This window comes from Homalodisca vitripennis, chromosome 2 (assembly GCF_021130785.1).
Source record: "Homalodisca vitripennis isolate AUS2020 chromosome 2, UT_GWSS_2.1, whole genome shotgun sequence".
Taxonomy (NCBI): Eukaryota; Metazoa; Arthropoda; class Insecta; order Hemiptera; family Cicadellidae; genus Homalodisca; species Homalodisca vitripennis.
In genome coordinates this window covers 84,979,091-85,039,184 of record NC_060208.1, presented here as the reverse complement: position 1 = coordinate 85,039,184, position 60,094 = coordinate 84,979,091, and the positions used below count along the sequence as shown (strand labels likewise).

At 30.7% G+C, this 60,094-nt stretch overlaps 1 protein-coding gene across 1 annotated transcript; it reads left to right on the top strand.

Annotated features, from left to right (window-relative positions):
- The first annotated feature begins 12,900 nt into the window (after positions 1 to 12,900).
- Positions 12,901 to 53,465, top strand: LOC124354292 (neprilysin-2-like). The gene is made up of 14 exons (XM_046804631.1): positions 12,901 to 13,025; positions 15,826 to 15,873; positions 16,938 to 17,044; positions 18,083 to 18,221; positions 19,265 to 19,503; positions 20,502 to 20,678; positions 39,935 to 40,167; positions 41,251 to 41,394; positions 41,630 to 41,773; positions 42,272 to 42,368; positions 46,214 to 46,382; positions 49,972 to 50,090; positions 51,618 to 51,749; positions 52,922 to 53,465. Exons 1-14 carry the CDS (start codon positions 12,974 to 12,976, stop codon positions 53,264 to 53,266), a joined length of 2,145 nt encoding a protein of 714 aa, XP_046660587.1. The 5' UTR covers positions 12,901 to 12,973; the 3' UTR covers positions 53,267 to 53,465.
- The last annotated feature ends 6,629 nt before the right edge of the window (positions 53,466 to 60,094 follow it).

The window sequence follows — 60,094 nt, the reverse complement described above, 5'->3', positions numbered from 1 at the left end:
TAATGAAAACAAAATGTAAAATATTGTGAAGTATATAATAAAGTTTTGTTATTTAGAATATTTAGATGTAAGTTAAGTGTGGGTGATGGAATAAAAATATATAACTCATAAATAACCTACATTGGTCACGCTGTAAATTATTACAATTAATTAGACGAGGATGAATATTTTAAGTATAACATCTTTTCAGAGATAAATTGCAAAGAAAGGGTTACGACAATACTATTTTGTTTTATAACAGCCTCTAGTGTACAATATTCTACGTAAAAAACGGAGTAAAAATAAAAAGTACAAAGAATGGAAAGAAAACTAACATATGTATTCAAATAATAATTCAAATTGGTAAATGATGGCACCCTTCACGCCATTTCTAGATAAAGTAGTTCAGCAGGTAGGCCTACTGGTACAGTCTAGGAGAACCTTGAAACTCTTGACGCTGAGGGAGAGTCTCGATACAATCCACCACGCAAAGGATCAGAGCCTTTCTTACCACATTTGGCTGCTGTCTCCGGTGTTAGGTGCAAGTAACCTTTAAAATCAGCACCACTCTAACAGTTCATTCTATAAATTAACATAAAAACTCTACCTATAATTATTGTACTTTTTTGTTTGAAATACATGTTTTATGTTTCAATCTTTCAAAAAGAAGAAAATTCTCAGTAAATTTACTTAACAGGTGCAGCTAATGTGGTGTTGTGGAAAGGTTTCACAAAGGTGGAACTTAAAAAAAAGAAAGTTTTGGTGGTTAATAAATCGTAACGGGATGAGTTATACATACAAAAATCTCTTCATTAACTACACTAATTTTTCGAAAGCATGGAATTTTTGGAATGACACTTGCTAACAGAATGTTTTCTCAAAAATACTCCTTTTCCAAAGGAGTATCTGTATAGCAAGATAAAATTATTAGAATTAATTTAGTTCATTAACACTAGATCAAAACCAATAAATAACAATACTAGTAGTTTTTTTGCAAAACAAATTTTTCCATTCAAATCTATATCGTTTTATGGGATTTTATGTATCTCCGATTCACTTACCATTAAATGGGGGTACGTTTACATACCTCTCATTATTTTATTAGAGATAGATTTTAGTCTGAGTTTTGCAGAAGGTAATTAATATACACAAAGTACATTGGTTTGTTCTATGAAACTGTATATTACTTGTAGTTAGTAGTAGTAGGGAGTGCCGATGGCCGAGTGGTCTAAGACGTTGGACTTTGAGTCTGAGTTAGAGATAGCGCAGGTTCGAATCCTGTCTGTGACCGTTGCACTTTTTATCAGTACCATCGACCTTGTACTGTATCGACTCTCCCCCTTATTCTGTTTGATAAGATCCTCGCACAGGCCAGTGGCCCATGAGGACGGGCAGAATAAGGCATAAAAGGAGGATCGGCTTCTCCTTAAAAAAAAAAAAAAAAAAAAAAAAAAAAAAAAAAAAAAAAAAAAAAAAAAAAAAAGTTCTTGTTATTGAACTACTACTAACGTGGTATAAGAAACCTAATAAGAAATAACTTTATCATTTTCTCTTTAGGTTCAAATTAGTTTTTATTCTTTTTAATTTACGAGAAACTACTTCTGCCTTTCTCAAACGTTTATAATAAAGTTATAATTAAGTATAAAATTTGCAGACTTTTTGACCACGCCAACCATAAATGAAAGAATCATTACATTTAAGGTAGGCATAAATTATGTCCACATTAAAATGAGAAAAGTCACACTAAATCAATTGAACAGTTACAACATAATTTGTGTATTAAACTGAGCAAACCTCATATTAAAAATTCGATAAGTAATTTGATTGAATCTAATTATAGCTGTATAAAATATAATCGTTCAATATTTTCATAAAACTAAATGAGAGGTTTAAGCGTACTTAAGTAGAGTAGGCCTACAATTCACCTACAGTAACTGTTTTCAATTAGAGGAAATGACTAAAGTTTTGTGTAAATGAATCGTCTAAGATTTAATAACTTATCACCCACGAGTAGGAAGACATAAAACAGAACTAATGGAACTATCGACATTGTTGGAGATACAGTAGATGTCTGTACTGGACGAGGCAGAAGACATTTAATCAACGCAATTAACATTTTTAAGATATCATTGCCTTGTTCTACGTTGACAATTGACTCAGGTATGGTCTTTTTATGTGCATAGGTTTTTGAAGTATCCAAGATTATCTGCACAATACATTTAAACTTCCTTCACTAGGCTACTGTTCCAAGCCGGTATTATTTCTATTGTTCATTTAATTCAACTCTCATATTAAAAGCAAATCTAATTATGGCAACCATTTGGTTTCTCAGAATCAATAAATACAACTATCGTATTGTACAGAGTGTTTTGTTATTTTGGGATGTTTAACTCAGTTCAATTTTGTTCCATCAAAATCTTAAAAGGGGATTTTGTTCATTCCATTAAATTCTATAGCTGAATAAAGTTTATATCTATTATTTAAATATTAACTTCAATTTAAAAAAAATAAAGGTAAATACCTTTTTAGGGACTGTTTAGCATCAGTGAGGCTTGACCTCACTCCTATATTACGGTTCCGGCTCCCAGAATCAATGATGCAGAAACACGTCTCATATATAGACCGCATTCCTGACAGAACTCACAGCTGATCACGAAATCTCTACCGTACTAATCTAAAAAATATGAAATTGCAATAAATATATGCACACCAAAAGACGAGTTAGCACTCTTACGTAAACTATCAGAAAATAATTGAAAATTATATGACATTGCTAATAGAAACAACTTAACTGTCGTAAAATGTTAAATATATTTAATGGTATTGAGAATAACATTTATCAACATATATAACATTTATTTTTATTTATTTATTTCTCGATCAGATGCTCGCTGAAAGAAATTCTCCCTCTCCATCCCAATCTCTCTCACCCTCTCCCTCCGTCCCTCTTTCTCTCACTACAACGTGTCTTCTACTGTATGGTTTTTAAATGTGGATATACAGGTAATCTACTCAAATACCCTATTACCGAAAACTCCGACAAACACCGAGTGAAATCTACTACATCGCACAAGTTAGTAACTCATAATTCCTTATTTGTTCAAATATGGTCTATTGATGCCCTTCGCAGAGGCAGCTACTAGAACTTTGATAGTATAAGGAACGTCATTCCCCATCATCCGGACGGATCGAGTTGGGGATTATATAGTTTCATAATATGTATATATATATATATATGTGTATATATATATATATATATATATATATATATATGTATGTATTTGTATTTAACATTCTACACATACATATGATTGCACAAAACCGAAGGTTAAATTAATTGCATGGGTAGCAATTATACGTAGCAGTCTCCATCAATTTTTCAGGTTGACAGATAGTATGTAATTAATATCAGTATATCTTTTATAAACCTCGTATTATCACATTTGTAAATAGACCAGTAAAACATAATATTTGTATTAAATATACCTTAGTAGAGAAAACTTAGTCTTGGTATAGCTATTACAAAAATGTATTCATACATCTATAAAAAAATTATTTTATTGCAGTATTTGCTAAATAATAAATCCTGAAGTGAGTTAAAACGTATTTTAAATTAATAACTATGATGGAATCAATTTGAGTTATTGCTCTTTCTTTGGGAGCTCTAAGTTATGGTACGACATAACTGATAAGATTAGTGATAGTCCATATTCAAATTGATTCACCTTCTTAATTCAATATTAATATTTTAATAATTAATCGTATGAAAATGTTTTAAAAGTATTGGCATCTAAATTTAAATGCAAATTAATTTAAAAATAAATCATATTTAAAATTTGAATTTATATTAATTCAGTGAATAAAATACAAATACATACTAAAATATATGATGTAAACCGAACTTTTAGTAAAACTGCGATTCTGTATTTCTTTTTAGTCTCTTTTTTATCCTGAAAAAGACAAATTGAATTTAGAAAAAATGATAAAACAAGTGATTTGTACAAAACTAGTTTATTATGAACTTTGAGTTCTACAATAATCACATGATAAACTAACTGAAGGCACTTGGTACGCTAATGTCTAACTTACACTAATGGAAATTAAATATTATATTAGAGCCCAAACATATATTATTCGGACTGTTTACAAGAATACATCATAGTCTAGTCGATATACGTCAACATTTCTATACGTTTCCTTCATGCAACAGCTGGTTCATCATTGCACGAAAAGGCAGTGGTTTGACAAGTTATTTTCCAAATATAACGCAACGAATCTTGAAAAAAGAAGTTCTTTCCAATCTAATATTGCCAAAATCGAGTTGTATAACCAACTCAATAGTTTTACATAACTAAATAACCGTCACCATATTAATGGAGATACAACAGACATCATTTCAGTCACACAAAAATATAAGATAAGTGTTTTCTAAAATAAAAAATCGGCATACAAGCTGATAAAAACTTCACCAAATCTTAGAGACATCCAGATGATCTCTACGTAAATGAGACGTACTATTATTGATGCATTAAAAACGTTTTAGGAAATGTTCGCGGAGAAACGTTTACTAACAGCTATAAACCCCCTTTTGAGTAAGAATAAACATATTTTGTTATCTGTGTTGAAGTTAAACATTATAATAAGTATTTATCCTGTAATTTAATCTTAACAATTATTGGAATTTTGAGCATTTCAATTCATAGCTTACTTTATTCGAATGCTTAAGATGGGCTCTAAACACTGTCAATATTAAAATCTAAATTTTGATTTTAAATGCCTAGAAAAAAATCTCTGGTTTTGGTTTACTTTCTACTGAAGTATCACGTTGAAAGATTACCATTTGAAAATATTGACCTGTAGTGTCTCCCCTTGTAGGAACATATCACAATTTGAATTCTCTATAAATTATACGTCTCATCGATCCAAACATGACCTCACGTTTCATTTGTACATTCAAATATTAGTTGAGGATGAAATTAGTAATGATCTAAAATAACTATACAATGCTGGTTAATGTGATCATTACCATCAATGTGCTAACGAGATAATTTATTATTTGCCGAAGTTATTTTAGAAATGATCGAGTATTGTTTCTCCACTTTTTGTTATTGCCCTTTATCACTAGGCCTAGTGCTGCCACTAATTAACGCATAAATAAAGCATACACACATAAGCGTAAAACCGTGTATACAAACACTATACACTAATATTCTTAACATCAAGAACTTCAATACAATAAGTCACGTACAGAAGGCAGTAATTACGTATTAAAACATACTACAGTCTATTTATATCTAAGGTACAATTTTGCATTTGTAAAGTACTGTTAGATTCTACACAAGAGTCGTTCTAACTTTACCTCTGGAGATTTCTCTATTTGGCAACACTGTAAAGATAACAGACAAACACTTTTATTATTACCATCAAAATATAAGCGTTTCTATATACTTGACTATCAAGTATATCCTTGACTGGTCATATTTCCTCTTCATATTCCAATTCTAGGTACGCTCTTGAGGTTGCGACGTTGCAATTCGCCTGGTTAGCAACCAAGAGCCCAACGATAAACTTAGAGCGGCTCAGGTATAGTGTCTTATTTGAACGGAAGCGTACATATTCCATTTACGCATTGATATCTTACTCATTTTACTTAAATCTAACTATGAATATAATCCTAATAATTGTTTGGCACGATCGGACAAGGACAACAAAGTTCTTCATTCTGATATAAGTTGAAATAAGTAAGAAATTATGATAAATAAAGTATTTAATCAGGTTTAAAAACCAAAGTTTGCTATCTTAAACGGCAATGCATGCTCTAATGTGTTTTAATGGTACAAATAAATAATGGCTCTGAGTACAATAAATTATCTAAAATTTAAGTAAAAGTAAAAGAAATATACGCTTTATTTCTTTACTTTTAACTATAATATAGGAAAGCCCTGCCGCATATACTACTAAAAGATATAAGTATTTATTAAAAAAAAAATTTAAACCCATGATTGTTTATTTTATATCTGTGCATATCTACCGACGGTATTTAACTTGCGTGTATATACTGTTTATGTTTTTTTTAACAGCTCAATAAAACCGGTGTTGTAACCAAAACTGCATTTATGTACGAACAAGTCTTTTTTATGTTCTCTTCAATATCTAGTACTGAAATAAAAATCTACCTGAACTAAATATAACCTGCTTTAAAAGTATAGATTTTACTAATGGTCCTTTATATTAGTGCTATTTGGATGAATGTATACTATTTTTCTATACATGTGTTTACATGATAACCTAAAACTATTTATTTGATAACAACTTTAATGAGACACAATTTACAATGATTTTAACGTCTGTATGTAACACGTTTGCTATAACTGACTGCGAAAAGACTGGAATTATTCTATCTTTTAACTTTTAGTTTCCTAATTTTTCACACAGTAAAATGTATTCGCGCTTAATTTTTTAGATTTTGGAATCTCTTGGTTTTTCTTCCACGAGACCCAAACCTCATCATACAAAACTAACCTCACTTTTTAACCTAACCTAACTATCGGTGACCGAGCTCAGTCGTCCTCCAAGGGTGCGCTGGTCGGTCTCCAAAGTCGCTTCATGCCCCCTCGAGGGCAGACAGGGATCTTGGCAGACTTCTCACTCCTTCTGGAGACGTCCCAGAAAGAGTATCCGTGAGGGCACTGGTAGAGAGTGCCATGCATCCGTCCACTCCTCAGCTGACACTTGTAGAACCTCTGACAGTCTCCCTCGTACGGGAAGTGACCCTCGGCTGGACACAGGCTGCGGTGGGTAGACACCTCCATCTGGGCAGAAGAGGAAGTGGTGATATAAATATCATCGAAACTCTATAATACCTTCCCCCCTCTTCCTTTAACATGAGGCTAAAGAAGGAAAACAATAAGAAGGGGGAGATGCAGAAAAGTAAAGAAAAGTACTTCAGCACCGAGATAATATGAAATAAAGTTTTTACATAACCTCTAAACCCTACACTTGGATACACCTTTGACGCAGCGGCGCAATATGGTATGATTTTTGTATTATTTATGTCAGAGTAGTTGTATGATGCATAAATTCGATTGTTTGGCTTTAGCTTATATATTATATTATATGAAATACGTGTTAATTATTGCAAAAAACATTCATAAAAATAAAATTAATAATATTTTAAAATGTATCACCTGCTTTACTAGAAATTCTTAACTTAAATTTTGTTTAGCTTCAACATAAGTTTTCTTAGGTATTTTCAGAGTTTTTGAATTAGATATAATTACCACCAAAATCAAAGTTAACAGGTAAGCGTATGGAGAAAAGAAAGTGATATTGTATAGCACAGAGAGTTGCTTTATATAAAATAGAAACTTTTTATATACAAATTATATAGGACATTAAAAAAATAAAAGAAAATTTTGTTTAATACAATTATTCTAAACATTTCATGAAGTCCACATTTGGCAAAACTATGTTCACTAAATACATAATTAGTACTTAACAAGAAGAAAATAACATTGCAACCACAGTTCCTCACCTTCCAAAATAATATAGGAGATATTTCGGCCCCCAAAGTAACAGAGACCGGGTGGCCATAATGGGACCATTAGTTAAGAAGTGTAAAACAAAATGAGATGTGAGAAAATTGTGTAAAAGTAAGTAAATTGTAATAAAAGAAAATATACAATGGTAGAGATAAACAAAAGCAAAACAAGGAAATAGCAACGACCGAATAAAAAGATACTATATTATGTCAAATTTACCTAAGAAAAAATAACGAATTAAGAATGTGAAAAATTAAACAGAAAAATGAAGATAATATTGACTAAGAAAGAAAATATCTTACAGAGTAACGATCTACAATTGGCAATCGTCAAAAGAAAGACAACTGATGCTGCAAAAATTCATCAGAGTGAACAGTATATATATATATATATATATATATATATATATATATATATATATATATATATATATATATTAATATTAATTAGACTCTAGTATTTCCATTTGAACCGGAGAACGTAATATGTTGGCAATTTCACAATTCATTTAGGAATGTGTTTGAATAAACGACGCTCATTTGTCACCAGATGGTATAATACAATCAGAGTGAAATTTTGAAGTTGACATGCCTAATTTACACTCTAAAACTCAAATGTTTAGTTGACAGTTCCGACAGAACACATCGCCTAACTTGTGTGAATTTGATGAAATGAAATAATTTAATTTCTGAGTAATCTATGGCGAGAAATAAACACAAACTAACATAAATTGTATGACTTTCATGAAACAACTAAAGCAATTTCATATGCATACGTTACCTTTAATATCGTAAATTAAACCCTAAATTTGCTCCAATACAAGAATCGTTTTTGATCGATTTGCACACTTAAAATATTTTCCTATATTTTTTAATATGAAGGCTTGTGTACTATAACGCATTATTGTACTTCTTTTCCAATTCTTACAGGAGGTTTAGATCCATCTTCCAGCCGCCTCATGTTCCTGCTAGCCGCCATAGAGCCTTGGCAGGGCGCCGCCTCTTCTGTAAAAGAAATGGAAGCATATAAATATAACATTTAAATTTATATTTCAAGTACCAATTTATAAACATCACGCCTTCAGTAATATAATGCAGAACTTGCCGACTCAAACGTGTCAGAAAGCATTGACTTTTAGAAGGCGTCAATCTACAACCTCTACATTGTAAAAATATTATTAGTTGTTCAGACTGATTTTCAAATGGTTAAAACAATTAACTTAAGCAAGGTTTTAATAAACTAAACACAAAAATAAAAACATATAGAATTAAAAAATTATGTGAATTTTAATGTTATTTTAGTAGTTTTTTATCTTAACCGAGCCTTATTACCTAATTACAGAGTGTGCCTGTATCTTCTAAACAAATTAACTACGAGTGAAAGGTGTTCCATCACAGTATTTAAGTAAATAGTTATTATTCAAAAACCTGTAACTTATTTGAAACTATATCGTGTTTTTGATTTATATGATTAAAAACAAACTTATTGAAGAAAAAAATTACATATATTCCTTATATTTACTAAATTAAAATTATTTATATTTTCCTGAAAACTTATACCGTTACAGTTTATGCAAGAACTATAGAATCACAATATCATCGTATGCATGAAGTTTTATCAATATTTGAACTTAATTTATTAAAAAATCTTATGGACAAACACTCAAAACCGCACTTAGAACGCGTTTAGAAAATGTATTCCTCTCTAAAATGAATTTGATTAAAACATTTTTGATAAAACCTATAGTTTTATTGCTATTTTATGGTTTTATTCATCAAGATGTAGATGAAGGTCGTCTACAGAAGTTAGAAACTTAATCTTCCTGCGTTGACCCAACAATGGGCAAAATTTCAAAATTACCATAACATTTGCGAGTGTCCAAATGATTGGAACGTAATGAGTTAGGAAAAATAACGCATTTTTAAACAGATACATATACTTAATAGTGAAAAATTGCTGATACGGTCCAAAAAGTACCCGAGCGTCACTGTGGAAGTTTTCACATTAGAAATGTTGTAGAAAATAAGATCTAAACAGTACCGTATGGCTATAAAAATGAAACAAAATCTGATATATTAGATGAATTAAATAAACCTGAAAACTTTGACGTATAAATGGAAGATGATCATCACTTTCAAAATTTTTAGAAAAAAAAACTAAAAAATATCAATTCTAAAATTGTTCAAACTCATAGTGGATTCTATAGAATTGCTGCAAAATGTTCAAAATGTAAGAGAAATAAGAGCAAATTTATAAGGAATCCAAATCAAAAACCTGTTAAGAAATAATTGGAGAATAAAGAAGAGAATGAGATTGAAGCTAAAGAAATTCATGCGCTAGAAAGAAATTTAACAAAATGAAAATTATAATATTAGGAATTGATGATTTATAGGCAGCAGATTTAGTTATAATGTCCAATTATTTGTATCAAAATGATGGATTTAAATATATGTTAAATGTTATTGATACTTTCTCAAAATATGCTTGGTCAAGAGCGATTAAAAGAAAAAAACGGTAAGGATGTTTCAAAAGCTTTCGAAGATCACAAACCTCCAAATCTATTGCATAATATAATGCTATAATATTTTGTATGTTCTTTTCACTAAATCCTCTACTATAAGGAGAACTTTCACTAATATATATTACAAAATGATTAGAATATAAAACACTTAAACCAAGAAAATAATTTGATTCTTCATCTAAATGAATAGGGTTTTCTAAGTTTAAAACTAATTTAGAGCTTTCTGAAGTCAATTTTCGAAGTTTCATTTTCGATATTTTAATGGAGAAATTTTTAAAGCAAAAAGATCAGATAATACTACTAACGTTTGAATAAAATAAGAAAGATCAACCAATCAAATTATTAATTGTTGGTTCGAGTGGACGTGGAAAAACAACTTTATTATTGAATTTCATCTACAGTAGGTTTATTCCTTATTCAAATTTGTTAATTATGAAAATCCTTGTCCTTATTTTATTGAAAATCAAGACGTTATTAAAGAATATTTTGTAATGTCTCGATATAAAAATATCTCTTGTATTTATCTTTTTCAATGCTTTTCAAAGGTTGATAAACAAGTTATAAGAAATAATTTGAATATTTTGCGTGTTTTTAAACAAGATGATCACTATACTGGAAATAGTTACAATAATTATGTTGGGTCTGATATGCGTTTTGATCACTTTAACGAGTTATGTGATAAAATTTGGAAAGAAGACTATGGATTTTTATACAAAGGTTTCTCATGCGGATAATTACGATCTGTCCGACGTACTTTTAAGATTATTCAGGTACAGTTTTCTTAGGTGGATAATACTATACTAGTTAATTATTAAAGTATTAATTTGAAGGCAAACATTGGATCTCCTGTTCATTATATTTTCCGGTTCGTACAAGCTACTAAAAGTCCGGATTTCTTTAACTTTTAACTCAATGTTTGCAAATCGTTACTTATAAAGTGCTTTTTCTTAACTTTTGAGGTTAAACGGGCTAGACTAATTTAATTTTATCTCCTAATAGTCCTAATCAGATAGTGCCAATTCTTATTTATTTTAATTTAAATACATTTCTAATGATGAAATTCTGAAAAACAAGTTTGCAATACTTCGTAAATTTCTAAAATTTACTCCGAGAAAGAGTTTTTAAGAAACACTATAAATTAACCGAACATTTATGAATATTGGGAATAATTGTTTATCTTGGCTATTTACCCCGATTCACTATTAGCTGGGTATTGCACACCCCCGAGTGAGGTTGTGTGGTTACGTCTCGACCTGCATGTAGGTAGGTCCGTGACAAACTTTATTCGGCTTTTGCGCTAGAAGAGAAATAACCCGACCTGGGCAATCACTTTTTTCTCACGTCGGGCGGGTAGTGGGTGTTTTGGGTTTCCCCATCTCATGTGCACCTCGCTGATTACGCTTACCTAAAACACATTCTTGGTGTTACGCTCCGGCCAATTTATGAATAATATATTCGCTCCTCGAATATTATATTAATAACTGTTGTAAATATTTCGGTTACTGTCTGGATACGGATTTCGAGCTTAAAATATAATTGTATTAATTAAAATAAAGTAATGTATAATTATTCTATTAGAATTTATTAAAATTTTTAGAGAAGTAAACGGTATTTACTCGAGTATTGTAACCTTTAACGCCTGTATAATATCTCAACCTGATACGTTGTAATTATATATAAATAAAATATACTCCTTCGGACCTAATAAAGAAAAAAACGTTACCGGTGTCACCTTTCATATCACTGCCACAGGCTACCAGTTTGAAAGAGATTACATAAAGAAAGTAGAAGTATGGAAAAATATATTAAATTACACTGTACCTATACCATAAGACATAACTTTTAATTTAACTTTATTCGCCTCTGGTGAGCAATGAAAAGAGATGCTTCTAAGTTTAGGCTTAGTGTAGAAACCTAATATTACCCAATAGGATTTTTGCATTACTCAGCTAGTTCCTTTAATACTCGGTTTCGTAGTAAGTTAATCTAATATGTACTGTATAAAATCAACTCTTTTAGACTTGAAGATATTCTTTAAAAGTTCAGTTAGTGCTTTAATTTTAGAAATTTGAATGAAGTATTATTACAATATTTTTTAAATTGTGTTTAAAGTAATTAAATAACTTTGTAGAATTCCTTTGCTTGTCTTAACCTCATATATTTTTATGGGCAATGTTCACCGTGGACCAGTGTAAGTTTGGTGGTAATAAGCACAAAAATACTCTTATACTGAACTGATCCTGAGCTACTCCACTTTGGCTTTATTCAGATGTACACAAATATTGCTCCAAAAAATGATGTTATTGAGTTGAACATGTTTGCAATCCCATAATCTATACAACACCAATGATCTAAATTAGTACAATTACGTATTATGTTACAACATAAAATTTATGGAATTATTATAGTTCCAAGATAATTATTTATATTTTACTATTGCAAAATTACTCTTATCACAAACTTTGAAGCGAATTTCTTTTAAATATAAATTTTGGTTTTATTTTCAAGTTATTTTTAACTCATAATTTCCATAAAGAGTTTTCTAGCTCCCCATTGCTATGTAGTTATTTTTTCTCATTGAATACGAGTTAGTTCGTAGTTCGGAATATATGGAAAATCGCAGTTGTAACTAAAAGTCAAAGAAGTGCTAAAATAGTCTTTAATTTCAAGGAAAGAGTGGCTGTAAAATGTACTCAGTAAATTATGGCATTTATTGCAGAACGTTAAATAAATGTACAATAAATAAATCAAAATTTTACACAATCAACAGCTGATGTGCAATATCTATTTAATAGTCAAAGATTTTACTAGCAATTTCAACATTTGTTATAAATAACCAATGCCCATAACTTAATAGTCCTTCAGTGATGTGTCAGAGAGAATGGTAGCTGACTGATACATACAACAAAAGTTGCCTTTGTACACTGGCAACATGTCACACAATGGATGGACTTTCCTCGTAATATTATTTACCTTTGGTTCATGTAAGTAAATCATTACATATTCTTATTGTACGTTTTGTATTTTTAATGTATACACAAAACAATTTATTAATACACAGTAATATATTTATTAAAATACATAATTTTTTTATAATTTTGGAAAGTAAATTTTAAGTATGGTAAACAAAAGTGAATGAATGTTTTAGCAAGTGCGAGTAACAGTTGTCTATTCATTTGAGCACATTAGGTTATTATGTACTATATTTAATTGATAAAGATGCTAACCAATAAATCAAAGGGAGAGTACAGAACTAGCTACAGTAACCACCGTATGATTGTATTATTGTAGTTTAAAGGGTTATCCGTGGCATTGATTTATTGATAATGGTTTTTTATTTACTAATTATAAATGGGCAGTACTTCACACCCTTCCACTGATAAAAACTTCAGACTCTTTAAATTAAAAAGTTGGGTGGGCTTTGGGGCCAAATCAGCGAACATGTTTTAATTGTCATGTTTAAGATTTTTAAAGGAAATTTCAAGTGAACACGGAAAAATTTTGTAAAAGAGTAAATAACCGCAGGATTTTTTTCTCTAGTTAAGAAAATGTATGTAGTTACAGACTACAATCTGACAGAATGATAGAAATGCTTATTAAAAATATTTCTTGTAAGAATTTGTAGAAGAATCATGTTGAACATTTGAAAATCTTGATACAGTTTTTATGAGTTTAATATTAAAGAATATTGAAATAACAATGGTCATCACTAGGAGCAAAAGAGGTTGTTTTTGGTGCGCAATCGTATTTTACGTACGAAGAAAATGATATTACAAATTTAAAACAACACAAACCTTATAAGTTAACTTTAAGTCACACAGATACCTCAAAATAATCTTTAATTAAATTACACAGATAACTCAAAATAATGAAACTCGATATCCTATAACATAATACTGCTAGGCCTACAGCAATGCACTCTTAACGACCTATTATTTACATTTGAAAGGTAAGGTTTATCGTGGAGTTAGCATTGCCATTAATGTTGATGCCTTTGTTTAAATAAGGTTTTTTGAAGGACTGAAATGTGTTGGTTTATATTCGTATTATCTTCAAAATTTTCTAGTTCGCTGTAAAAAAATGCCATCAACTGTGAAATACCTTTCCAATTTGTCATTCTTTTCTCTTTCTATTTTTGTGCTATATTAGAATTTTAAACGTTCGAGATTGAGTTCCAAAGATCTTTAGCAACATTTACGTTTAGTTATAGTCTTTGATATGCCCTCCTGCAACACTCGAAGAGTGCCATCATCTTTGTCTCTTTTAAGTGAAAATATCACCACCTCCTTCAACCTGCATGGTTACTGGTTATCTTCTAACTGTATGACCTGTAACCGTCAGGGAGTTATAAACTGAAAATTAAGGAATTTAACAATATTTTTCGGAACAATGGCATCCAACTGATCGTGTGGAATCCAACATGCTGAGTTGAACATCCCGTTTCAGTAGCCTTCACATAATCTGTTACTTTTTATATGAGAAAGGCGCAATACTCTATACCTTTGGTACATATCATAGCTATACTTCGTTTATACTAGTAAAACTCCTTTATCGATAATTTTTTTCATACTTCACAAATATCTGGAGTATCCATCACCAACTAGTTTCAGTTGATATTTCAGATTGCTGTGAAAAGGTTAGCAAAACATTCACTTCAATATTATAAATTAGTAGTTTTCATTACTAGCAGCAAAAGCGGTTGTTTTTAATGCGCAACCGTGTATTACGAATGAGGGAAAGCCGATCGGAAATCCATCAAATGCCTAAAGATGTGTTTGCTCCGTGTGGTGAACAACAGTTTTTTACCATAAAGAAAACAAAAATATAACTTATACGTTATAGTAAATGCACATAGTTATACTGACTAGTTAAAATACCAAAAGCAGCTATATTTTGTGCATTTAATTCTCCTAAAATACAAGCAGCTACCCGCAACTTCTCACGCTTTTCGTATTATTTTTTTGAAGTCAATGTTTTCTTTAACTTTGATATATATATCGAAGTGAAATGTTTTCTTTGCGTTGAGTCAAATTAGAAGTTCATATGTAAGTGCATAATACAATTTTTTAAATAATGTTTATATAAACACAAGCATACATTAACTGCATAAGTCATCGTGTACGACATACAGTCATATTGTTTACCGTCAGAAAGTTATGACGTATTAAGGTAGATATTATTGTTTTTATTGCGTTATGAGTTATTTTAAATCAATAAATTCGACTCTCTTATGGAGATGTGAAACAACAGGTTCAGGGTGCTCAGTAAAATAATGTTCGATTAGTTTAATTTTGATGCTTTTAAAAAATGGTGTCATATTCGGGAAGGAAATTTAAAAAACACGTGTTAATATTAATATTCTGGTAATTGTAGTAATCATAAATTTTGGAAACAATGAAGGAGATTATCTTATGGACACAACAATATTTTATATATGTCCTATTTAATTATGTTTACAAAATGTTTTACAGTTTTCAAAAACATATTAAACGTACATTTTTTATTTGTAATCTGATGACACAAATCCACAAACTTATTATTATTATTATTTTTTCATTGTTATTTTTTAATTATGTTATTTTAATTTCGTACTTATTTTATTTTTGGAATTTATTATTTAACCTTTTGATCAACCTAAAAAAATTACAACCAGTAGTTGTCCAAATTTCACTGTTAAAAATTAATTTAAGGTGCACAATACTACAGTAAGTGAATAAACGACTGAGTATTACGGCAAGTCAGATAGTTCAGAATTATGTTACAGAGAGCTATTATAATTTTCAGGTGAATCAATCCGACCCATATGCAAAACAGATGACTGTAAGAAAACTGGTAAGTCATTCTTGATCTACTGTTTTAGAAGTTAAAATTGTACTATTGTCTAAGGAACCACTAATGACGAACTATCGAGCATATATTTAAGAAGCATATATTAGCAACCAATTGGTCGTAAATTTACCATTTCTTTATGTCAAACACAAACACACACACACATACACTTTTAAGTACAAATAAAATATATACAGGTAACCAATTTTATCGGTCCCATAAGCATGTAATATATATATATATATATATATATATATATATATATATATATATATATATATATATATATACATGCTTTTGAATATAAATAAAATGTATATGAATATTTAATCTTTATAAGTATAAATGTATTTTAAAAGAATATGTTAAGAATACAAATGGGTAAAATATTTATTCTGAAATATGTGTATGTATCGAAACAAGAAATACGTAACATATTGAGGAGTTAATTGCTATAAAATTAACTGTAAAAACACGAAAACCGGATTTCTTTGTCAGACTAAGAGGAACCTATATATGAAGTTTAATTCCATAGGACTTTTATATCAAGAGTTATCACAGGACACGACATGATTTTAAGAGGGACCTGTTGGGTATTCATTAAAGAGGGCGTTTTTTGTGTCCAGTTGGACATGAAAAGTAGACATAAAGCACAAAGGAACTTTAAATTACTGGTAAAGTGCAATAACATTAAATACTAACATTACTGACATCATGAGGGAATACGATTTTATTCTATCATCGCTCCCTCCATGCTCATGAACTTGGCTCGCAAAGAAAAGCTGCAAAAATAAATATTATGTAAAGATCAAATAGTTACACAATTCTACCTAGGACAGAAACCATATATGATAAAATAACATAAAATAAACAAAAACTTATCTTTTGTACAGCTTTTTAAGTAAAGTTTGCAAAAACAAATTTAGGTTAAAATAATGAGTCACAAACAGAGTTCGTTAAAGTGTATGTGTTTAATAAAAATTGAAACATTTATGTATATACTATATAAACTTTATAAATATATGCAACACAATTATTACAACAAGCGTTTCATTGCTTTTTGCCAGCCGATAGAATCCTGAACTACATGGATCCTTCTGTTAGGCCCTGTGATGACTTCTACAAATTTGCTTGCGGGAAATTCCTGGAATCTGCAGAACTCCGAGATGATATGGTACGTCCAGTTTGTAAGCTATCGTTAAATATATTTAAAACGCAGAAATATATGTATATTATTGAATTATCGTAAACTACGTTTTTATTATAAACTGTCAAACTAAAACCTACTATTATTTTTATTGAATTGAAATAGATTATATACGTTAATCATTTTAAATTTTAATATAAAAATATTAACTTATTCAACTCAGACTACGTTCGACCAGTTGAATTTCGTCATGGTCCACCGATAAGGTGACCATGGCCTGGTTAAGTTCGTACGGCGACTATCGCGTAGAATTAGATAACCGAGTCAACCAACGACGAGCGGGGCTGCTCCTTTGATGTGCGGCCGATGAGCGACCCCGTAAGTAGTCCTACTCAAATATCAGTAGTGGTTCGAGAAACACCCTCCGGAGAAATTTCACATATTAAATCATTGACTTTAATTTCAGTAATAAAACATATAGTATTTTGTTATAAAAATATTTGCAAATATTATGTCGGTTTTGGTTACTTTATGCTATACAACAGATTATATATTATCTCATTTGTCTAACTGAACAGTGATAAATTAATCAACCAAAAAAGGCCTAGCATTAGTTGGATTTAAATTACATATCATATTTAGTTTGAAGAAAAGCGCATGCGATTGTTAATTGCCTTGCCACGACTGTAAGCACGAGCCGAGGTTTCATATTTTATAATAAGGAAGGCTCTCGCAATTATCTTGGAAATGTCATAAAGTACGAGTAACAAAAGGTGTAAATGATTGTTTATGTCCTTTGAATGATAAGTTTCATCTACGAATTTAAAAAGACTTCCTTCATCACATTAGATTGTATCATTGTCATAGATCTATCTGTTGAATGTTATAATGACAATGCCTGAAAGTTATAATCAACGCCAGATTTTCACGTTTCCAGCATCTATAATATTTTAGTTGTTTTTTCAGATAATACACGTTGATAGTTCGGATATCAAAACCTATTCATTAGGCATTTGTTACCTATTACTTAATAGTTTTGTTATAATGATTAAACTATGATTTCAGACAGAAAACTCTTCGTTCAGCCAAGTTAATGATATACTGGAAGATCAGTTGAAGGCTATAGTTTTCGAAGAGTCAAGACCTGATGAACCTTACCCATACCAGACAATGAAACATTTGTTTTATCTTTGTTTAGATGAAGGTAAATGTATAATAAATTGAGACGAATTCATTGACAAGCGTGCATGACTGTTTGTTGATATTGTAAAATTATGGATAAAACATAGTAATCTACATTTGCAGCTATAAACAAAATATTTTTATGAAAAAGGACTGATATAAATATGATAATTGAAATATAATAATCTTGTACACCTAACAAGTAAGACTAATGGTCATAAAACTTCTACTACTTCTCTACATCTAAGGAAACTGAATATTATTTAAATGATAATTACTGAAGTAATAAGTATTACATTATTATCATACATAAATTAGGATTCATAACATCATGCATAAACTAGTAGTATAAACAGAATACTTTTCATTACTGTTTATTCTATTAACCGCAATGTTACTTCAATCGGAGAGACTTTCATTAAAATGTTTTATTTTTAATTGTTATTTTATAAAATCTTTATTGCTCCTCGCTTATTTTCTGAGTATAAATATTGATGACTATATGATATGATGACTATAAACACTATTCAACAAGAATTAAAATACACTACGTAAAATTCAACAATACTATGTGTAATTTCACTGCCTTTAAATTTGTATATTCAATTATAGATAGGTTTTATTATCTAAGATTCAAAATGTTGTGTGATTAAACAAAATAATTAAAACATATTTCTTACTATACTTTGAAAAAGTATTCAAAAGATCAAATTTAAATATATTATGTGTAAAATAAATAAAATGTTTAAACATTTAACACATGATACATTTTTATTTTGTTTCTAAACTACATTAACTAAGGTTAAATTTATCTTACAAAGTAATTAATTGCAATTACATTGGTTATGTTTTATCTAGCCTTTTGGGTACGTGTTTGTTGTAAACCGTGTACGTATCTGTGTTTCTGTTAATGGAAGTTTTACATGTATATTTTTGTAAAAGGGTGTTGTGTATTTATAATTAAATTAAATTACAGAAATTAATTAAAACATGAACTACTACATAATTTCAATTGATAATTTTCAATTCTAAAAATAAAGAAAAAAATTGTAAATACTCTTGCAGTTGATACATACTGGAATAACTCTCGGTCTATAGACAAGATAGATGCCAGAGGAGTAAATCCAGCGTTCTCCAGGCTGGCAGCTGCTGGAGGCTGGCCGGTGCTGGGAAACTGGAGCGAGTTTGGCTGGAGCTTCCTGGAGACTGAAATACGACTGAGAAACCTCTCTATCGGTGGCGGAAGTCTCTTCCAGATATCCGTATCCATTGATGCCATGAATACCAGCAAACGTGTCATCAAGGTGTGTTTTGTGTGTATTGCCATAGCTAAGGACGATATTAGATGAGAAGGAAAGACGAGCTTATCCTTCTTTTGTCATTAATTTTACATGAATTACAGTAAGGAATATAAAATCCTAGAGTTTCAAGAGTGAAGTATATATGGAAATGACTGTAGTATTTGTGAAGGTTTTGAAAATGTAGCATTACGTGTTGTGTTATTTTCCGTTTAAACCTTTAGCTTTGATAAGCTCGAGCTGTTAGACACAGATAAGTTGAAATTTGAAGTGATATTTTACAGTCGAAAGTTTCAAAGTGATAATAATTTTAGTATTTTCAATTGCTTTCCTATGATGTTTATAGAGTATACTCTTGAACATAACATTGAAGTCTGTTAAGCATGAAACTTGATGTTGTATGCTAACTAATAAAAATATGAAACATGAGTGGATGCCAAATATTCTTTAGTAAACAAATGACAGACAATTTTATTTGATATAAAATACAAATCGATTGCTAGACACACGGAAACACTGGTGTCTGCTCTAATCTTTTATTTTGAAATCGTAAAGTATAAGGTTAGTAAAGATTAGAGGTTCGAAAACAAAAAACAGAGTATGCTTAAACCAACTCCACCACCACAAATAAAATTGTAACGTATCTATCATTCACCGGAAACTAAATAAAAAAGAATTTAAAAAAATCAAAGTTCGATTACCACGTTGTAACAGAGTTCAAACCCCTAAATGTCTGATTAATCATTTACTTAGTGTTTAATAGCCGAAGAAGAGAGCAAATCTTTCTTCTTGAAACGTTGTGTTCAATTTTTGTTGGACACACCATTGTGGTAATCATCTGTAATCCTGGACTGGTTACAAATGATCCATTATCAATGTTGAACTTCAAATGATTGAGCTCGTTAGCTGTAAATAATACAGTAAACAATTGCTGAAATAATAAGATAAAAGTTCTTTGAAATGAATTGAAATTAACACTTTTTAATGCCGATATATTTATACAGATTGACCAGGCCGGCTTGGGACTGCCACGGGAGTTTCTAGTCAAGGGACTGAGCGACCCCATAGTCCAGGCCTACTACAGTTACATGGTGGACATAGCGGAGATGTACGGAGCAGATAGACGACTGGCACAAGTGAAACTCAACGAGAGTTTGATGTTCGAGATAGAGCTAGCAAAGGTAAATTAAACAGTGCCATTTAACTTCATAGGACTCTCCAATGTTAGACTAGTATATACTGAGGCTGAATAGGAAATTCAATATTTAACTGGATATAAACCAATGGATGGAAAACTGTCATAAGTGACGTCAGAGAGCCAATAGGCTATAAATAATTGAGCCCGTATGAAAAGGCGTGCATGCAAAAAAGTTTTATCACCAGCAAATGAATTCTTATATATATATAAGTAGATATGAATATGGGGTTTCTAGCTCACTTTTGGGACAGACGGTAAATCAATGAAAAATACTGTTTAAAGGACAACAAACGAATCTGTAACTCACGAATGAAAAATTACCGAATCTATAGCTGTTTCCTTCTACTTTCTTGAGCTGTCAAATCAATCTATTTGAAATGTCTCGAATAAACGAAAAAAATCTTCTACTCTACAAAATTGACAGTAACACAGTCTTTATCTTTAATAGTCTTCTTTCCAGTAACAACCAAGTGTAATTTATCATGTTTATTCAATTCTTTAATCTTTTTTTCATCCAAAACATTCAAAAGTCTGTTCGGTAAGTGTACTTTATTATCTTCCAACTCGGCAATTATTGTAAACCCGAATTTATCTTTCATTTTCTCCAGATTCAAATTTTGTATTTCTTATTTTCTTCTAATTCATTTAACTTCTTATATTCTTTAAACTTGAATTCACCAACAGCGTTTCAACTCTTTCAAGAACTCCATTTAGATAGAAAAAATTTAAAGACGGAAAAAATGAAATTTGCTAACAATCACTCGAGAAGTCGAGGGAATTGCCAACATCTTCATTGTTTGACGAGGTTCTTCATTTAATTTTCTCCAAATGTACTATAAAATCATCAAAGATTTCAGGCTTAAAATCGTAATCAAATTCAACATCCAGATAATGAAAAAATACAGGTAAAATCTTCTCATAATAAACGTGTGTATCGATACCTACAAACCTAATGTATTCTTTGAAAAGGAAAATAATTTTTTCAAGGGTTATGAGTGATAAGTAAAAATTTTTATTCTGTTTTCTAAATTTCTGTAACAAATTTTGTTTGTTTTTCACCTCCGTATTGTAATTTTGTAAGCAGATTATTCAAATGTGTTAGTTTATTTCGAAAATTTCCTAGGTTTAGGTCTTTCGTACAAAATTAAATTACAATCTCTACAAACTAAATATTTTTTATCAATAATTTCTCCTCTATTATAACACTTGTAACAGTTGGCATTATACTCTTCCATTTAAACAAAAAGATTTTTTTATAAATGGAGATTATGGAACTAACTCTGCCGAGATATAAATTTTTTCAGCGCAAATGTTTGTGTTTACATTTCTACAACAGAGATACAATAAGAAATAATTTCATTCTATTGTACAACTATTTAGGATATTTTGTCTATGATTACAAAGATTATTCCGGAAGAAAATCGAGATTTTTCATCAGCGAAAGAGTATATTTTTGAAGTTTTAGAAGGAATGAAAGAGAATAATATGAATTTAGCAAATTATTTTTCTTAAATAAAAAATCTATTCTACTAAATAGTCACCAAACAACATGAACTCACCAAAGTCTCTACAATTTCTAGCATTAAAAACAGTGCAACAAAGATGAATTCAGTGAATTGCCGGTTTATTTTCAACAACAGTTGATACCGTCTTCGATAACTTTCCTTAAATGAAACAGAATTAAAAGAACTTGTAGAGTCTTTTGCAGAAAGAACGAAAACTGCACACGTGTACACACAAAAAAACGAAAAAAATAAGGGATTATATATTTAATATAATTACGAAAGATATTGAAAAGAAAGTAAAAAATAAACAAACAGAGAGTTTTTCCATCGTTTTTTTTTATGAAACTTTTCCCCATATTATACGTCCTTTCAAGATAATCAAGACTTAATGATGAATTTCTTAGGAATTTTTGTAAGTATCAAGATTTATCAACACAATTCATTAAAGAGCATTATAGAATTTTTCTTATAGAATATAGCCACATTTTGTGTGAAACAAAAGGTATTACTGTAGATAATATTCCATGTGATTCCTATGAAGAAAGACACCAACTATGGTTATCAAAACAGTACTATGTCGTGGGGAGGGACTGCAAGTTTTAGAGCACAACTGAAAAGGAAACATCTGGACAAAAAAAAAGTAACCACACATTACTGAACTAACATGTTTTTCTTCTTTCCAAACAGCTGCTGATGATCAAAGCTGAAAAAAAAAACATATGGGAATGGGAGAAAAAAAGTAACTCTCATATGGAAGAATATTGATTTATTTTCAGTTAGGAAACGAACTCAAGGTCTCAGCGTTCCTAGTGGTAACGCATACGTCATGAAATTATTATGAAGTTAGTCGGGTCACCGCGTTCCTAGTGGTAAACGCCTACGTCATAGTTAGTGAAACAAACAGTCGAGGTCACCGCGTTCCTAGTGGTAACGCCTACGTCATAGTTAGTGAAACGAACAGTCGAGGTCACCGCGTTCCTAGTGGTAACGCCTACGTCATAGTTAGTGCCGATGAATTAATATAGAAAATACGATGATTTTTTACTGAATTTTTCTCTAATATCGTTCTTAATCACATCATAGGCTAAAAAAATTTCTCAGAAACCACAACCACATAACAAATCGCGTTTGTAACAGCTTTTTGAAAATCCATGTTGATAATTATATCGTTCTTTGAACCAAATATTTGTCATACTCTTTGTTGTATCAATGACATAAATAGGTCTATTCGCTAAAAATTCTTTAGGATTGTAATACATTTCCTTATTATTTACAGTAAACTTTCTTAAAATCTTGATACATCTGATACATGATTCTGAAAAAGACCTCCTGAAATGTTTTAAATTTTGTAATTCATCTGGATAATAAGAACCGTTTCAATTTTACTCTGATTTTTTTTTACATCCAAACTATCAAACTTTGAAGGATTTTTTTCTTGATTATTCTGTCTATCTGTTTGAAAAACGCTATGATAACGAACTTGGGATTGAAGATATTTCTATAAATATTTGTAATATCGAACGAATAAGTTGTTCCGGAAATACCTTTTTGTTCAATACATTGCCAATCTAGAAAATTAAAACATAATGTTTTGACTTTTTGTAATTTCATCAATCAACCTAATTTTACTCGTGGTTTTATAATCAATCATTGGAACTCTAATAAAAAAAATCTGTAATTGTTATTTTTTCCATCAAACAGGCATAAACATTTCCAGTTTGCAGTCTTCAGAATCACATCATTGTCTTCTGCTCTTATAAAAACTTAGATAAAATCCTCCTTTATAGATCGGAATAGTAACATTTTCAAAAAATCCTAATCCAAAATTGAGATAAATTTCCAGCTGCTTCAAAAACACCAAATTTAAAATCTGATTTAAAGTCATTAGAAGTTTGAGAAATAACATCACTTTTTGAATACGAAATAGTTCCTTTAATTGTGCTTAATTGGCCACAGTTTTTCGACTTCTTCTATCAATTTTATTGTGTTTTCTTACTTCAATCTTAGAAAATAAAAACGGTTATAAAATTATCGATTAATCTAACATTATCAGTTCCAAGATATGCTTGACCATCTTGTTTTGTTAAAGTTCCAGAAATATAAATAAAACTGGAAGTTAGACGAGCAAAAGTTATCTCCAAAAATCAATATTAAACTCAGTTCTTTTATTCGGTTCATTCAAATGTTGTTTACTAATTGGATAGAAATTTTTAAACTCCGCCCTTTCAATATCACTAGCATATTTTCTGTAGTCCGCCATTTAATAAGACAAATTTTAAACATCATGTATAAGAAAGATATCATTTTTTCATCGATCTAATGTACGTTTTTATAAGAAAAGATATAAATTTTAAGTAAAATAATTAAAAAGATTAGAGTCATTTTTTAAATGATCTACTTCGTCATATTCGGGATTCTCTTCCTTAAATTTTGCGATCTCGGTCCACATATTTCAATAAAATTTGCACAGGATAGTAACCGCTATCTATAATATTGTTCCAATCAACTGTATCTTTATTTTCATCCAAAAACTTTATACTCAAGTGTTGATAGAGACAAAGAACAGACATATGATCTTTTAATTGATAATGTATATTTTCTTGAATGAACTCTGGGGACAGAGTTTGATATTTTGCAATGTTATACCAATTCAATTTGTTTACGTATAATCTCATCATATCTTCGGATAATTCATATTTTTGAGAAATGTCATCCCAATGTTCTTTTTTTCAAATCTCTTTCGTGTTGCATGATAAAAAGATCGAAAGCACTGTAATGTCCCGCCATCTCTATTTATTAGGAAAAAAAATTTCAAATCAAGTTTTTATAAATTGGCTCTTTCTTGAGTTACATTCAGCACATTTTCCAGAAATTCTCTTAACTCCATTGATGTTTGCATAGTATTTTATATCATTTGTTGCAGTTTTTTCTTTACATCTCACACAATATATGAGCGCCATTTATTTAGGGAAAATTTAAAATTTAATCATCATAACCGCCTAATCTATTAAATCTGTTATCAATGTTTTCAAAAGATTTATTAACATCTTCTTTAAATTTATTAAAGTTTTCTTCTAGTTTATTTACTTTATCGAGATATATAAAGAGTATTGATCATCTATTCTTTTAAGTAATTCATTATTATGTGTTACTTTCTCATTGAAACCGTGTACCAAAAATTTTCAAAAAAGTTTACTTTCTCATTGAAACGTGTATCAAAATTTTCCAGAATTTTGTTAATTGCTACACCAACTAATTCATTAACATTATTTTTATATGTATTAAAGTTTTCTTCTAGTTTATTTACTTTATATCAAGTAATTCACCAACATCGTCTACTGATCTTCTATTTCTGGCTTCTAACTTGTCATAGACTTCTGTTGTAAAATCTTTAACATGCTGTTTTATGATTCTCATAATTTTGTTTTAGTTCATTAAACATTTTAATAGGATCTTCTAATTGAATCATTACAACAACATCAAATGGATTAATTCCTTTACTAACACTGCTAATTCTTTTTCCTTTAAAATCTAAGGCATTTTTAACATTCGGATCATGTAAATCAACAATTATCGATGTTTTCTGATAATTTTAGAGGTTTTAAAATTTGTTCTTTAAACAACAACATCATGTTTGTCCAATACCAGGTCGAACACCGACAATTCTTTTTTTATTAGCCAAACTAACATAATTCTTTTCAACTTTGATCGCTTCAGTAATTTTATCAGCTTTTTCGATATGAGGACATTGTCATCATCAACTTCTTTTTTCCAATGTTTTTATTTTATCAGCAACTTCATTTGAACTCATGAAAATTTGCAAGTTTGTTATCATATTCTGCTTTAAAATCTTCAATCTCGACAGCAAACATATCTGAATCCTGGAAGGTTTTGTAATAAATTTTCTAAACTTGTTATCAAACTCATTTCTCAAACTATCAAAATTCAAACTATTATCTACATTTTGAATAATTTGTGTTCCAAATACGTCAAAAATATTTTGTGAATCCATATTTATTAAGTAATAATTTGTTAACAAACTTCTTTAAAATCTTTACCAGTACTCAGTTCATTCAAAACAAAAACACATAAATGACCCACAAATTGGGGATCTTTATAGTCTTGAATCTGAGAATCATTGTAGTAGACGCTTGATTTTTTCAAATATTTAATCAATTCTATAGGTGGTTTGTCCTCAATTCTTCCATACGAATCAAAATAACATGCATTCTTATCATTTTTATAATAACAAATCCAATGCGTTCCACTTCCCATAATCGAGTTCTAAATTCACAATTCCACATTCAAATTTCTTAACTTTTTCAGGTAATGTATCTCTCATGAAGATTCCTCTAAAATGTTTAATATTTTTGCAGATTTCTTCCAATTCCCCGAATGTTAAAGGTTTAAATTTTTTTTTCAATGTTTGATTTTCACGTAATTCAAAAGTTTTTTCATCTAATCCAGATCCTGTAACATCTTCCAAACTCTTTATCTAAACCAATTTAAAATGTTTTCGAACAATAGGAATCACATCCTTTTTAACGATTTGGAGCAGCTTTACGAACATAAAGAACAACATTTTTAACAACTGGAATATTTTTCTCCAAAATCTAATAAATCTTTCAAAAGTCCACCATTTTTGAGTTCTTTCAACTGATTATAAGAAAATTCTATTCTGGTTCCTTTATTGTTTTTCTTATGTTTTTCGAGTTTATTGTATTGTCTATTTGTTAAAAATATCTTATCTTCACCATTTTTTAGTTGATCTATTTTAAATTGAATACTAACGGGTATTTTCTTCTTAAAAAGCGGATTTTATTTTTTCTTTCTGATTTTTGCTGAAATTTACGTTCACCTCCATTTATATAGTTAAAAATTTCAAGTTCTCTTCGATTCCCATTCCTAGTTTTCTCTTCAAAAACATTGCTCCAGCTGTTGGAAGCGCAACAAATCTTTCACCTAAACTAGCATCTTTTGATAAAAATCTATCCATTGCCTTATCTTGCAAAACTTTATCTGCGATATGTCTGGAATTTGTGTCTCTATGTTTTGCATAAAAAATATCGTGTTCCATAGCAGCTTGATCTAATTTATTTTATACCAGTTATCTCCTCTTTTTAGTCTTTTTTCGAGTTTTGTGCCGGGCCCCAGATACTGATAAGTTGGTACGTGTAATTCAAAAGGTAAATTGTTGATAAAATCATTCAAAAGTCCACTACCCTCAATCATAGATGAACTTATTGCCGGCAAAACTCGTTTTAAATATTTAATTCCATCAGGTTTTTCAATCATTTCATCAAGTTTGTTCGAAATAAAATCTTTAATCGCTTTCTTTTCGTTCAAAAAATTGTTGTTTCGAGCCTTCTCTTGAGCATAAATATAATTAATAATTCCATCGAGTTTTGTCAAATCGTCGATATATCTGTATTCAATCTTATTATCACTGTATTTTCTTACACCTGATCCTTCGATTCGTTTTTTTCCCAAATTGGTTTAAATCAAATTGAGATATTTTTTACCTTTACTTGACTTTGGTTTCTTAGTTGATGGATCATTATTTTTGTAAAATTGAATCAGATTTCCATAAAATTTCTGTATACTTTTTCAAGTCTTCTTCAGAATATAAACCGTCTTTTGGAACATCAGTGCCTGTTAATAATCTCCATAAACCTTGAGTTCCTTTATATGTTTTTTCATTAATAATGATATCATTATGCTCAAAATTTACGGGCAAATTTCCAATCATAAAACTTTTCTTTTTTCTGTCCCAATACAAACCAAATTTATCATCCTTTGCTCTAGGAAGAAATTTTTTACCAATTTCACCAATTATTATATCCGTTGTTCCAGGACTTATTGGTTCAACTATGGTAGAGTCTTCAATTGATTCGAGGTCTAAATGGTGTTGAAGATGGTAATTTTGGCAATTCAAACTCTTCTACTTCAGATTCTGGAATCGAAATATCAGCAAATTGTCGTACAACTGGAACCAAATTCATTAAATTTTGATTATCGCTTAAAACATTTTCAATTTTGCCCTCAACATTTTTTTATTGCAGAAGTTACAGGTTGATTAATTTTTGAATAAGTTCTTGTTCTTCTTCATCCATTCGAATCTGTTCTTTAAATTCTTTGATTAATTTCTTTTCGATTTGATCAAGTTTTTTCGCTTCTTCAGAAGTTACGTTCGCCATTTATTTAGGAAAATTTTGAAACGTGGAACGTAAAAACGTGAACGTGGAACGTAAAACGTGAACGTGGAACGTAAAAACGTGAACGTGGAACGTAAAAAAGGGGACGACGTGGAACGTAAAAACATGAACGTGGAACGTAAAAACGTGAACGTGGAACGTAAAAAAACGTGAACGTGGAACGTAAAACGTGAACGTGGAACGTAAAAACGTGAACGAGAACGTGAACGAGAACGTGAACGAGAACGAGAACGTGAACGAGAACGTGAACCGTGAACGAGAACGTGAACGAGAACGAGAAACGTGAACGAGAACGTGAACGAGAACGTGAACACGAAACGTGGAACGTGAACACGAAACGTGAAACGTGAACACGAAACGTGAAAACGTGGAACGTATAAACGTAGAACGTGAACAGATTTACCGTTTTTCTGTTATTTTCTTAATGTAAATAAAAAGTAAAGATAATGTAAAAATAATTGTAACAAATATTTTATCAAGTAGATTTGTCAGACCACTGAGCAGCATTTATGTTAGAAAATTTATTCAAATATTTCCATTTTTAGGCTTCAAAGTTAGATTAATAGTTAAAAATCCATAGTCTTCTTTCCAAATTTTATCACATAATTCATTAAAGTGGTTAAAACTCATATCAGATCCCCACATAATTTGTTGTAAAATTTTTCTCGAATAGTGATCATCTTGCTTAAAAACACACAACATATTTCAAATTTATTTCTAATAACTTGTTTATCAACCTTTGAAAAGCATTGGGAAAGATAGATACAAGATATGTTTTTGTGACGAGACATTACGAAATATTCCTTAATAACGTCCTGATTTTCCAAAATACAATCATCAAAAAAAACGATTAACGAATTGGGTTTACATTCGCTTAATGGAACTATGTCCTCGGAAGCATTATAAAAAATGTGATATTTCTTTGCTTAAGTTCTTCTCAATATTTTCAAATCTTTCTTGTAATTTTTTATAGGCGTCTTGTTCTAAAGATTTACTAAAAACATACAAATTGGAATAAGGAATCAACCTATTGTAGATAAAATTCAATAATAAAGTTGTTTTTCCACATCCACTTGAACCAACAATTAACAATCTGATTGGTTGATCTTTCTTATTTTCTTCAAACGTTTGAAGTTTTAATCTGATCTTTTTGCTTTAAAAATTTCTCTCATTTAAATAGCGAAAATGAAGCTGTTCAAGTTGACTTCAGAAAGCTCTCAATTATTTTTAAACTTGGAACATCCTATACACTTAGAGGAAGAATCAAATTATTTTATCGGTTTTAAGCGGTTTTTTATTCTGACAATTTTGTAATAAATATTAGTGAAAGTTCTCCTTATTGTATAGGATTTAGTGAGAAGAACATAACAAAATATTATGGTTTAAACAAAGGATATTATACCTTCGATCAAATAAAAAATTCCCTTAAAAATTATCTAAAAACATTCAAACAATCAGATAAATATTTAAACTTTGACGAAAACAAGTTTGAAATGCAAAAAAATTATCTCTCTAATAAAATTCAAATAAAATCACCAGTAAGAATAATGTTTTCAGCAATTATTGTAGATTTATTAGGGTTTGTTCAAGAAACTATTGAGCCAAATCAGGTATATTTAGGAAATAAAACGCCAAAAATTTAGACCGTTTGATATAATTGAAGTACATTGTAATCTCGTTGAACCTAGTTTTGAAAATCATACCGAACATTTAACACAAAGAATCTGAAATTTTGTACACATTTTTTCCCAAATGTTGCTTATGGATCAAAAATCAGTGAAAAAACCGAATGAAATCGATTATATTCCAATTTAGAAAAAATATTAAAAGAATTCAAAAAATCGTTCTAACTATACAAGACTCTGAGGGAAATTTATTAAATAATGAGAGTAAAACAACAATATATTTAAGATTGTCAAAAGAATGATGAATCTAGGGGGGAACGAATCGTTCTTACCTTCAAACTTTCAAAAAAACACTGTTTTTTTATCAATGAATCTGGACTTTACACTCAAAATAAAAATTACTAGTTAAATGGAGTCAGTTGTAGACCTACATTCAATAACAAAGACATTGTAACGATTGTAGACGAAAACAATGTAATCTGGTTTAAAAAAAAAAGCTAAAGATGTTGCAGAAGTATTAGAATATGAAAATACGAGGCAAGCTATCATAAATAATGTCGATAATGACGATAAAACAACTTTTGAATATATAAATTACAGGAGTCTATCCCATAGACCCTTAACAATCTTCATCCTGACACTGTTTTTATCAATGAATCTGGGCTTTATTCTCAAAATAAAAATTACTAGTTAAATTTCTTTTCTATCTAAATGGAGTCAGTTGTATACCTACTCAATAATCAACTTATATTCAATAATAAAGACATTGTAACGATTGTAGACGAAAAACAATGTAATCTGGTTTAAGGCTAAAAGATGTTTGTGAAATATTAGGTTATGAAAAAACAAAAAACGCAATTAAATTAAATGTTGAAGATGATGACAAAATTCAATATTTTACTTAAAAAACAAGGGGCTATTCGAATGGCCCCTTAACAATCTTCATCCTGACACTGTTTTTATCAATGAATCTGGACTTTATTCTTTAATTTTGAGATCACATAAAAAAAGAGGCAAAAATCTTCAAAAATTGGGTTACAAAAGAAGTTTTACCGAGTATTAGAAAATATGGCGAGTACAAACTTGAAAACGAAAATAAGCAGTTAAAAGATGAAATAAAACAGTTACAAATTAAAGATGAAATGAAATCATTGAAAATAGAGAATCAAGAATTGCGAATGGAATTAATGAAGAGAGATATGGTATGTAAAGATTTTGATAAGAAAAAAAACACCATGTTTTTGTGTTAATTAAGAAGAATCACATGTGGGAATGGCCTTATTACGTTATCAGAGCTCAGAAACGAGAAATACCAAACCGATTAAAACATCTAAAAATAAATTATCCTGAATTAGAGATTTTGTTCATTGATGACGATCCAAATAGTATAAATCTCTACAACCAAATGAAAGAATCTTTGAATATTTTATACAACGGAAATCATTTTACTACAAATATGACAGAATCTCGACTGATTTATAGAATATCTAAATTACACGAAGAAAATGTTTCTAAATTTTACTAAACATTCGAATTATGATATTTTGTTTGTAAATGTCTTTTAAGACTATAGAATTTGTTGAATTTCCTTCCGCATACGCAATGAACTAAAGATTTCTCTAATACATTCTTTACAATATGCTTGTTTTTTATCTTTACTATAATGCCAATTGTTAAATTCAGAAATATTCTTAACTATTTTACAGCGTGTGCATTCTTTCTCTTCTAAAGTTAATTTTTCCATTTTATCATATAATTCTTTTCTATATTTCTTATTACAATCTTTACAATAATAGTATAATCCATCTTTGGTATTCTTATTTTTAGAAAAATTCTTCAAAAAGTCTAAATTCTTGACACTTTGTACATTTTCTTTTGAGACTCCATTTATATAGAAAAAATTATAGCTTTGACTTTCTCAATTCATATTCATAAACTTTCCCGGTTATTTCTTCATTATTTAAATCTTTTATACTATAAGTTACAGGATATGTGTTATTAATTTGATAAATCACAAAGATTTCTCTTGACCAATTGTTCTTATATTTGTTCGAAAATGTTTGTTTTTTACTAACAATTCTTACATGATCATCGACTTTAAATTTAGTTTTCGTGTGAATTTCAGGTGGAACATACTTGAAAACGGTCTCTAAAAACTCCTTTTCTGCATCCTTATCTACGTCTTTGGGGCTTCATTTTGATTGTGCTGTGAACCGTATCATTGTAATTTGTGACTATTTTTTGAAGAATATCGATCCATTTAAAGTTTTTATTAATCTCAAAAATAACTTTTCATCCTTTCGTTTTGAGTTCTGTTATATCTCTCTACGATACTTGATTTCTCTTCGTTTTCAGTATGATAAATCTTAATGTTGTATTTCCTCAAAACTTCGTTAAATTTCTTTATTTTTGAACTCTAAACCCTTATCTGTATGAAGTAGGTTTGGAGGTTTGTGATTGATCCTTATAGCATCTTTTACTATATCTTCCAAAACTTTTGAAACATCCTTGCCGTTTTTTCTTTGATAGCTCTTGACCAAGCATATTTTGAGAAAGTATCAATAACATTTAACATATACTTGAATCCATCATTTTGATCCGAATAGTTAGACATTATTACTAAATCTACTGCCCATAAATCGTCAATTCCTAAAGTTATAATTTTTCTCTTTTTAAACTTTTTTCGTACTGGTGCATGAATTTCTCTAGCTTCAATCTCTATTTCTTCTTTATTCTTCAATTCTTTCTTTACTTGTTTTTTCATAAGGATTCTTTATAAATTTACTCTTATTTGTCTTACATTTTGAACATTTTGCAGCAATTCTATACAATCCATTTTGAGTTTGAACGAATTTTTGAATCTATACTTTTCGTTTTTTTTCTTGCATTTGTGGCAGTGAATCAAATCATCTTCCATTTACATGTCAAAGTTTCCAAGTTTATTTAACTCATCTAATATATTAGATTCCGCTTCATAGTCATTCGGTACTGTATCAATCTTATTTTCTAGGACAATTCTCTTATCATCTTTCGCTTCATAGCCGTATGGTACTGTATCGATCTTATTTTCTAGGACAATTCTCTTATCATCTTTAGCGTTCAGTGCTAACTTGTTTATAGTAACGGTGTACAACTCATGTTTATAGCTTTTGATTACTGTCATCTCCCAAATTCTTCTTTTATCTTCGAACAAAACATCTCTTCAAGTTTTCGATATTTATTGTTTTATTTACAACGCTTCTCTTAATTCCTTTACACCTAACTGGGTTTTTATCTAGATATTTGTACGAGTACATCTTAGACCTTAAACCACAAAAATTCTTCTAAAACTTCGCTATTTAACTCATCTTTGAATTTCCCTATTACCTTCCTTATTTTTAGTAGTGAAACATTCGTGATCTTTTGGATAATCACTTGTATCAAAGTCATCTATATTTTCTTTAATAATTTTAAAAGGATCTCGTTTCAATTCTAGGAAATAACTGTCTGTATCCATGTAACACAGATTCAAATCTGGATCAAACTTCTTTAATTTGTTTGTAATAAAAACTCGTACATTAGCAATTTTGAGAGGTCGAGAAACTGAAAATCCTATGTAAATCGGTTTGTTAAATTTAACCTTTTGTTTGTACATGTGACTCGCTATACAGTTGTCGTCAAAGATGTTAAAGCATTTGAAATTTGTTTTCTTAGCTTGTTTCATTGAAAATTCTTCATTTCCAAGCTTAATATCACATCTGTTTCTCACATTTTCCATAGATTTTTTCCAAAAACTGAGTTGTTCATCAGCTTTATAAAAGTCCTTTTCAAAAGTCGCTTGTAGCTTTGGTTCTCATGTTTGTGTTAAAATCAATGTATTCTTTCATAAAAGGCTTCTGATCGAATGCGATAACTCTATTCACATGTTTTAACACCATTCCTTGTTCCAGATAGAATTTCAAATTTCTCGAATGAACAACGTATTCAGTTTTATCCAGTAGAGTTGTGCAAAGTTTGTTTTTAAAATGTTTCTGGAGCAAGAGGTAAATCCTTGTGATGTTCGTGTAAATTTGTTGGATATCCAAGATCGACTTCGAGAATATAGCCATAATCTTCGTCGCCAGTGAGTTCTAAAATTGTTTCTTGCCACTCTTCTTTTGTATACGTTTTAGGATCCATCCACTTGATATCGCCGTATGGTAAACTTTGCATGAGGCCATACCCATAAAGGTTATTAGCATCGAGATAGAGTAAATAGTTTTCGGGCTTTGTCTTATCAAAATCTTTTAAATATTTGTTATTTGCTTTCACATATCGTTTAATACATTGAGAAATGCCTCCGCAAATACCTTTTTCGATCATTAAATACATATCGTAATCGTGTATCAGTTGAAGCTCGATTTTAGTTAATTTTAACATAGCATCCCATGCAAGACTGGGAGCTGTTAGATAGTGTGCTGGATCAAGCTTATAGCAATTCAAAACAAATATTCCTAAAATTTTCAAAGATATCAGCGAGCAATAGAACATCTTGAATGTTATAGAGATCAGAGTAATTTCCTAGATTTTTCTTCTTTTAATTTGTTCCAAACATTTAAGTAGTGTTGAAAATCTTTCTCAGATATGCTCTCGTCTGTCAAAAGTGAACAGAAATCTTGAATTCTCAATTCTTCTGTGTAATCAAGTTTTTCAATACTGTCGATAAATTCATAGGGAAATATGCCTTTTCCAGATAGAATTTTAAAGATTTCTTCTTCGTCATTTGGCTGTCTTTTTAGAATTTCATTCAATATTCTTCCATCCTGTATAAAATGATTTGTATGTTTGAAGTCTTCTTTCTTTAGATTTTTCGCTAATTTTTCAATAGACGAGGCCATGAATCTAAATGTGTCCACGAAAGAGAATTTTATGAACTTTCTAGGTTTGTCACCATCAAACTCATACCCGTATCCAGAATTTACAGAATAATTTATATATCGTTCATCGTGTTTGCAATCAAATCAACATTACCGTACTGTTTTGCCAATTCTTTTATGTACAAATGAGTATCGTAATTTGACATATTATGACAGAAAACTGGAATGTTTTGTGGAAATTTCAAATTCAGATTGCAACATGCATGAGCTGCGCCTCGAAACTTTCCCAGTCAAATGACAATGATCTCTTACTTTATTATAACTCTTATCTTTCCAACTATCAGGAGTAAAACCATACTGAATTGACTCAACATCATAAGCAGACCATTCGCAAATATGACAAACGTTTGCATTTTGGTATGAAATTTCTTCTTCTTCAGTCAATTTCCATAGGTTTTTTGTTCTTAGAATTATATTTTGTAGCTATGTATTTCGATAATTTATTGAGTTCTTCAAACAATTTTGCAGGAAACATTTGGCAAATCTTCTTCATTTTTTGCTCGATAACATATCGGCTTGTACATACGATTGGTCACACATTCGACACTAAATATAGAGTAAAACCATAAGGAATGTGCTTCTGAATCTTGGTTGTAGTCGATCTTTGTGGATTGTTCTTGCATGTCGGAATTTTTTCTAATATGCTCTCAAAATCCATAAAAATAACGTAAGGATGGCTAAACTTCTTTTGATAATTAGTAAATGATGTTGTTTGACCTGGAAATGGCATAATTGGTTTACAAACTTCATGTTGCTTGCAAAATTTCTAAATGATCTGTTAAATCTCCAGATTTGTAGAAATGGCTTAAACATCTTCTACAAAGAAATTTCCTTTCTTTATGTTTAGATAACTGTGAACTTACTAAATCTATTTAGATCGGTTATCAAAACATAATGAGATTTTATCTTCTTGTTTTACATACAATAAAATCAAACTTCTAACTCGGCGTCATAACATTTCTGAAAATTTGCAACGGAACAATGTTAAATTTCTCATCATAAACTGTAGATATTTATTGACATTTTCGGATACTTATACTTGGAATTGTAACTTCGTTTTTCAAATAATTGTATATCTTTTAAAGACATTGGATACTCAAAGCCCGAAAATATCTCGTCATTTACAAATTTCTCGTATTGCTTTGCTCTATCAGCATTCTTTTCAGGTTTTTCCAATAGTACATCGGATAGAATAAACAAAACAGAAATCATCTTTATTTTTGATATTTACACAAGCTTTCTTTACCTTGATCTCTTGTGGTAAATCGATATATGATCCTGCGTTCATAAATTCGTGTTTATTAAGGCTCAAAAAACTAATGTTTTACAACTTTTGAATGTCCCTCCAGAACCTCTATTTGGATGATTTGTCTGTTCTCGATGTGTTAATTTATTAAATTGCTTAGTAATAAAGTCGTTTACGTCAAATATTTCGTATGCTTTTATAGTAAAGTACATTGGGCAAGTTTGTGGTTCACCGTTTACTAAAGTTCGTTCATATTCACAATTCCAAAGAGAGATATCCTTTCATATTTTTAACATTCTCTTGAAATTTTTCTATTAAACTCTTAATTTCTGGCCTCATAATTGATAGATATTTGTAAATTGACATGGAATTTATCGTTTAAATTTGTTAAAATGTATTGCTTGAAAAGACCGTGTATTGAGGATAAAACTTCAACATCTATGATATTTACAGGTTTTTCGTTAAGAGTTTTGTCAATTTCTTCGATCATTTCAGACTTAGTTTTATCGTTTTTGTTTCAATGGACAATTTTTTCAGCGATTGATTGAATTTTTTCATCATTAAATAGATTGAGATCTTTTTTATCTTCCTTAAAGTTTTTCTTTAATTCACGCAATTTTTCTATATTGTACATCTTTTCATGATCGACAATTTGATTTTCTTTAGCCCAAGTCCTCAAATAATTCAATTCTTTCTCATAAATGCCTTTGTTTTTTAGATGAATTTTTAGAATTATAATGTCTATCATAATGGTGTTCAAAAATGTCTTTTTTGCAGTATAGACATGACACCTTTTTCCTCTCCATTTAAATAGGGAAAATTTGAGTGAGTCAAGTTTCACTATTTAGTAAAATATCTTTTTATTAAGGAAAATTTATCAACTTTAAGCTTAAAAGTTTATAACTTTTCCTTAATAAAAAGATATTTTACTAAATAGTGAAACTTGACTCACTCAAATTTTTTTCCTATGTAAATGGAGCTACTAAAGGAATTAAATGAAGTTGGTGAGCTAAGATTTAAAGAATATAAGAAGTTGAATGAATTAGAAGAAAATAAGAAATACAAAATTTTGAATTTGGAGAAAATAAAAGATAAATTCGGGTTTACAATAATTGCCGAGTTGGAAGATTATAAAGTACACTTACCGAACAGATTTTTTGAATGTTTTGGATGAAAAAAAGATTAAAGAATTGAATAAACATGATAAATTACACTTGGTTGTTACTGGAAAGAAGACTATTAAAGATAAAGACTGTGTTACCGTCAATTTTGTAGAGTAGAAGATTTTTCGTCGTAGCAGACATTTCAAATAGATTGATTTGACAGCTCAAGAAAGTAGAAGCAAACAGCTATAGATTCGGTAATTTTTTCATTCGTGAGTTACAGATTCGTTTTATTGTCCTTTAAACAGTATTTTTCATTGATTTACCGTCTGTCCCAAAAGTGAGCTAGAAAACCCCATATTCATATCTACTTATAAATATATATATATATATATATATATATATGTATATATATGAGACTAAGGTTTGCAGATTTACTGTCGTTTATTTTATGAGTCCGTTCCTATTGTCGTTGTAGTACACCAAATGAACTTTGTGTTTGATTTTTACGGTTACTGTATACTGAATGTTTGAATATGTATGTGTTCTTATATTCAAAAATATTTTTTTTTACATTTCACTTACATTAAAAACATTGGTTATATGTATGCTAACATTGTTAACTTTATTTAAACAAAAACTATTTTGAACATTTATAAACATTTAATTATACATTGAATATTTAAAACTTAAAATAACCCGGTGCATAAGCATTTTACTAATATTTTTGAAAATAATTAATGTTATAACGGGTTTAGAAATCCAAAGAATATATAGTTTACGAAAATTTAATGAAAAATTACAGAAATATTGCAAGATATGTAAAAAAAGCCAGTACGGCAGTCAACAAATAAAATTAGCACTCAAAGTGCAAGTATTTTGTTTCCATTTTTATAATTGAAAGTTTAAAATATTATTAAAAATCCGACGACATATTGTCTTGGTAGATCGAGTGAAGAAGTACCGAAATACTGTAGCTTTAATAATGTAGTACTCGAATCGGTTAATAACGTAACAGTTCAAATGATTTAGGTGGCAAGATAATTTTAACTTCAAAACCTAGGCTAGTGGCAGTACTCATATTGTAAAACGAATAAAATGTGTTATCTAAGATCACGTGATCCAATTTATTGTGTTAAATTATCATTATTAAGTACTGTGCCGTTTGTAAGTGGTAATACAGTTCCTTGGTCTTGCTTCAGTGGCCTTACCGTCAGCTAACCCATAAAACAGTGAATTTCACAATTGTCCGCGAACATTCCATGTAAAGATTCAACTTTAGTCGTTAACTAGTCGCAAAATAAATCTATGAAAGACACAAGTTTACATGGGTGTATGGTTAAATTATGGTTGAAGATAAAATTTCAAGAGTATTTTAAAGTACAAATTTTAAAATTTTTCTGTCATACTTTATTAAAAGTGGATATGATTACAATCAGTGATTGAAACCTTTGAAGTCCTATTAATTTATATTTATTGGTCTAAGAACTAGTGCAGGAGCGTTAGTTATTTATACTATTTAAGTAGTAGTTATACCATTTCTCTTCATTATAATATTTTATAAATGCTACGTAGACATATATAAGATAATCTGCTGGAAAACTTGCACATAAATCGTATGCATACATACATACGAGTATATTTATATATGGATAATACAAGTAACAAAAAACACAGTCGGTCCATGTGTTTGGCTGTAGCGTGCTGTCACACAGACAGACAGGTAGGAAGAAACATTCCGCGTATAAATTACATATAGAGAATTACTTCAGTCTATTAAAACAATTCTTTTCAAACTCTTATCAATGGGAAGGAGATACTTTTGGCGAGAAGCCCGAGGCCCTGAAAACACTGTTCATGTCATTGAAATAAATTAGCTTCATGGATTTCAATGGTGTTTGCAGACTTAATATTATCGTCTGTACTGCATGGTTACAGCGACAACCACTGTTAAGTTTAAGACCTTTTAGTTCAAAATCTAGTACATTTAGCCTAAAGTTCATAAGTAAGGCAAAAATGAGTTTTATCCGACTCAGACCGGTCAGTTGGTATGTTCATAAAAGAAATTCGTACCAACATTTGTTAACGATAGTAGCGTTTGTCTATAATATTGTGGGATAGATAGGCAAACTTACGACTGCTTATAATTCTGTCAGAAGAAGGACGAGACACACAGTAAATAAGTTTCCCTTAGATTTTACATTTATAGTCCTCACTAGATATCAGTGTCACTCGTAGTTCGTAGTGAACACCGAAACTTAATGTAGTGTATATTATTTATTCATGTTAATACGTTCCAATTTAAACATCCATTACTGATAATATTTCTGAGGACATAAAGTAGTGCCTGAAACAAATAGATAATGCGGAGTGCACAATTGAGTATGACTTTTAGTATAAAAATAATCGCCGAAGGATGAATTCATATGTGGTGGACAGATTATATTATGGTGATTACACTCGGTGGTAATAACAACATATGTACGTTTAAAAATATGTTTTCTCAAATTTTTAAGATTTGAATGAGTCATAACTAATTGAGAATATTCGTAAAATCAACGATCCTTAACTTCGAGTTATTTTACGACATTACCCTAAAATTCAGGAATATGATAAACTGAAGCACAGCTGCTAAAAACTCATCTAATAGTACTATATGTTTGAGATTACAGTACCTCGAGAACGAAGGCGGGACTTTGAACGCATGTACAACCCCTACGGGCTGGATGATCTGATGGCAGAGTTTGGCTGGGTCAACTGGACAGCACTTCTGGAAAGCATGATGCCAGTGTCTGTGCAGCTCAGAAAAAACGAGCTGATTATCGTCAGTGAAGTGGAGTTCCTCAAGAAGCTTGAGGTGTTCCTACAGAAGTACTCTGATGAGTAAGTTTTAATATGTGCTTGTACGAGGTGTGTTCTGGAACCATCTTGGTTTTATAGATGAAAGAGGGGTTTTAGGGTGAATAGATTTTCAATTCTCTGCAGTTTATGAATATTATTATCTTTCTAAAAAAAAAAACAAGTTGCAAAGTAAAGGAAGTATATTGGTTAATTTAATATATTGGTAGATATAATTATTGAAAATAAAAACTGATAGTTGCTTCAAATGTAGATTTTAGGTGTCGTTATGATCATGTTGCTTTATTGCTTTATTTGTAATCATTAAGAAAATACTAGCCACTGCAGGACTTTTTGTACAATCGTGACTTTGCTTAGTCGAGTATTTGTGTAGTGTAATAGTAGTAAGCTCAGTAGCTAAATAGTATATTTCGTCTGAACGCGCTATCTGTGTTTATAAACTTCTTTAGTACAGTATTACACACCTATAATGTACAAAGTGAGAAGTGGCGAGATATTATGTAGAGTGTGAATAAATAATTTACATGATTGAACTAATTTATTTTGGCAAATACAGCTACGTCTTACTTATTCATGGTCAAAGTCTTTGACAAATACAGTATGTTATGCATTTATTGTTGTTTTCATTTGGAGCTTTTAGTTAATAAGCTCCAAATAAAAGTAAGTTTTAGCTTATTATTTGGACTACTTACTCTATATTTTTTGGAGCTAAAGTTTTAGCTCCAAAAAATATAGAGTAAGTTTTAGAAGATTTTATTCTTAATCCAGAAGTGTTTGATGAAATATGAACGAATTATGCGATTAGGATTCAAAATCTATGGAAAACACATGTTTTTATATTAAAGTAAAACTGTTAATTTGTACGAATTTGTATGAATTAATTTTAGGATTATTTTAAGCATACATTTTTAAGTATTGGAATAATTATTATAAACTAAATATATATATATATATATATATAATTCTAATTATATAATATTCTAAATATATATATATTATATATTATATATATATATATATATATATTTAATTTATAATTATATATAGTAATATAATTAGAATATATATATATTTAGGAATATATTTAATATTTGTTACTTTGGCCAGAGTGATTGCCAACTACATGATGTGGCTAGCAGCTAGCGATATGGCGGACATGCTGACCAATCAGATGAGGAATAGGAAGAGGGAATATGCGACTGTAGGTGCGCAAGAGCCACGGTGGAAGGAGTGTATCGGAGTCGCTTCAAGGTCAGTATGTAAGATAACCTTATATGTTGGAATCCAATCGAATTTACCTGAAGTTATTTTATACAAACTGATACTCGAGGAATAACATTATGTAGATCTTTATTACCTATAGTAAAATATATAATGGACTTCCCAAATAGTTTTTTAAGATTGAAGTTGGATAATTCAAAATGGTCAACTAATAAATCCTTAAAGAAATAAATTGTTGTTATCTCAGCTGTTTTATCCTTTTTAGCCTTTCACTGGCTCTTTCTTCACTTTACGTCGAGAGATACTTTGATGAGACCTCCAAAAAGGCAGCTCTGAATATGACTAATATGATACGTGAAGAAATCATCCGTGACATTCAAGAACTGGACTGGATGGATGAAGAAACCAAGTAAGTAATTAGCTGGATAAGGCTTTCGAGATGGTATCCTCAAATATGACCAACATATTATACTTTAATATTGAAGAAATCACCCATGACATTTAAGAGCAAGATTAGGAAAAATATCAAGCAATATCTATAGCTTTATGTGTGTGCTTCATATATATCATGCAAAATTTGGCCAAAAAGTAAACAAAAACATATATTTTTAGAGGTGGTCCATGAGGCACTATCACAGGCCCGTTGCTCTTTAGATACTGTATTACTGTATGCATGTTCTGTACTCGTACATGCATTACGTTGATGAGATGTGCTGTCTTACTTGCAATAACATACATTTCTAAAACCAACAACGTCATCTTATAAATGTTATGGGATTATAAATAATGCTAGTAAATTTTTTCCTTGAATTATATTGATGAGTTAGAATTTTAGTGTTTGAATACAGATTAATAAAATCCGAACCAATAATAAACAACTCATAAGATGATTTACATTAATTTCCAGAAAACGAGCCTTGCACAAGGCATCTCAAATTGTTCAACATATTGGTTATCCTGATGAGCTTATGGATATGAAAAAAATTGAAGAATACTATAAAGGGGTAAGCAATAGATATATAATTGGTAGCATGTTTTGTTGATAGATACTACTCTAGATAACCCTTTTTCCTGTGTGCCACTGTTAGTTTGAGTGTACCCTCCATAGATAGTGCTAAGTGATTCTTCATATCTAGGTCTCCATCGCTTTACTCACTTTAACCCTTTAGAACATATAATGAGATCCTACAATAGGAAGAAAAACTTCGAAAAATAGTTAAACACACTACATAATGGCAATAAAGGTCCCTATAAATAAATGTCTGAACAAAATGTAATTTTCTGTCCATCTCTCTGTTTGTGTTTCTTACATTATGCTTTTCTAAGTAACAGCTACTGTTGTAAAGTTATTAAATTTCGAACATACGCTTTACATATGAAGTCCTATAACTGAAAGACTGTACTTTTTTCTTGAAAGATTTCCAAATTTTGGCTTTTTAAAAACTGTTATGATAAATTCTAGAAACCCTCACCCTGCGTTTAAAGTTTTTTTCTAAATCTAATGTATACGATTAATTTAAACCAGACAAATAATAAAACTTTTGACTCTTTTCCCAAGTCATTTATATGTAAATATTATAAGTTATCCCCGGTTTCGCACGCAATTACCGGTTTTGCACCTGTATGAGCATTTCTGGCTGAAGTAAATTATATTTCCGACGGCTACGTTGATTTTTGCCTTATTGCTACGATCAAGAAAATATTATGTATATTTATGACCATTGTAATTCACTCCGATAATAGCATGTTTCGTTCCATAGTATATTTTGCCCTTTTCCTTATCAATAATATGTTTACATACGCAGCTCTGAGAAGCCTTCTTCTGAACAAATCGCTTACCTAATCACTGAAAAAAAAACGACGTGAACAGTACTGGTTACTTCTTAGGGAATTTACTTACTATAAATGTAAAAAGATTTAAAATGTTGTTTAAATTAATAAAACGTATGTTTGTGCTGTCATAAGACAATGTTTACACAGAAGAGTTGATTAAATTTGACAAGGTCTTTCAATTAAGATTTCCCAACTTTAGAGAATAAGATGGGATTGTTCGCTACTTTAAAGACCACTAGGGTGTAGTTCAGAGGGATTTTCGAAATATGAATAAGCCTGTATTCATCCTAGGGAGCGTAAGAATGTCCACGTAAAATTTCTGTACGATCGGTTGAATACTTTACGCGTGCAAGCAAAACAAACAAACAAATGCACTTTCACTTTTATAATATTACTAAGATATAAGCAACACAATTAAAATAAGTTAGTTTTTATTTTTTACATGTGCCGTCTTAACTATGGGGCGTGCACAAAACTATAGTGGAAAGGGTTGATTTAATGTGATATAGGTTTATCTCCAGTTCATCTTCATCTTGATGTAGCGAATGGAATTTGACGCTGTCACAGATTTCTGAAATGTAAAGTTATATTCGTTTTAAGAGATTAAAACATTTGACAACGAAGAAGCTTCAAAATGTAGTATAATTTACCTGAAGAGGCATTCTATTCTCATTATCTCACAGTTGTGTATAATGAGAATATCTCTTTCACTATATTAAAGTATATTTTGTTTACACAGATGTCTATGATTTTGAAACGACGTAAAGAGTTAATTTTAAGTTTTTTTGACCGGTATTTTTATCACCTCAGATAATGATAATAGCTTAAAGGCCGTAGACAATATTGTATAGCTTGCGTCAAATCGATTAAAATATATAAAGTACCCTTAAATATAAAAATTCAATAGTATATTATTTATAATTGTAGACAAAAAAAGTAACAATTTTAATAAAATATTGAAAAAAATAATTATGTTTAAGTAAAAAATAAAGACCAGATCAATCTTGGTGTTCACACTTGGATAAAGAATTATAGATCCCCAATTTGAAGTTTGACCACAAACTAAGTAATAGAACTATAATAACGGGAGTTACATTAAAATGTAGCTTGTTTATTTCTGCGTTTGTACATATAAAACTGTGTTTGTAACATAACTTCCAGTTTTTATATCGATTTTTTAGCGATTTTCAACCAAAATGCAACCAAATGTGTACAAGATAGATACTTGTGAACTGTAATTGAGTATGTACCTTTTGAAATTTAGACTAGTATGAAAATAAAGTTGTTATTACATTACTATCTTAACTTTTACTCTTACTGGGTGTTTAACAAAATTCGACATGGTTACGTTATAGAGCTTTTCGTTTAATGTTTATCGTGAACGTGTAGTTTATAACACAGATTACACTGATCTGGTTTTGTCAATTTACATAACCGAAAACTGATTATTTTAACGCGCAAATCGCACAGGCTGCCGAGTGCGGTGTTGTCTTGTAGTCGCAACAAACGAACTTAGTACAGAACTGTTTAGAGCTCAACAACTCTCTCGCTACCATGAAAGTTGATCACGTTGGGACTGGTGCTTTGCACGTGCACTCGTCTGTCCCGAGAATATTCGGAAACTAAATGTTGTGTTAGCACAGGCTTTGTATTATTACTTTCTTTGTTGATAATACTCCTAGCAGTTTTGAATGTATTATTAGACGGTTTTAATTTATAGCTTTACTTCCTAAGCTTAGCCACCTTAATACGTTTTATAAATGTGTTTGGAAATGTTTATTGATCGATACTTTTGGAATTTGAAATTGTTTTTAACTTATACCTAAACACTAATATTGCGGTCGCAATCCAATTACTTAAATTGATTTTCGTTTTTGAGCTATTTTTCTAAGAGGACATGCAGTGTCCAGGTAGTACAATAATACTTTATTAAATACCTGAAACATTTCATCGGCACCGAAGCAATTTTCCAGAGAGTCCCAAGTGTCGACCTTCATTAATACGCATAACGCAAAAATAGTAGTATCCGGTCAGGTAACTCGGCTAAGAACAGTCAGACGGGAGAGTGGCAGGTGCACAGTCAGTCAGAATAACCAGCTGTGCGTCTTGTCAGTGACGGCCTTGAATATCAATGATACATTCACAGATGGAATGTGTAGAGGCAGATTTGAAAATAGCTTAGGCTAAACGATTTATTTATCTTACCAAACTTAAAATCAGATAATTTAAATCACCAAATAAGTAGTTTAAGTTCTTGATAATACTGATGGCAAAGCATAACTAAGCACATTAAATCAGTAATCCAACCAACACCCTCTCTATATACAAATATTTTAAGTAGTTTATCTGCACTTCTGTCACTAGTTTTGAAATGGTTATATATTGACTATTGGTGAAAATAGACAGGAAAATAATTACTCCAATAATTTTAAAACTTGTTTATTAAACCACAGTTTATTTGAAGTTCAAGATTAAAAATTCAAAATCAGCATGCAACAAAATAATCTTGATCAAATATTACAAATATTTAGATTTATCACACAATTGGTTACAGGACTACTTGTCTTCCAACAGATAATACGCCAAAAGACGGGAAAATTCCCTTCCCTACCCTACAAAACATCATCATTGATGCACTTGATTGGCCTCCGACGATCCAATCACGAGGCAGAAGAAAGTAATTGTTAACTGTGCTTACTCTAATGTGGTCAGTAATTGTATTTGAAGTTTAGGGAATCAGCTGGCTGTTTATACAATTACCTATTTTCTTGGATCCTTTCTTGAGAAATTACATTTTTAATTTAACTATGATTTAACAATTCTAAATGGCATACTATTAGGACTGCAAAAATATATAAAACAACAATAAAATTATTGAACTAATAACTGCATAGATTTTCCCATTTACCACACCATAGAAAATAAAACTTTTTAGCCCTTTTAAGATGTGAAAATCGGAATAGCAACTGGAAATGTGATGTTTTATCAACTGTGCTGTAAGAGTTTTGTTTCCCAGCTGGACATTGACAAAGACCAGTACTTCGAAGCGTTGGTCGATCTGTCTCGTTGGGCCAACGACTACAAGTTCCGCCAACTGCGAGAGGAGGTAAACAGGACAGACTGGAGGTCGCATGGTACTGTCACTACGGTAAACGCCTTCTATTACCATATGGAGAACTCAATGCGTAAGTAGACAGTATTCATCCATGATTATGATGATATTCTTACAGAAAAATGCATCGATGTTTTACGCTAAATAACCTAGCTTTAGAACAGTCAATGGACACATCAAAGTTCTTTTGTATCTACTTCCACTATTTTATTAACTGCAACTTAACCAAATTATCTATCTATACCACACTAAATATCGGTAGATTCATTAAATATTACAAAAATATATGTTCTATGCGTTTCATGCGTATATCTACAAATCATTTTACAATTTTTGTTCAATTTATAACTTTTACAGCTGGCTTAGTTTAATTTATATGCAGCCTTGAATCTGACTAATTCAATACGATGGTTGTTTAATTCAAACCTGTTAATTATTTTGTGACAAAATTGCAATGCAAAATGAGAACATGTATTGGCTATTTTAGTTAGATATCGAAATAAAAAGAAGATTTAATATGCAGAACATTTATTGATGTTTCATGTTTTTATAAACTAGATTTTATAAAAAATATGAACTAAATAAACTATATCAAGATAGTCTTATATGTTGAATTTCTGATTATCTCTTTTAGGAACAAAGAACTACTGCTGACACGACGTAATAATTTAACCTGATGCGTGAAATATTATGTTAAACATTTTATACGGAGTTTTCCAAAAGTCCAACCTTTTGTATAGCTGAGAATATTAAAATTTCATTTTTGTAACGCCCTGTATTTTTCAATTCCTACTATAGCTTGCAAATTCTCTTTTTGTGTTTATCGTCATGACACCAAAATACATGAATTAAATTAAAGCACTTTTCATTACTCGATTGAACTGAAATGTTGCTTTTACCATCGTATCCAATGACATGTTATCAAAAAATAAAAGGAATAAATTACTCGGGTTCCATCCTATTGGACTAAAAAATTGAAGAAATCTCAACAAGAAATACATTGGTAAATAAGTAGTATGTATTTTAATGACATGTTCAAAGTAAACTTTACATCACTGCAGTGGTTTTATTAACAAATAGCAGTTACCCACGGCTTCACCCACAATGGTTAAATTAATAAAAATACAGCTGTGATGTCATAAAAAATGAGTGCACAGAACATTAGATTAAATTTAACGGACTCTCCCAAGTAATACAATTTTTTCTGTAGAGACCAAAATGGGATTTTCGCAACTTCAGAGACCAGTGGGGAGCAGCCGGGAGGGATTTTTGAAATAAGGATAGGCCTATGTGTTAACCAGGAACCCTAAGAATGACAATTTAAAATTGAACTACAATCAGCCCAATATTTTACACACATAGACACGCACGCGCGCGCGCACACATTAATCAGTCAATATTTATTGCGGAGACGTAATTTACATTTATAGCAAAAATCAATAATTTTCCTATAATCCTTCATCATCCTTCATCCATTTTCCACCTACAACGCCGAAGTCAATCTAGTAATTCTTCTGATTGGGTGGTCTCCCAGTCAAATGCCAAAAACTCAGTAACATTATAAAATGATGACGTTAAAAAGGGTTTCTGAAGGTTTTAGCACATTGGGTGCTACGCCATTCTTTATCCCATTGGGCAGCTTGTTGATTAAGTGAACACCTGTCTGAGAGATGTTGTGCATAAACTACCGTTCTGTCTTTACCAGTTCGGTAGCTTGCTCTGTTTCTTGCCTCGTACGAATGAATGTCTTGGCCAATTGTCATGGCACACTTAGAAAACAGTATCCAATTGTTTCAAAAATATAGAGACTTGGCAGAGTAAACACCGAAGTTTTTTGAAGGTTTCTCTAGAAGACTCTCTAAAATTCAAATGTGCAATTATTCGAGTCGCTTGCTTCTGCAATTTGAACACTCTCGTCAACTGGTTGTTTGCACAGACAGTCCATAATACATACCTTACCATAGTTAAGGTGGGGGTAAATCAAACCATAATTCGCCGTTATCAGAACCTGAGTTGGTTTAATACTTGGCAAAACCTAAAACATAAATGCCTGTGGATTGTGAAGGAAACAGGAAGTTTTTCTTGACAGTTGAAGGAAGGGGTGTCTGAGGATAATTTGGCGTAAACATTGTCAATGTGGTCATTTTATGTCAACCTACGATCTAGGTGCATGCCAAGGAATTTAGTGCTGTGAAGTTCTTCCAGAACTGAATCAGCTAACATCTGCCGAGAACAAAGTCCATGACATTAGATTTTGACGTGTTTGCTTTGAAATTGAGGCTGTTAAAATGCAGAACACAATTATTAATTTCAACAAAAGTCTGTACTTCCAGAAGAGATTTTGATTTTCCACTGAAACAGAGAGCCGTATCATCAGCACACTGCACGACTTTTCCATTTATTAGTGATGTCCCAATATCATTCACATATATGAGAAACAAAATTGGACTGAAGATTGATTCCTGCGGGATTTCGTAGCTTAACTGGATTGGATTTGACAGTTTATTTGACATTTTAACAACTTAAGTTCTGTCACTTAGAAACTACCTGACAAAAGAATGTCACGCCACGGATGCCATTTGATTCCAGTTTTTCGAGCAGAGTTTTGTGGTAAAGACAGTCGAATGTCTTTGATAAGTCGAGAAACGCAACTAGGGTAGTATTTAGATTTTATAATACGACAATCAAGTTGACCAGACTCATCCGAAAGTTGGTTTGTTTATCCAAATACTGCAGCATTCTTGTAAAAATTATTTTTTCACAGACCTTACTCAAAACTGGTAAAGCTGAGACAGGCTTGTAGTTTGTTGTGGAACTGCGATCGTCCTGTAAATTCACCTCCTTTTAATCACTCTCAATTTAACCCCGATTTTACTTTATTGTTGATGATGCTCCAAAAATTTTAAGAAAACATTTTGAAGAAATTATTGATTTAGAGACATCATATGTTTTCACTGCTTGGATTACTTTTTCTTAGAGTTTTTAATACTTATTGTAGAAGATTTGAATTTTTGTTAGAGGTATTTTTTTTTAGGTTCGGAGAAATATTTGAGTTTTTTTATCGAAATCAATATACCTATGGTGATGCACTTGTTTGCCCTTTTAGGACAAACTCTGATGGTTTTTGTAGGACAGCATATATTTAGGTGAAAATCAGGACATTTAAACGTTTTAAATTGTTGTGCTACGGATTGAGTTAAATTTAGAAAATTAAATTTTTCTTTCGAGAGGAAAGTGATGAGATGAGCGATGTTTTCAGGCATTAGGTCTCTTAATGTTTTGGTATTTTGGTCTCTAAATCAATTCTCTTTGCATATTGTCCATAGTGCACTGAGATTGTTGTGTTAACCACGGATGTCGGACACTGCGATGTTTGGAAATGACGTTGTCTGTGGCTGTCTAAGTAGATGCAGCTATGCGACGGAGTTGTGATCAACAACTTTAAAGGCCATTAGATTGTTATATAATAGTGTATACCTGTTTTAAATATACGTGCTGATTAGAACAAATCTTATTAATCACTAGGTATATTTTCATTTATTTTACTATTATACTATCCTGTTTGAATTCAGTAATTAACTGATTGAATAATCTCTTTTGTTAATTAGGTGGAGAGGCGTAATTAATGACAGCAATAATAAAACCGAATATGCTTGTTCCAGAATTTCCAGCTGGAATTCTCCAGCAGCCGTTCTTCAGCGCTCGGGTTCCTCAGTATGTAAACTACGCTACGATAGGGTTTGTTATTGGTCACGAGATTACGCATGGATTTAGTTATAAGGTAATTGTCATACTGTGTAATAAACTATATATTTAGGACTTTAAAATTGTTGATCAATGTTAATAATAAATAAATAGAGTATAGCAGCTCTGATCGTTCGTTGAGTGCACGGCCGATCACTGACGAAAGTGTAGTCCGAAGAGTGAAGGTTGTATTTTCACAAAATAAATATGAATTTTCTTGCAAGAAATCCCATTTTTGTCCTTCTTATTCTAAATATGGGTCATAACTACTAAACAAATCTTGTGTGATTTAATGTATTTGAGCTATCTTTTTGGTCTACAATTTTTCACAGGTAGCTCAAAAACAGTTTCACTTAGTTATGTGAACGTTTCGGAAAATGTTCCTAAGTTCGAAGGCTACTTTTAATTGGCAGAGTGTTAACGAAGTATATGATTCGAGTTTTTTATCCACTTACAACCAATAATGCTAGTTGACATTATTGCTCTCTGTAAGTATATAAAGTATTCATACTTTGTAAGTTATTTCACTAAATATGTTTATTCTTGATCATGATATGTTTTTTATAAGTGTAATTTCCCCATTTTTATATATCACGAACATATAAATAAAGTGTTGTAGATATAACCAATTTAATAACATTTTGTAACAGGTTGAAAGATAACATTTTTAGGGCTATACGACACAAATTTTCAGCATGATAACTGTTATTTAGTTCTGTAAAGTAAGTATTCAACTGTTTTAGATATTAAGTCAATATTTTTGTTTGCTCTAATTTAATTAAAATGAGTGCAAAATATTTGTTTGTTAAGTTTTCATATGGAATTCAGGTCTTTCTTTATCTATTTATTCTCAATTTTTTGACCACATAACGTGGATCTTGCGGTTAAGTTATCTGGTTTTTGTAAGGTTAAAAAGTAACACGCTAAGAAAGTATATACTGAACTGACTTATTAATATAGGCAGGAAGCCCTCATGATTTCCCTTTTTCTAAAACCACGTAAAGCGGTAGAATGATGTATGAAATAGAAAATAAAACGAAGCAATAATAAAAATCACAGTTGAACGCAAATGAAAGTTTATAAACAAACTTTACAAACAAATGAAAGCCGACTACCAACCTGATTACCAGTAATTTATTTGCAATGTTTTTCATAAAACCCATTAGTTCATATTTTTTTAAATCTTCCAAGTGGCCTAAGTCATAATCTGCTTTGGCCATAATGTACAAGTTGTAAGTTGGGGGTTTTATTGGAAGTAAGATTGGACTATGTTTGGTACAGTTTTAAATTAGTTTAGTTGTAATGCAACGGACGTGCTGATCAGTAATAATACATATTGTGGTATTATATTTTATTGTATCACTGAAAGTAATATAAGGTATAAATATCCATAATTTCGATAATAATCTTTATTAAATCCTGCCATGAGATCAATTTCTCAATGCAACAGTGTGAAGATTATTTTTGAAGATTGGTGTATTTCGGAAGTTTTCTGTATAAAATAGACGTCATGAATTATAAATGGAAGGATTATGAAGTATACAGTACGGTCTCTTTATTGCAGGGCAGCCAGTTTGATTATAAGGGCGACCTTAACGAATGGTGGGGGAAGGAAAGTAAGGAGAATTTTAAGAAGAAGAAGATGTGTATAATAGACCAATACGCCAGCTATAAAGACAGTCAGACTCAATTAAACGTAAGTAAACTAATGAAACCGCTGCGCTTGATTCTCGTTTTATAACATATTATATTCAGGATGAGTTTGAAATTCTGCACTGCCTTAAATTTGATATAGGCACTGGTCAGACCACTGATCATTGTTGATTAATAAGTACTTCATTTTGATTAAGTTCGTGTTTTTTTGCAGTTATCTTGGATCCACCATATTTAAATTGAATAACTTTTTTAAGCGTAAAGGTGGTATTTAAATACACGATTTATATGTTCTTTTTACATCGAAGACGATGTGACAATTCGGTTTTAAATTATTTGATTCTTTCTTGAGATATTTGTACTTTTAGATACCACAAAAGGGGTTTTGGTCAGCATATTATGCTAAATGATTTCTCGTATTCAAACAATTATAATCTACAAAAGCTTACCTCTAAATCTACAGGATGAATAATTTAATTTAATTAATGAAGCAGGTGATTGAACTTGTAATCTCCTATATACGACAGTAGTACATTAATTCAATCTTTTTCTCAAATTCAATTAGGACGGGCGAGAGGTATTTTTTTAGATGTCACACGCATAACGCCCACCTATCATCTTGGCAGTATGTAGAAGTGACATTTTTTATAATTACATATAATAAAATAAATAATTTTCTCCAAATTTCTTTACGAATAGTACAGACAATTTTAATCTTAGACTTTAGAAGAAGCTCTCATTTGATTGGAAGCTCTCAAGGGCACACATTCATCTTTAACCCGTTGCGCATTCTGTGTCTCAACTTCAGATCTTTGCCTATCTCACAATCTTGGACGTTCGGTGTTTAATACCTACTCTATCCATCGTCTTCTCTGAATCAACACGAATATACAACAGGCGAATAGTTGTAGAATTAAATATTTTGGTTAAATTTAAAATTCCACAATATATCACAATTTCTTTGTTTATGATAGCTCATTACAATATGGCTGTGTAATATCTGATCTCACCTGTTAAACATAACAGACAAATTCGTATGTCTCAATGGTAATGCTGACAGTTAACGAGAACGGTCGTGGGTACTTCTGATGTAACGAGATAATTTGAACATCGACTTAAGCTTGCTTTAAGGTAGAAATTATTAACAGAAATAATACCTGATTATGTAGGTACCGAGTTTTAGCTGTGACTTATACTAGTCCCCATATTTTGCAGCTGAACGGCATCAACACACAGGGAGAAAACGTGGCAGACAACGGTGGATTCAAGTTGGCCTATCTTGCGTACCATCGGATGGCAGATCAACTGATGGAACCGGAACCAGGGTTGCCTAACTTAGAACAATACAGCAATGATCAGCTGTTTATGATCAGTACTGCCAACCTCGAGTGCACGCGGTATCGCCCTGACGCTCTCAGACTACAGATCACTACAGACCCACATTCCCCGGAAGAGTTTAGAGTTAACGGAGTCATGAAGAACTTCCCGGAGTTTAGTAAGGTGTTCCAGTGTGGCCCTGGGGATGCTATGAATCCGGAGAATAAGTGCGCTGTTTGGTAATCCCGGTAAAAATTGCTGGAATTAGTATTAATTGTGCTTTTAATTAATTAATTTGTACTAGTTTGCTTTTTAGTATGGTTTTTGTCATGTAAGTTTGCAAATAATTAGAAAATTGAATCTGAATTAGGAGTTAATAGATTGTAGTATTCACTCCGTACATTGTTAGAATATAGCTAAATAAACAGGTAGAGTTAAACATAATGAGTAGAAAAAAGTGGTCTGTGGATTGTACCGTTATTTAGTTGTATTTTATATAACACATATTTTCCCTACTCTGTTACTAGTTACTGGTTAATATAAGTTACATCCGATGTTCTCGGAACTAAACTCTTGACGGATTAAGAACCTAATTGCCACGCAATTAATTTTTTCTCTCGTGAACTTTGTAGCTGCCGTTCCAGCTGCCGAGCAACATATCGTGTGCCATTTCCGTAAGTAAAAATTATATTTTCATGTTATAAATTAGCCCTTTCATACGAAACATCTAATTTTAAATGCAATATACAATAAAGTTGTAAATAATAAAGTAACTTACCTTGGTTGCTGATTTATTTGGAAGATTAATATGGATAATAGTGTGTTAATGTCCTTCTGACGAGACCACGTTATTATGAATCTTAAGTTGTCTTGATAAATGGGTAATACAGTCGGATTTTATTTTATGCGAGTTCAACTGAGTCTCCTATTTCAACTTCGAGCGCAAAGACTTCACACTAGTGAGTGTGTGGGGACTATTTTTGTATTTTAGACTTTTAGTTTACTAACCTTCAAATTTTCCGACTGCAGGTGCAACATCGAGCCAAGATGCTGACGTTCGCGCTTGTGAGTCCACATCAACGTGAAGGGAAGTCGATGTTTAAGCTTTGAATAATTATTAAATTCGTATACAAAATTCACATATAACACTGGAACCAATAGGCCTACTCTCATGATATCATTTAGTTAATTTTCACTCTTTTTGGCAATACAATACTTTATTTTTAACTTCTAGAAATAGTGTTTATATATTTATTTGCTCCAATTAAACATATAAGTAAACTTTGCAAATCGAGTATTCATTACTACGACCTCAGCGGTATCCAACCCCATGTGTTTCGTCCATTCGGTACAGGATGAATGGAAAAGGTTTCTAAATATACTATGTTTGTTCTACGGAACAAATATACAATGAATTTGTTTCAATGTATTCTTGCACAACTTGTTATTACAAATGCGGTTTCATATAAATTAGTCCCAATATTATTAAAATCGATTCGCAAAGTATAATTAATTATTAAATTGGATTCATGATATGTCATGGGAATATTCATTATATGTGATATTCGGTTCGTTTAAATTCTTATATATTTTAATAATATGATTAAATCGTAATTATAGTTTTAATTAGTGTACTAGTCTATTACCAATAGTAAGAAACGTGTAGATTAATTCATTCGCTCCTATACCTTATACAAGACCACAGGACACTGTGCCGTTTGAGCAAACATTTAAATTAAGTATTGGTATTTAACATACATAATAACTTTAAATATGTTTTTAAACGGAAGAAGCGTTTGTTGATGTGTTAATTTTAATGAAATGTAACGTTGATTTTGTGTTTCTTATATATTTCTTTAATATTGTAGATATAATTCTCATGTTTGTTAATGTGTTTTTAGAATGTTGTATTATTTACCCCATTGCTATAATTACTATGGATAGACGTTGTACTGCTAATTTCAAAATGTTATATTATTCATGAGTTAGCCTAAACCAAGTATTACAACTTTACATCTGTGTTTACGAATAATACATGTTAGTAACAATTTTGCCATGGTATTCACGGCACTCTACTGTTTGGGATATATCCGATGTAGTAAATAAACTTTATGAAATCATCATCTATTTGTTAAATATTCAATACCACGTTAAAATTGCTTACACTAAATTAAGCAATTAAATAATTTTAATTTTTTAAGTATTTTCGCCCTAGCTCTGGATAGACATATTCAGGCTACAGTTTTTAAACTGAAACGTGATGTGAACCGTACCACCTAAATGTTAGTTATAGTGTACATGAAATTTATTTTACAAATTTACAATGCGTAGTCGAAGTATCAACATATTAAATTACACTAACAGTTACACGCGTCTTCGCACGCAATGTAGTAGGTTTTGCACGTGTATGAGCACATGGTTTAAGTGAGTTATATTTCTGACACTTTGTTACCACGATAAAAATAGTACGTCAAAACCTGTATATTTATTACTATTCTAGTTTATTTCGGTTTTAATATTTGTTTTCAATACTTGATTTGCTTTGTTTTCCGAGTAAGAAAATATACATCACAGATCATAGAGACCTACTTATTTCAAAAGACAACTAAGTTAGGTTTTATAATAGTTAACCAGTTTATGGTAGTAACTTTGTTTTATATTTATTACCTAGTGTTTGCTAAAAATATACAGTGAAAAGTGCATTACAACGACACTATTTTCATGTTTGTTTTTTTTATAAACTGAAAAATATTTTTAATATTTTTAATATTTTAGACCACTTACAGCTACAATTGGTACACTAGATGAAAAGCACTGTTCGGAAAATTTTCCTCTAGCATATTTTATGGAATTTTTATAGACTTCAAGAAAGCTTATGACAGCATAGATAGGAATGCTCTATTCAAGAAGATGGAAAAACATGGAATCCCGCAAAAACTGATAAGACTGTCAAAAATGTGTATAAGTGACTCAAAGGTCAAAATAAGAATAGATGGAGAAATGTCGGAAAACTTCCTTATCAACACTGGAGTAAGACAGGGAGATGGGATTTCTCCCACTCTCTTCAACCTGGCTGTGGAAGAGGCATTACAAAAAGTTAAAAGACTACAAAGAGGGGTTAAATTAGGAGTGGACCTGAACGTAATGGCATTTGCGGATGATGTAGTGATCTTGTCAGAAAATTTGGATGACCTCTCCACACTAACAAAAAGTTTTATTAAAGAATGTCAAACAGTAGGCTTAGAGCTAAATGAAGATAAAACTAAAATTATTCATTTTGGAAGACATGCTGGAAATGTGAGAACAAACTTAAGCATTGACAACTACTCGATTGGCTGTGTAGAAAGTTTTAAATATTTGGGTGTAACAATAAACAGCAAAAATGTGGAGGATATAGAGATACAAAGCAAATTAGCTAATGCAAATAGGTGTCTTGGGGCGTGTACAAAACTCTTTACGTCAAGATTGTTGTCACAATGCTCCAAAATAAGAATTTATAAAACAATCATTCAACCAGTCCTAATGTATGGAAGTGAAACATGGACATTAACGAAGAAAAATGAGGGGCGGTTGATTGTTTTTGAGAATAAAGCTCTCCAAAAAATATTTGGACCAATATGTGATGAAGGGGTGTGGCGAATAAGAAAAAATAGAGAATTACGCAATGTATACCAAGATCCTGATATTGTGGCTTTGGTGAAGGCAAAGAGAATTAGCTGGCTAGGACATGTACATCGGAGACAGGAGGGCACAAGGTTAAAAGAGGTCTACCAGGCGGTACCGGCAGGAAGGCGCCCTTTGGGTAGGCCAAAGATAAGATGGTGCGATCAAGTGGTCGAAGATGTGACCCGTTGTGGAGGGTCTGTGGATCTGGCGGAAGACAGGGTGGCGTGGAAGAGGCTATATAGACGAGGCAAAGAATCGACTGAGATTTGTTACGCCCTGGCAGTAAGTAAGTAAGCATATTTTATGCCGATTGCTTCAAAGGGAGTTTTGGAAGTATAATTCTGACTACGGTATCTTATGTTTTAGGACATTTTATAAGTAGGTTAGGGGTGGCATATCAACAACACCCATGCAACCTAATAGCCTTATTCAGTGAACTGTAAGTATAAAAACCGCATATTGAAAAAAAAGTAGCAGTCGTGGGACTGCCGATAGAAGTGAAAACGGAACTATTAAGTTGAGAGTAATTAAAACTATATGCAAAAATTATATGAAATTTTTTATGTTTTATTTATTAGTTACATATGATGGGTTAAACAAATCATGAACAAAATATAAATACAAAGTGGTTGAAAAAATAATTAATATACAATTATCTTAATTATACATAGTATTTATATTTACACGAATTTCAATGAATTCAAGTTTGAACATTATTTTCATTATTTACATCATTGTCATCATTAATTTCGACAATACTTAGATTATCTGTTCGTTCAATCATTTCATTGTATTCTAAAAAGATACAATAGGTTTATGGTAACTGAAATAAGAAATAAAAATGTTTGAAATTTATCTAAATATCGTATAAAAACAGCATCGATAGTCGTTTTTATACTTTGTTGTACTGACTTTTCGATCATTAGACATATTCAAACCTAATGTTTCATTCAAAAATTCAATTAATGATAAATTTTTGCCATCTGCGAAGTTAATATTAAAGTCTCCGCTTAATATCATAGGTATGTCGTCAAATTTTTCGCCAAATCTTTTTTCGAGTAATTCAGAACCTTCTTTTGTGTAAATCATTAAATTTTCGAATAATAAACAAATTTTCCAAAGATTATTAACGTTTCCATGGAAACCACTTGGAATTTTCGATTAGCATGTCGGTGACGCGAACCGAGGATTTTACCCTCTACCAAAACGCTCAACGCGCCTAAAGAAGTTTTCACTTAAAAAAATTTAAAATATGGTGAACTATATAACAAAGTTTTGTAATTGAGAATTTTTAGATGTAAGTTAAGTGTGGGAAATAGAATAAAAATATGTAACACATAAATAAACTACACTGGTCACGCTATAAATTCTTCTAAATTATTAGACGAGAATGAATATTTTAAGTACTCGTATAATATCTTTTCACAGATAAATTGCAAAGAGAGGGTTACGATAATGCTATTTCTTTTTATTACAACCTTTACTATACTAAATTAATTAGTTGTTCTTGGTAAACAACGGAGTAAAAATAAAAGGTAAAAAGAATGGAAAGAATACTAACATATGCATTCAAATAAATAATAGACCTGTAAGTATATTTTAGTCTGGGTTTTGCAGAAAATAATTAATATACACAAAGTACATTGGTTTGTTCTATGAAACTGTATATTACTTGTAGTTCTCGTTATTGAACTACTACTATCGTGGTTTACTCATACTTTCAAAACAATTCTTTAATACTTTCATTTAATATATTTTAAACTATCAGTTAATGTTACATTATTAAATTGTTTTGTTGGCTCAATTTTTAGGTTGTGAAAGAGGAAATTTGTAACATACTGGAAACCAATTTGGCTATTATTTACCTAGTAACAAATAACTTTATCATTTTCTCTTTAGGATCAAATTAGTTTTTACTCTTTTTAATTTACGAGAAACTACTTTTGCCTTTCTCAAACGTTTATAATTAATATAAATAAGGTATAAATACAGAATAAATAAGTATACAATTTGCAGACATTTTGACCACACGAACCATCAATGGAAGGGTCATTGAATTTAAGGACGCCGTAAATTATGTCCACATTAAAATGATAAAAGTAACAGCAAATCAATTTAACAGTTATAACATAATTTTTGTATAAAATTGAGCGAACCTCGTATTTGAAATTCGATAAATAATTTGCTTGAACCTAATTAGAGCGGTTCAATATTTAAAATAGTTCAATATAGTTGTAAAATATATGATCATTCAATATTTTCATAAAACTGAATGAGAAGTTTAAGCGTACTTAAGTAGTTTGACTAGGCCTACAATTCATCTACTGTACAATAAAAACTCTGTTAAAATTACTAAAGTTTTGTGTAATGAAATCGTTTAGGATTTAGAATTTAGTAACGTATCACCCATGAGGAGGGAGCGGAAAACGAATGGAACTATCGACATTATTGGAGATACAGTAGATGCCTGTACTGGACGAGGCAGAAATGAGAGTTGACTAGAGGAGAAATTTAATCAACCCAATTAACATTTTTAAGGTATTTTTAACCTTGTCTGCGTTGACATACTCAGGTGCGGTAATTGTGTGTGCATAGGTTTTTGAAGTGTCCAAGATTATCAGCACAATACATATAAACTTCCTTCACTAAGCTTCTGTTCCAAGCCGGTATTATTTCTATTGTTGATTTAAATAAAATATAACTCTCATATTGAAAATAACTCATTATGGCAACTATCTGGTTTCTCAGAATCAATAAATACAACTATTATTTATAATATACAAAGAGTACATTGTTGTTTTCGGATGTTTAACTCAGTTCAATTTTGTTCCATCAAGATCTTAAAAGGGGTTTTTGTCCATTCCGTTAAATTCTATAGCTGAATAAAGTACCCCCAGAAAGAGTAACCCTGAGGGCACTGGTAGAGGGTGCCATGCATCCGTCCACTCCTCACCTGACACTTGTAGAACCTCTGACAGTCTCCCTCGTACGGGAAGTGACCCTCGGCTGGACACAGGCTGCGGTGGGTAGACACCTCCACCTGGGCAGAAGAGGAAGTGGTGATATATATATATAAGATAATCTTATAAAATACGTGTTAGTTATTGCAAACATAATTATTTGTTTAGCTTTAACATAAGTCAAAGTTAACAGATAAGCGTATGGAGAATAAACTTGATATTGTATAGTACAGAGAGCTGCTTGATATAAAATTGAAACGTTTTATATACAAATTATATAGGATATTAAGAGATAAAAGAAACTTTTGTTTAATGCACTTATTCTATTTCATGAAGTCCACATTTGCTAAAACTATGTTCATTAAATATATAATTAGGACTTAACAAAGAAGTAAATGACATTGAACACACGGTTCCACACATTCCAAAATATCATAGGAGATAT

Coding starts and splice junctions, on each gene's coding strand:
- LOC124354292 (XM_046804631.1), top strand. CDS start 12,974: ATGTCACACAATGGATGGACTTTCCTCGTAATATTATTTACCTTTGGT. Junction 41,395..41,629: donor TGTATCGGAGTCGCTTCAAG/GTCAGTATGTAA, acceptor TATCCTTTTTAG/CCTTTCACTGGCTCTTTCTT. Junction 41,774..42,271: donor TGGATGGATGAAGAAACCAA/GTAAGTAATTAG, acceptor ATTAATTTCCAG/AAAACGAGCCTTGCACAAGG.